At 44.9% G+C, this 71,780-nt stretch overlaps 1 protein-coding gene across 1 annotated transcript; it reads left to right on the top strand.

Moving 5' to 3' along the window:
- The first annotated feature begins 16,737 nt into the window (after positions 1–16,737).
- On the top strand, positions 16,738–61,112 carry Kdr (kinase insert domain receptor). The gene is made up of 30 exons (XM_028857867.1): positions 16,738–17,100; positions 20,851–20,944; positions 22,916–23,112; positions 26,394–26,524; positions 26,764–26,932; positions 27,503–27,642; positions 28,343–28,514; positions 29,859–29,973; positions 30,061–30,224; positions 31,943–32,099; positions 33,016–33,127; positions 34,131–34,239; positions 35,036–35,377; positions 37,470–37,616; positions 38,303–38,434; positions 41,382–41,488; positions 41,916–42,051; positions 42,408–42,512; positions 43,757–43,870; positions 44,389–44,477; positions 45,022–45,175; positions 47,036–47,133; positions 49,523–49,645; positions 49,767–49,878; positions 50,143–50,242; positions 50,648–50,753; positions 52,060–52,211; positions 56,922–57,021; positions 57,484–57,569; positions 59,297–61,112. Exons 1-30 carry the CDS (start codon positions 17,034–17,036, stop codon positions 59,490–59,492), a joined length of 4,026 nt encoding a protein of 1,341 aa, XP_028713700.1. The 5' UTR covers positions 16,738–17,033; the 3' UTR covers positions 59,493–61,112.
- Positions 61,113–71,780: the final 10,668 nt, after the last annotated feature.

The raw sequence follows: 71,780 nt of genomic DNA, 5'->3' as shown, positions 1-71,780 counted from the left end.
AGTTTATGGGGTAAATCCCACTTGATTTGGATTGAACTCGGGGTTTTAATTTTGAGGAAGCTTGACATTCTGAAATTGGGAGCATTATATGACAAGAGAAGTTCTCTTAAGGTTGCAGGAGCGACGTCATAACCACTCCCCACGTACCACCAACTGTTCTCCACAGTGAAATACAGGTTCCCAGGCTCCGCCAGGAACCTATTGAAGATGAAGTCTGCCTTCATTTGTACTCGTTTACAGATGAACTTCAGATTCACAGCAGACGTGAGTGTGAAAGAAAAGACGTTCCTATAGTTGTGAGCACCCCGCATGGCCTCCTCACTGTCGTCACCTCCCACCACACTGGTACGTTCATCATGGTCAAACGATGCTACATAAAAACATCATCGCTTCTGAGGGTCCACTCGGATTCTTTCTTGGTAGTGCACATTGCAAGGGTTTTGACACATGTGCAAAAAACATGGCTCCCCCAGGGTGGAGTCATACATACTAGTTTCACTCAACTAAGCAAGTCATGTTTTTCAAAACCCTCCAGTGATTCTCATGTACATTCAAGTCTCACAACCGTTGTATCACATTGCAGGTACTATCAAACCTACCCTGAAGACAAAGTCAAGAAATTAAGATCATCTTAAAACCTACCTCTGAATTGAAGCTATAATCAACTTACCGTTAGCTCTCCTTTTCCTGCTTCTCTGATGTTGGGAATCGGATCCATGGCCTTGACCATCCATCCTAGGTAAATATGCTACTAGTGAGGTCCATCTCTGGCCCTTGGTTTTTGAGACAGGGTATCTCAAGCTGACTTGAGCTTGTAAGATAGGCTTGCTTCACCTTGAACTTTCAATTCTCTGGTCTCTGCCTGTGAATGCTGGGGTTAGGAGTCCTAACTCCCCATTAACACACATTTGCATGCTAATGAGCAGTATGGTTTTCAAAAGGGCTTTTGAACTCTTTTTCTTTTAGATCAATGGAGATATTATTGCACATGGGGACTCATAGAATTTGTAAAGTCTTGGTTTATCGAAGTCCAGCACAATATATGCTTCTTTAACGTATCTAGAAGGCAATTTATATTTACCTGGAAAGAAAATCTGCCACCAAAGCCCATTTATGGAAGAGCCCACCTTCAGACACGGTCAACATTTCCAGTTAAACTTTTATAAAATCACCTTATAATCATTTCCTATACTAATTTATGATTTTTTTTTTAAAAAAAGCTAAGCTCACAATAAAAAAAAAAACAGACTTTTAAACTCTGAGTGTCTGAGCATCTGCTTCTGTCCTTGATGAAAATTTGGGACTTCTTCCTCATCCAGCATGCTAATTGTAAAGCATGAGAGATGCTATGGAAAGGAGACTGGCTTGTTTTTAAGTGAAATATTTTAAAGTTGAAAATTTCAAATATTAAGAACAGAGAAAACAAAGATAATCCTCACATAGTATTACTTATCCTAAGTAATTATAGGTCTATCTTATGTCACATACATTTCCATAATTTTTTTTCTCCTTCAAAAATGTTTTTGAAGCAAATGTAAGGGAATAGTATAATTTCACTGTAAACATATGATTCAGAAGACAGAGAAGTCGGGTACTCTCCAACTGATTGTATGAAGCTACCATTACCATGATAACAGAAACAGAAAATTATAGAAAGAAACATACTCCTTGTGAAAATGGATTTTAAATTCTCAATAAGGGCTGGGATGCAGCTCCGTGGGTAAAGCCCTTACTGTGAAAGCAGGAAGACTTGAGCGCTGACCCCCAGAAGCTGGTGAAGCTGGGTATTACAGCATGCATCTGTAATCCCAGTGCTCCCAGAGTGGTGATGTGGGATACTGAGACAATCAAACCCCAGAGGACTATGGACCACAGCCTGGCATACACAGTGATGAGCAGCAAGAAATCCTGTCCCATATGAAGTGAAAGATGAGGACTGATACCTGAGGAAGTTTTTTTTTTCTGATCTCCATGTGTTCTATGACATATATGTTTCATGCACACGTGCAAATATTCAGACATTTGTCCTGGTTGTTTTTTGTCAGTTTGACACAAGCAAGGTTATCTGGGAATAAGAACCTCAATTGATGACATGCCTCCATCCGATTGCCTCGGGGCACTTTTGTGATTAATGACTGATGTGGGAGTGCCCAGCCCACCACGTGCAGTGCCACCCCGGGGCACGTGGTCCTGGGCAGTATGGGAAAAACAGGCTGAATAAGCTGTGGAGAGCAAGCCAGAAAGAAGGATTCCTCCATGGTCTTCTGCTTCAGTTCCTGCCTGCTGCTTCCCAACCAGAGTTCCTGGCCTGGCTTCCTCTGATGATGGACTGTAACCTATAAGCCAAATAAACCCTTTCCTCCCCAAGCTACTTAGGGTCCTGGTGTTTATCACAGTCACAGAAAGAAAGCAAACTACGACATCCTATATACACAGAAACACATTTTTTTTTTAAAAAAAATACGCTTAGTAAAATGTTGGCAAATCAAATATATCCCTATGTAGAAAACAGAGCATATCACATCTAAGTGTGACTTAGAACGGGAACGTGAGGTTAGGTCGTTAAAATATTAACAAATGTAATATGATATAACAGTAAAAAGACAAGTGTTTATGGTTATTTTAATATGTGCTGAATTCTAAATTTGGTAAAATTTAGAATTTACAGCTTCTGATAAATTAGGACTAGGAGTGAACTTCCTCAGTCTAACAAAAAGCATCTATGAAAAACCTCTAACTGCATACTTTATGAAGAGAGGCTGTGTGCCTCTTTTCAAGGGTATACATTCCTATCACTGGTATTCAACATTATGTTAGAGAAGTAGCTTATGCAACTATTGGAACACAGTCCAAAAATGGAGTCATGGGAAGGGAGTTTGGAGTGCTTGTGAGAAAACTCTAAGAAAACAAGTGTTTTTTGTCCTCAGTTTCTTCAGAACACAGAATTATTCTTGGATTATGCTTCTGTGCCCTCCCAGGTGTAGTGGACAGGAGTAGATTACTCATCACAACTGGCTGTTCTTGTTTGTTTATATGCCTCTATGGAAAAGCATGTTCTCATCACCTATGGCTTGTCCTTGTGAATGCACACTTTACTCATGTGACTCTTCTTAACTCTCAGATATAAATTGTTGGATGCTCTGAATAAAGTTGGCTATTGCATGAGACTTTAGCCCGCCTTATTTTTTGGCTCCATTCTCCCAGATCCCACTACCTCTTGAGTGGTAAACATGCAACAAATCAAGAGCTAAAAGACACGTAGATTGGAACAGTATAAAACTTTTCCTTATTTCTGACAACATGATTATCTATATAGAAAGATCTCAAGAAATCCACAAAATTACCCAAGTAGAATCGGTGTATGAGTTTATCAAAAGTATAGATGACAAGGACATAAAGCTTCATTATGTGTCTTGAAGCATGAATCTTAAAGAGTCTTATTAATAAAAACAAACCTGGAGCCGGGTATTGGGGTGAATGCTGGAAGATCAGAGAAGCAGAACAAGCCACATCTATCTCACCTTGCCAATTCCTCAGCTGATTTTGTTTCCTCAGACTGGATGCCTTAGTCTTCATCCAGAATGAATCTCAGCTGAACTGTTGCTCAAAAGCCTAAAAACTTAACCAGGCCCAAAGCTTCTAGTTCCTGGTTTTCATACCTTATATACCTTTCTGCTTTCTGACATTACTTCCTGGGATTAAAGGCTCACTTCCTGGAATTAAAGACATGAGTCACCATGCCTGGCTGTTTCCAGTGTGGCTTTAAACTCACAGAGATCCGCATGGATCTCTGCCCCCCAAGTGATAGGATTAAAGCCGTGTGCACCACTATTTTCTGGCTTCTATATCTAGTGGCTGTTCTGTCCTCTGACCCCAGATAAGTTTATTAGGGTGCACAATATTTTGGGGGAACAAAAACCACCACAATGTCTGAATCATAATAAAGAACAATTGGAAAATGAAGCTTATCAAATTAGAACTTTTTCTTGTTTTGGTTTTTCAAAACAGGGTTTCTCTGTAGCCTTGGAGCCTGTCCTAGAACTCACTCTGCAGACCAGACTAGCTTCGAACTCACTGAGATCCACCTGTCTCTGCCTCTCGAGTGCTGGAGTTAAAGGTGTGCGCTACCACTACCCTGCCAAAATAGAACTCTTTATAATGGCATCAAACACCTCAGAATAAATCTCTCAGAGCAGGGTCAACATTTGGATGTGGAAAACAATGAGATGCTAATGAGAAAATGTGCCGTCAGCTGCAAGATGGCCCCTCCCCTGCTGTTAGTACTCTCCCACTCTGAAGGAGGCTGGCCTGAGAAGAAACAGGGATATCGTGGACAAGACATAGTATAACTTGACATTCTTGGCCACAAGTGACATTGTAGTTTCTCCCTTGGTATGTTGGGTCACTTGCTCTAGGGAAGCCAACTCTCATGTCATGAGGCCATGAGTAACTCAGCGGACACTCCCAGCATCCAGTGAGGTTCCAGGAGTCCTGCTGTTCTCCATGTGAGTGAGTCACACTAGAAATGCATTCAGCTGGACTTGTGCAGTCACATGACTGCATCACTTGCTGACAACAGCCTAATCCATAAGTGACCCCCCCAAACCAGAGCCACCCAAGGAAGCTGCTCTACACTACTGTTTCACAGAAATGCCAAATACTTGCTGTTGAAGCCACTGGACTTGGGAGCAATTTGTTAATCCGTAATAGAGAGCTAACATGGGCCTTGGAGTCTACAAGTGAGACATTTTCATAGCAAGTATTTTTGCTTGTTGGTGTGGCCTTCCAATGGGGTGTTCAGAAGAAGCTAAGACTTTGAGAAGTGAGTTAAGGAAGTCATAAAGAATAGTGAAGAGATTGTTAGTGAAAGAGTTACAGCATCGGCTAGGCTGCCAATGAGGGTTTAAGTTCTGGAAAACATTGGACAATGGAGGCAGAGGGTGCAGCAGGAACACCTGAGTTTTCCTCAGAGGATCATTCAATTAAATGGCAGAACTCCTAAGAAACTCCAAGCCATTGTACTGCATCAGCTTCAGTAGAAGTCCGAGACAGAGAAATATTTATCTCAAGGAGATTGGCAGACATGGATGTTGACTAACCTTGTGAAATCTCAAGAGGAATTATAGAATGACAGGGTTTTAAATAGAAATATGTAGGCAGGAATATCACCAACTCTGACAGATACCCAGTTAGTGTTCAGATTTCCCAATCGTTCCATGCATTTTATTTCCACTTAAGGCTTGGCCTTGTGAATGCAGGAAAATGTGGACTGAAATTCTGGTTCTTCTGCCTTTTAGCATGGCTCCCTGTCAAAGATGTCTGAAGTTTCTGGGTCCCACAGTGCTCTTCTGAGGAGAAAGTGAGAAATATGTAAGAAATGATTTTTTTTACAGAAAGAGCATCATGTTCTAGCTTTAGAAATTCATTAGTTTGGGCCAGGTGAGCTGACGCATGCCTTTAATCCTAGCACTTGGGAACAGCAACGGAAGAATCTTTGGCAAGCCTGGTCTTTATAAAGCATCCTAAGCCAGTCAAGATAACATTGAAAGACACCATGTGAGAGAGAGAGAAAGAGAGAGAGAGAGAGAGAGAGAGAGAGAGAGAGAGAGAGAGAGAGAGACAGAGAGACAGAGAGACAGAGAGAGAGAACAAGAGAACAAAAGGGGGTGGGGAGTTGATTTAGACAATTTGGGACTTCTTTGTGGTCATGGTTGTGCCTTGTCGACACCATTTAATCTATGGTAGGGCAGGGAACGTGTAACAGAACCACGTCTGGATCCTTGGATGCTGTGTCTCGCCTAGTCTTTTAACACTGTAACATGACATCAATCATCCATAAAGTTCTTTTTGAGAACAAGGTAAATTTCTAGTTACATTGAAAATTGAAAAAGAAAACAAACAAAAGAAAACCTCATAATGTTGATCTTTTTAAAATTGGTTACATGTGGACACGTGATCTGAGAGTGGTGGGTTGGCAAAACACACCTGCAGAGGACAGGCAAGCTTGTCACCTCACACTCCCTCACCCCCTTGTACAAAGGACAGGCCCATAAAGTCACCTCCAGAGAGAACCTGACGGCCTCTCCTGCTTTTTTTCAGTTCAAAATTTATCAGCACAAGTTTAATACATTATATTCTAAGTTATCAATAAATATACTTTAAAATATAAAATAGTATAGATAATTAAACAAAATCTTTTCCACTTTCTCATCTGCTATCCTGATTTTTAGGGGGTAATTATGTTTCATGTTTGACTGTTAAGATTTTCTTCCTATTCTTATATGTATTGAACATATTAAGTGATTCTTAAGAAACTTTCAGCCGTCTATATTTTTCTCACTGAAGAATACCCACTGTTAGATTGGGGTGGGTAAATATTTATTTAGTGTGTACGCTATATGCAAACAGACATACACACTTTTAATCTTTTCAAATGCAAGCTCATGAAGAATTTTACAGATGTTTATAGTTTGGAGTCCTTATTTTAGATCCTGAAGAATCTTAACTACCTGTGGGTGCTACCTCCACACATTGCCCCCGCTTTATTTTTTGACTTTTGAGGTTAAGAGCCAGGAAGGGTGAAACATGAACATATTACACTGTGTTCAGTGGTGTCTGTGGATCAGAGAAACTAATTTCCATGATTTATCTTTCTTGAGACTCAGTTTTAGTGTCTTCCTCCCACGCAGTCTCTCAAGCAGTTCTTTCTGTCATAACAGAATTTAATAAGAAACATAGCAGGAAAAAAAACAACCAAAAAACTGAAGAGCCACTTTCCTAACTACGGAGTCTTATCTTCCGTGAGAAGGGAAGCTGTAATTTTCTATCAAGAATGTATTCGTGTTTCCAGACTGTTGATTTCCAACTCGTACTTCCTTAGCATTTTTTTTTAGTGGTAACTGGGAACGTTCTGTACTGTCAAATGCTGAGTAGGAATGTGAAGAATTTGAAGATGCTTTCAGACCCGATTGGAAGAGATTTTCTCAGGAGATCTACCCCGAATCACGGCAGACATATTCAAATTCACTCAGGACTCACATCACATAGATTTTGCGGGGGGTGAACACTATTGAAAAGAATCAATCTTTTTGTCTGATTCGAAGAACAAATGACTTTGTTCTTAAGAGTTACACTTGAAAAATGTCTCACGTATTTTTGACGCTTGCTAGAATGTTCTCCGAGCTTTGAGCACCAATGAATAAAACAATCCTGCAAAGCTTGGGTTCCCACACCCACGTTTTAGAAGGATTACTTTTGTTCTTGGGAACAAGAATTTTATGTGATTTCATAGAATCATATTAGAAAACAAAGAAATAAACTAACCTCTTCAGTCAGCTCTCTTCCTGGAGATTTTAATTTGAATGTAGAAAGGTATCCAGAAGAGGTGTTTGTAAAAATCTCTCAGGCCTAAGAAATCATGACACGTAGCCAGGATAAGGAAGTCTTGGATTAACATTCATAAATAAATCATCTAATAAATCATAAATAACTGGATACACTTAAAATGAAACAAAACAACAGATATCTAATGCATTAATCAGTAACAGTGTATCTAGTGCCTGAGTACTACTTTTAAAGCCTAAATTTCTGGTATTTGCGTAGCTAAATCATCATTATCTTGCTGTTAAAAAGTAAGTGAGGGCTGGGTGTGGTGACTCAAGTCTTTAATCCCAGCACTCAGGAGGCAGAGCCAGGCAGATCTCAGCCTGGCCTACAGAGTGAGTTCCAGGACATCCAGAACTACATCGTGAGACCCTGTCTCAGAACAAGAACAGAAAGTAAGTCAGGGGATAGTAGGCAGAGCTCTGTAGGTAAAGTTGCTTCCTCGGCAAGCCTGGTGAGCTGAGTCCAATCCCCAAAGGCGGTATAGAAGAAAACTGAGCTGGAGAAGGCTGAAGGAGAAACCGAAGGTGGGAAGATCCAAAGAGCTCTGCTTTGGACATCCTGAGTTTCAGCAACTGGAGAGATATACCCGAGGATGTCCAGAAAGGGTCGGAGACTACAACCTGGAGCTGTGGGAAGACTCATAGAGTTGGCCAGCTCCATTTGCCAAGTTGTCTCCATAATGAAGATAAACACATAGGAATGCGATCCCTGAGAAGGTCGTGGAAGAGCCGAAGGTGGGTGGGCAAGATGGATCTGGTGACTCCTGTTCTTACAGTGGAGGTATAGCGTCAAAGCCAGCAAGGGCCACTGGCTGGGTGGGCACATATTATAGGGCCTCAACTAAGATGCAATTCCAAGGCAGATAGACCACGAGATGAATGCTGAGGACACGTTGGGCATTGTGGAGACCGTGACTGTATTTGAGGAGAGAGGCTGAAGGAAGACTTCTTCTCCATCAAGAACCTCTCTAAGGCAGTAGGATGCTTCAGGAAGCAAGTCAGTTTACTAAGGAGGAGGAAATGTAGCGGTGAAGGTAGCTTACATGCCAGAGTCCATTTTTCCCGTCCACCACTTCTGATGCAGCCCTTTCCTGCGAGGCTTGTGCACGCTTCATCTGGAGCTTCTGTTTATGTTATGTAGTCAGACGGGTGAAATGACTCCCTGGGGCCTCTCATCTGCCTAGGCCCAGCCTGACCTACTTTTGGCTGATTATCAAATACATCCCAAGTTGTGTTTTCCCCTTGGAGACTTTCTCTCTGTGAGGCATTCCTCGATGAGTCGTTGGGCTTATCGTGGGCATGAAGCCAGTGATACGTTAGAAATGAGTGTATAAGTGAATGAATAGAAAGAGAACTTTCATGTGTGCCTCAAGGGACTGTCCGCCAACATTCTGGAAACTCTGGAGACTAAATTTATATACAAGGGACATAAAACTTTCTGCTGCCATTGAGGAGCGGTCGCTGCTGGAGCAGCAGCCTTACTGAAAAACATTGTCTTTATTTTGCAAAAACATGAACACCATTGCAAACTAATAGAATGTCTTAGTTGCTTTACACATCTCTGCATGAACTTATGGGAGGAAAGGTTTTATTATGGCTTACAGTGCCCAGGAGATTCCGTCCTTCATAGCAAGGAAGGTACAGCGGCAGGAGCATGTATGCATTGCGTCAGGAAGCAAAGAATAGGAAGTCAGGCAGAGCCATGGAGCTCTAAGGTTCACAGCTAGTGATCCACTTTCTTTAGTGAGGATCCACCTCCTAAAGGCTCTGCAGTGTTACTGAAGAGTGTCACCAGCCGAGGACCAAGTGTTCAAACACATGAGTCTAAGGAGGGACATTTCACAATAAAATCACAACATGCACTTGACTTATGAGTGTGTATAACCTCCTTATAAGAGATGTGGGCAAGATGCAGCTGGCAAGTCCTGTCCTTGCAGTGGACAGGAGATGGAGGATGCTGAGTACAGTCTGGGCAGAGATTTATAACTGGTTACTGCTCTAGAATACAAAATGTATCTCTGTGTACGTTTAGTCCTTTGAAGACCTGAGAAGCTTTAGGAAGGAAGATGGGTAATACTGGGAAATGGTTGCAATCTGCAAATGGCAGAGACAGGAGATTCAAATTGTATTTCTTATATAGTCCATACAAATATTATAATGCTGGTTTTCCTCGCTTAAAATAAAAAGGCCTTTCAATCTCTGCTCATTACTAATTACAAAGACTCTGTAGATTGGTTGACATTGAATAGCTCCACATCCACCAGCGGGTTGCTGTCGTTAAAGACAATTGTGATGAGCACCAGAGACATGTGATTTTGAGTGGTAGGAGACAGAGGAGAAACAAAGGGCATCAGAAGTGGACATAAAAAAAAATACAGTCTCAATGTCACTAATACATCAAGGGGTTTGGGGCATTAGGAATACAGGATGAACCTGACCTAATCTCTGCTACCAAGAGAGAAAATTTGCCCAAACCTACAGCTGCATCATCATATATCACACAAGTGCTGGGTGGGTAGAAAAGGGAAAGTCACTCACTGGTTCTGTGACTAATGAAACAGTCTATATCAAATTGTCTAAGATAAAGTGTAAATTCAGCACACGATTGGTTATACCTGTTATATATAACTATCTTCTAAATGTGAATGTAAAGGTGAATATATGAAGTATGTTTTGTTTTACATGGCTAGAGCATATAACTTTAAACCCACAATATCTTCATTTTTTTCTTTTATACATTTGCTTATTTTTCAAAAATATTTTCAAGATTTATTTTATTTTGTGTGTATGAGTGTTTTTCCTATGTGCATGTCTGGTGCCCACAGAGATCAGAAAGAGACCTTAGGTCTCCTGGAACTGAGTCGTGAACCACCTAATGGATGCTGGGAACTGAATCTGGGTCCTCTCAAGAGCAACAAGTGCTCTTCACTGCTGAGACATCTTACCAGCCACCTCTGCCATTTTCTTATTTTATTTGTGTGTCCATACATACATGCCCCAGCACATAGGTAGAGGTCAGGGACAATTTGTAGGACTCAGTTCTCTCCTTTTACCATGTGGGTCCTTGGGATCGAACTAAGGTTGTCCGGCTTAATGGCAAGTCTCTTTATTTGTTGAGCCACCTTGCTGGCCCAAATTCCATAGTATCTCTGTCTCATTCGACATTCATAATATGTTTCATAACATACAAAAGTAAATTTCATTAATAGTCATCATGATGCCCTTTACCGTTTTTTACTGTATATTAATAGTCATCCTTTTAAATTTAATTACTTCCTTGGCCGGTTGATTTTCTGGGAGAGTTCCAGGAAGATAGCCGGAGAGATGGCTGGAGCGCCAGGAGCAATGGCTGCTCTTCCACAGAGCCTAGGAAGTTCCTGGCACTCACATGGTGACTCACAGTCATCTGTAACTCCGGTTCCAGGGAATCTGATGACCTTTTCTGACCTCTGTGAGCACCAAGAGCACACTTGGCCCACAGACATACATGCAAGCAAGTGATTGATCCTTACATGGAAGTAAAATCAATGAAGTGTAAAAGAAGGAGGAGGAAGAGGGAGGGAAGGGAGGAAAGAAAGAGATAAAGAAAGAGAGAAAGAAAGAAAGAAAGAAAGAAAGAAAGAAAGAAAGAAAGAAAGAAAGAAAGAAAGAAAGGAAGGAAGGAAGGAAGGAAGGAAGAAAGGAAGGAAGGAAGGAAGGAAGGAAGGAAGGAAGGAAGGAAGGAAGGAAGAAAGAAGGAAGGAAAGAAAAAAAGTAAGAAAAAACATTACTTGGGCCTCACATTTCAACTGGGTATTAAAAGATGTCCAGGAGGACAAAAGATTTTTTCATTTTTTTTTAAAAACAGAAAAGAAATGCAGAAAACAAAATTTGTTAGTGATCACTCTTCCATTAGTGGAGAAGACTGGTGATCTGAAATTTAAGTAAAAGAGGCAGAGCTAACATGAGTCTGTTTCCTTGGGTGGAGGCAGCCTGATGACTCCTTTCTTCCTTGGTCCAGCATATCAGAGTCCCTCCCCTAAATCATTCTCAGCTCACCATCTTTCTAGGAAAATAGATCATTTAAGGGGAATGTAACTGGGCGTTGGTAGTGCACACCTTTAATGCCAGCACTCGGGAGGCAGAGGCAGGCAGATCTCTGTGAGTTTGAGGCCAGCCTGGTCTACAGAGTGAGTTCCAGGAAAGGCACAAAGCTACACAGAGAAACCCTGTCTCGAAAAACCATTTAGAAAAAAGGGGGGTGGGAAGGTAGTGGTTTGGACATGGATGTCCCCCATAGGCTCAGATATTCAAATGGCTTAGTCTGCAGTGGGTGGAGGGAGGTTAGGAGGTGCAGCCTTGCTGGAGGAAGTGTGTTACCAGAGGTGGGGCTCTGAGATTATAAACCCTCACCTACTATGTGGTCGTAAGTTTTTTTGTGGTCCTGTCCAGCTCTGTGGTCCACACAAATCTCTCTCACATATGGTCCTGCAGCCAGAAGTTTTCTCCGGTCCTGCCCAGCCCTGTGGTCAGGACGAATCTCTCCCGGCTGCGCTCGGACCCAAATAAACACACAGAGGCTTATATTATTTTCAAACTATATGACCTATGGCAGGCTTCTTGCTAGCTAGCTCTTATAACTTAACCCATTTCTAGTGATCTATGTTTTGCACATGTTCCATGGCTTTTTCGGTCTGCTGGCATCTTGTTCCTTGGGCAGCAGGCTGCCATCTATCCCAACTCTCCTTTCTTCTTTCTGTCTCTCTCCTTGGATTTCCCACCTGCCTCTAAGCTGCCTTGCCATAGGCCAAAATGGCTTATTTATTAACCAATGGGAACAACAGATATTCACAACGTACAGAAAGACAGCCCCCAGCATTTCTTCCCCATTCTCTCTCGGCTTCCTGCTTGTGTTTGACAGGATGAGCTCTCAGATTCCTGATCCTGCTGCCATGCCTGCCCACCATGATAGACTCTTAATCCTCTGGAACAGTAAGCTCAAAGAAAGTCTTTTCTATAGGTTTCCTTGGTCATGGTGCATTATCACAGCCACAGAAAAGCTTACAGGGAAGCCAGAGATGCTGATTCAATTCACGGAGCTTTATCCTTGCGTGAGGTCAGTCATCTGTAAGAAACTGTACACTTAAAGGTCTTGAATGCTTAACATCTATTTTAAAAATCATATTCAGCAACTTAGAATGATGAAGTATTGGAAAGCTACTTAAACCTTCTAAATTCCTTTCCTCATTCTACGAGATTATTTAGTACATCTTCTATCTGGTTTTTTGAGCAGTAAACATGATAAATGAAGGAAAATGCCTGCCATACAAAGAGTGTTCCTACATGTATTTGTTTGGTTCTTACTTTTAAACGCATAGTGTCTTGACTTTCATTGTTGCTAACAGTGAGAAAATATGCTTGATGGAGCTGGAGAGATGGCTCAGTTGTTAAGAACACGTCTTCTTACAGAAGCCCTGGGTTCAGTTTCCAGCACCCACATGGTGGCTAACAACTGTAACTCTAGTTTTAGGGGATCTGACACCCTCTTCTGACCTCTGAAAACACCAGGCACACATGTGGTGTACAGACATACACGAAGGCAAAATACTCACACACATAAAAATAAATAAATCTAAAACAATTATTTGAAAAAAGAAAAAAGACACCAGATGTTAGAAAACTGGTGTGGCACTTTTTTTTTTCTTTTGCGCAGCTTTAAGAAGGGAGGGGGACATACTCTTACATCAAGAATAATTTCTTCTCTTTCCCCACCAAGACTGTCAATAGTGTTTGCTATCCTCATGGGTTGTCTTAAGAATGAGCCAAGAATGAAGTTCAGTTTTCAGAACTATGTCTGCCCAAATGCTGGCTGCTTTTATATTTTCTGGCATCCTTCTCTGGTGCTATGTAGATATTCAGTTGTTTAAGTTCCTGTATCTTTTATATGCTTTATTAAAGAAACATTTATTTTATTATTTGTATATATGTGTGTGGGTCTGTGAGCATGTATGTGTTTTCCCATGGAAACCATGGAAACAGAATCCCTGGAGTTGTAATTACACATGGGCTGTGAGATGCCTGGGATAGGTGCTGGGAACCAAACTCAGGTCTTGAGAAGAGCAGCAAGCATCCTTAATGCTGAGCCATCTCTCCACCTTCTACTTTGAAATTTTTAATTTATCTTTTTTTCTTTTTGAGAAAGTTCAAAGTTACTGTAGGAAAGTGTCTGGTGGTAAACACATAGGTGCATATGTCCCTAGGACCAAGTTTTTCCCTTTACAGGTAGCAAGTGATGAAGAGCCATTTTATCTGTTTCACAAAAAGGATGGAATGTCCTTAAAAATTTATTACACTGTAAGATATTATGAGTAGGATTGAACTCTGATGAAACTTGCAAGGCAAATTTGAATTCCAGGTAACTGAGCCTTCTTTTCCTTGAACATAAAATATATGCTTTAACTTAAAAATGTAAGCCCCACTTGGAGTAAAATAAACTTGGGAACTGAAAGAAACCTGATAATGAGAAGAAAACAATGCTCAAGAGCTTGACAAGAACACCAGTTGCAGGTATGGTTGGGTTATAAACTGAGCCGACATCTGGCAAGGTAGTCATATGCTCTATTAAGTCCCAGCACACAAAAACATGGGAAAGCAATTACATGAAGTAAACATAAGGAAGTGTCATGCAAATGTGTAATTGACTAATGGCAATGTTTGAAACCACAGCAGCCACAAGAACAGAATAGCTGGTCACATTTTAGTTGTGAAAGTGATTTTTTTTTTTTTTTGGAAAAATATGTAAGAAGCAAATTTCTTCTCTCCCACCTGTCTTTGTAGAAAGCACTTCCTAAATGTTGGAATTTATATAGTGTGATCATTCTGAGTACTGCTTATGACATTTCCTACTGTGTATCTATGTCTGTATCCAAATAGGGAGTGTTATTGAACAATTGTGTGTGTGTGTGTGTGTGTGTGTGTGTGTGTGTGTGTGTGTGAGAGTGCGTGCATGCCCACACATAATGTGTTGAGATCCAGTATTGATGGGGGTGGTTCATCCTGCTGGAGGTGAACTTTGAGTATCATTTCTCAAGAGTTCCTGCTTTGAGACACTGTCCCTCACTGGTCTGAGGGTCTCTAGCTGATTCATTTAGATTAGGGGGAGGGGGCTCATGGCTCCTTGTATCTCTGCCTCCTCCTCAGCACTGGGATAACAAGGCTACCACCACACCTGACTTTTTAAACTTGAGTCTGGAAGCTCAGACTCAGGGTTTTTATCCTTGCATAGTAACTTCACAAACTGAACCATTTTCCGATCCTCCCCTCTGGTTTTTTTTTTTTTTTTTTTTTTTTTTTTTTGCCCTTTTCTTTCTTTCTTTCCTTTTAAAACAGAACTTGTCCTTTTTTGCTTCCTTCTAACAAATGCAAAACATTTCTCAGTGTGTGGGGGAGGGAATACGGTAGACTGATTTCACTCAGATTCTGTCAAATCTGGGCCCCTAGCCATCAAAGCTGCATGATCCCCTCTAAGATTCTAAAGGGGCTATTACCATGGACCTGCAGGGTCTGGTTTGTATTAGAGGAGACACTCTTCTTACACAAAACATGCAAGAGGAAGTGTCCAGAATTGTAGATAAGGCTTCTAGAGAAGTCTTGCTTGGGGGACCAGGATGGAGAAAATCCACCTTGTCTGAGCCAGGATCCATCTTTGCTGCCTTTACTGAAATCGGACACAGCCAGAAGTTTTCTCAAGTTTGGGTTAGTTTCTTTGCTTTACTCTCCAGGAAGAGAAGTGTCCTTAAGTGTTCTACCTTGTTCTCAAATAAATACCTCTTGGATAAGAGTTCACCTACGCAGTAGGACACCACTAAGAAGAATGAACCAGGACCTTCAGAATGTTCTCCATGGGTACACTGTAAAGTAAAAAAAGTGAAGGATCCCAACAGACTTCATATGGAGCTTCCATTTGTGAGAAGAGAATGGAATACACACCGACCTAAATGTGCATAGGATTGCATGCCTCCACCCAAAGAAGATGCTCTGCATGGAGCATCTCCGTGTTTTTCTAGCATAATTTCACCGTATAGATTCACTATGTGTACAAACATTTTTTACTGTGAACTTGGGGGGAAAAACCCTCCTGGGCTTGACACCTGCTTCTAGCATGATCCTTCTGGTAATGCACATTTGTGAGGAGAAAGCAGTACGGTTTCTCCCCTCTTTAAATAAGAAAAGCATCATGTTACATTAATTGTGCATTAACGTGCATTAATGTAGTTTGTATTAGATACAGGAATAATAATCTTATCTCTTTATCCTGCTGAAGGACTGCCTTTAACCTGTCATTATAAAAGCTTTTGGTTATAGTCGGGAGAAAAAGATGAGGGAATGGAAAGAAAATTAGGGGCGAAAGTGGTCATGAAGGAACCGCAGTTTCTCTATGATCGCTGCTTGAAGTCTACACAGATGGAGAAAGTGGGAGTTCTGTTCACCCAGGGACCGCTTCCTCTTTGCTCCGGCAGTGACACTCCGGTAGAGAAATGCCCCTTTCTCTTCGCTGAAGGGCATCTTGGTTGAAAGGCCAGCTCTAAAAAAGACCTGGCCAAAGTCATTCTAGGGGACCGTGGTCACAGAACCGGGTGGATCAAAGTACTCTAGGAGTCGCAGAAGGACCGGTCAGTGTTCATCACCCTGCGGCTGCCAGGGAGCCCTGGTCACCGCCAGCTCCCTGGTTCTCTAGCTGTAGGGTTTTTGGACAGAGCCAGGCAGGAGTCCCCAACCGAAACGTCTTCTAGAGCTAGGCAGGTAACTTCAGATTTGAAGTTGCTGGGTGGAGGAGAAAATAGTAGGGACATCGGCAACCTGAATAAGCGCCTGTCTAATTAAGCCGTTCAGACCCGAGTTTTAAAACTATGGCTCAGCTGGCCAAAGCACCATAAAACAAAACTCCCAAGTTCTGGCCAACTCACTGCAAGTTGGTGCCCCAAATACATCTAGGTCCAATGTCTGATCTGCCGCAGATTCTTGGTCCCTAGGGATGCTCACTGAGGCTGCAGCAGCTAATTGAGTTCCGCACTTGGAGGCGCCTAATGAGGGCGCAGTGGGCCTTGTCCTTCTGGGGACAGCAAGTGTCTCAGAGCCCGTTACTGGCTACATTTTACTTCCACCAGAAACCGAACAGCGTCCAGATTTTCTCTCGGGTGCGACTTGCCGCCAGGCACAGTTCCGGGCTAGTGGGGGCGTGGGCGTGGGAAACCGGGAAATCCAAACCTGGTATCCAGTGAGGGGCGTGGCCGGACGCGGGGAGTCCCCGCCCCTCCCAGCAATGACCCCGCCCCCGTGCTCTAGTGTTTAGCCAGCGCTCGCGCTCGGCACTGAGTCCTCTGGACCCCAAGAGAGTAGTAGTAGGCTGTGTTTCCTTAGATCGCGCCGGACGGACGCTACCTGGCACCACAGAAAGCTCAGATTGCGTCCCGCAGCCGGGATAACCTGGCTTGCCGGTGTCCGCAGATCCCGCTGCAGTTGCGGCCGGAGCTAGGGCGCCCTTGCCGGGCGCTCTCCCCGGTCCTGCGCTGCGGGGCGCGCATCGCCTCTGCGACTTCTTTGCGGGCCAGGGACCGAGAAAGAGTCTGAGCCTGAGAACTGAGCGCTGTGCCCAGCGCGAGGTGCAGGATGGAGAGCAAGGCGCTGCTAGCTGTCGCTCTGTGGCTCTGCGTGGAGACCCGGGCGGCCTCTGTGGGTAAGGAAGGAGTCCACTCGCTGAAAGTAAGGCGACGAAGTAGGGTGCGGGCGGAGAGAGGGGATGCGAGAGAAGAGGACCTAACTCGGAGAGAACCAGGGACCTGCCCTTTGGTGTTCTTTCATTATCAACGGGGAAACGGGCTCCAAGACCAGCCCTAAGGGACTCAGCCAGTCGGTGGTCTCCAGCGCTCTAGCCCCGAACTCTAACCTCCCCCAGGCTTAAGTTGGAGCTTGTTGTGCTTCGGGCGCTGGGGAGGCGGGAGTGGGAAGGCGCTCGGAGCCGAGGCAGGAGATGCCCCCACAGGCAAGAACAGGCAGTGAAAACCCCTGGAAGCGAGCGCCAGCCGGGCGCCCTGCGTGGCATCCTGCACTCCGTGGAGCAGGGAACCCGCCCCCTGCTCCGCTCCGCTTTAGCTCCAGCACTTGAGCACACCGACTTTGTGAAGTGAGGTCTCTTCATAGGGCGACACTTTCCTCCTCCAACTTTCTTTGATGCAGAATGCTACTTTCCTCGCAGGGAGAATATAGGCTGTTCCCTCTTCTTTGACAGCTTCTCCGGGTGTCTTAAAGTAACTATCCACTTAATACTCCAAAGCGTTTGGTCCTGAGGTAAACTCATAGTCAAAAGCTGAGTTTCGGAAATCTCTTGGGTTTGGCATTTAGTTATAGGGCCCCTTTTCGTGTCACTTAAAAAATGCTCTCTGCTTCAAGGTTAGTAGCACTCACGCTCTTGGACTCTTGGTGCAACAAATTCCCTTCCCCTCCCTCCCCTCTCTTTCCCTTGGCTCCCCTCCCTTCCCCTCCCTCCCCTCTCTTTCCCTTCGCTTCCCTCCTATGTCCACTCTTCTTCCTCTATTTCTCATTTCCTTTTTGTAGCCGCAGTTTGCAGATTTCCCAGTCTCCACCCATTGGACAATGAAGGGTCAGAAAAAAAAAAGGCAATTCTGTAAAAACATTCCTTGCATCAGGGGAGAATTGCATGCCTTAAAAACACTGGCACTCACATACAGTATACCAAGATCATCTGTCCACAGTTATTGAATTTTCTTCATAATGACTTGGTTCATCAGGCCAGCTCTGTCATGGGTGCTCATTTGTCCCTGACAACCCGGGACTCTTCCCCCTTTCTGGGAAGAGAAAGACGGCCTGGAACATGTGCTTGCCCTGTGTCCCACAAAGAAGGGAGTTGCTTTGAAGCCCGGGGTGTTCCTCGTACAGCAGTTTAACAGTAGCCTGCTTCCCCGAATAAAATGGAGGTTGCCCTTTTTAGAGTGTGTGACTTGCTTAATTGGATTGGACTGTAATTGGTGCCGTCGAAGTCTAGAGACAGAGCTGCTGTTGTTTTTCCTTCTCGTCGTCGAGCGGGAAGGATAACAGTGCACAAATTAATTAATGTTGGTTCTGGGATTTGAACATAAAAGGGCTTTTATTGTGTAGTAGCATATGTACCTCTTACAGTCAGAATGAGCTGTCTAAGGGAGAGGACCCAAACTTGCCAATGAAAATGAATGAGGTTTAATGGGGGGGGGGAGTGCTAGTCATTGATGTAACTCTCTAGTTATTATTGATAACCTTGCTGACTAGATTTGATTGTGGATAGATCCCTAGGATAGCGCGGTGTTGTATTTGGCTTCTTATGAATGGGACGGCTTGTCTTTTAAAGATGAACACAGCTAATGTGGCTGCAGTGTACGATAACCTCTGGCTGTATTTCATTATAGAGACAGTCAAGAGGCTCTCTGTGACTGTGGCGTGTAGATCAGTGGTAGAGCACCGAGGTTTCACTTCCCAGCACTGAAGACTAAAAGTCATTTACTGCCGAGATGGAGTGGACACAGCTTATTGAATGGCTAGTTATTTACTACCACATTTTCCCTCACACATCTGCCCGACCAATGGCTTCTTTTTCATTTGGCTCATTAAATGAGTCGTTTCCAGTATAGTTCTCAGGCTAGTGTTCCTCATTATTATAAATCTATTTATCAAACAAATTATTTATATTTTCCGCTTCTCAAATAAAGTAGCGTTCCATCATTGGAAGACTTATTTAAGGGCATTTTAACTGCTTGACTATGTTAAGGGCAATGACTTCTTTCATATGGAAAAGTGTTATACGGATTGATTGAACATGACTACCCAGTTCTGCAAGCTGTCTCAGGGTGCCCCACAGAGCACCCGTGATATAGTCACTTTAAATGCATATTTGCAGATCTAGGACTCGCCAAACACTGTATAAAGTTCAGAACCACTGCCCAAACACAAGTCATTCACAGTGTCAACTAGCTGCTGAGATTTATTAATGTCATTTAACTTTCAATGTTTTCAAATATCTCATCAGTCAATCAATCTATAGTTATATCAGCAACATATGTGCATCTGATTCGCTTGGGTGTACTTGGGGTGGTGTGGCTGTAGACTGTTCTGCACATCTGCATGGGTGTGTGAGAACCTGTGCTGTTGGTTAATCGCCTGCCTCCAGTTGTTCACACAGGGGCCTCAGAGTCATGGCACTGGATATTTGCCCTAGTTATTTGCTTATACTCTCTTTATCAACACGGCCTCGTATTTGCTCATGTTCACTTATTTGCCCAACAATGTCATTGCCAGCTGAGGCCTTAAGAGTCATCTGTTGTTAGTCAGTGTGAATTAGAAAGCCTGGATGGCTGCCTGGTATTAACTAGTTATTTTTTTTTTCTTTAGACAGTCTCACTATGTGGTCCAGGCTAGCCTCAAACTTCTGGTCCTCTTGTTCCATCCACCTGAATGCTGGGTTTCCAGGTGAGCACCACCACGCTAGGCGAGCCAGTTACTTTTCAAGCTGAGAGCTGGAAGATTTTGATGTCCCTTAGCCTGGTGGGCAACTTTTGTTTTTCTCATGCTTTTAACGCACCTGGTGACACTTTACATTTAGGTGACCAAAAACTAGTTACCTTGCTGTGAAATGACCTGTAGAGACATGACTCTCTCATGATGTTTTTTTTCTACATTTTAATCCTTTAGGTAACATGAATCTTGTGTCTGGAGCTTTGTGTTGAGATGAACTCAGAGTTTTGATGAATGAGTTGAGATCCCCCCCCTCCATTGCAGTTCATTAGAGTTACACTATTTTTAGTTTGGTTCAGAGAAAAAAGTATTTTAATACGTATATATGCATGAACTTGAGAAATGTTCCTCTTTCTCGATTCCTTTTTGTCCATTTAAATGTGCTGTCTTTAGGAGCCACGACCTCAGCGTTTGCAGCTCAGTTACCAAAGGAAATCTGCTCCACAGCATGATAAGACAATGGGACAAGGTCAGGGTGGCTCCTGTCCCTTCCAGGGGTATGGCGATGAGCTGTATAGAGATCTCTCTGGGGAGCTTTGACTAATCAGCAATGTAGCTAGATGTGTGCATCCTATGCTTTACAAGAAATGTCAGCGGGTCCTTTCCCAAGGGCCTGAGATCATCAGATGGCCGTTCACCGGGTTTCAATGTCCCATATCCTCTTGTAAGACCTTGAAGTTGGCAATGCAGGAAAACAGGAACTCCACCCTAGTGCCGTGAATTGCAGGACTGTTGTGTGGGTTTGTGACCATCTGCCCATTCTTCCTGTTATGACAGAGCTTGTGAACTTTTTACTGGGAATGGGGCAAAGTGAATTCCACTTTTATACAATGAATTGCTGAAGAGGCCTTTTAAAACTTGGAGTGTGCATTGTTTATGGAAGGTGTTTCCTATTGGGTCCAACTCTTATCTAATTTGTTTCTAGGTTTGCCGGGTGATTCCCCCCACCCACCCAAGCTCAGCACACAAAAAGACATACTTACAATTCTGGCAAATACAACCCTCCAGATTACTTGCAGGTAAGGATTCATTTTAGATTCAGATTTCCTGTGTGGGAGGACTCATTGTTTACTGAGGTCACAACAATTTCCATTACTACAGAATTATAATAGTATTGTTGTAATTGTTTAATATGGCATGAGGCTTCTAAGAACTCACGTAATAATGAAACAATGAGAAAGGTCGTTTCAAACTTTTGTACTGTTTTGCTGGGCCTTTTCAACACGTACAAGCATTTTACACTAATGCAACACACACACACACACACACACACACACACACACACACACGCATACACACAAGCATGCACACACGTGCCTGTGTGCCGAAAACTGGCATGTGATAGACATTCCTGACTATTGATAAATCAGTAAAGTTAAGGACATATCCTTATGAAATGGAGTTGAAGTCTGAGCCCTGTACATGTCAGTCAGAATGGCTTTTGGACATCTTTTTAGCCCTTTATAAGAACTGTATTCCACAAATGGAATTCTGTCTGTAGTAGCAATTTAGTCGCTAGTCAATAATATTCCTGGCCATATGTCCTGTTCAAAACATGAGCTTTAGACTCTGGCTTGATGTTCAGGGCCACTTTTCCATTTGCCATATTGTTGATGCTGGATGAGCAGGCCAACAAAGTTCTTTGACAAGAAGTGGCCTTTGAATTTTGCTTTTCAACCAAGAGGCAAGAAAGGAAGCCTAGAGGAGGTGTAGGTGGATGTGGTGATCATTCATGAAAGACCCGGAGGTCTCTGCAGACCAGTGTGGTTTGGGAGATGATGGTGATAGATCCAGGCAATGGTACCATTTAAGAAGTGTGCTTGGCACCACAAAAAGTCCTGGCAGCTTGTGGCCATTGCCTCATTTTTGAAGACTACCAAGTGGTCCACAGATAACTCAAGTCTGTTTTAGATTGGTGCATGTGGCCTAGGCCTCCCTCTTATCTGAGGTCTGTGAAAGTCACCAATACCCAGTCTTTTGGGGGAAAACAGTAACAGAAAGCCATAGCAGGAGCTGTTTATCTTCGACAAGTCATGGCGTTCCCAGAGACTTTCCTCTACCTTTTCTGAGACACAAAGCTCACTTAAGACCTGCAAAGGTTCCTCCCTCCCTTTGGAAATGGCAGAAACATTTCCTGTGTTCTAAGCAAGCCCTGGAGTAAACAGGTAGTCAACTCTGCAATGTCCTGAGATTTTTCAAGCTCTTTGAATGAAGGCTCGGTGGGTCACATTGTTTTATTCATATTAACTATCTTCCATTTCCCTTGTGGAGAAATGAAGCAATAAATGTGTTTCCCTATTTAACGTGACCCTTATGAGGTACCATGAGTCTCTTCTCTCTGAGACCTCTCTTCTTACTGCCCCCCCCATACCTACATGATGACTCTGGCTTTCTTGCTGTTCCCCCGACACTCCAGATGTGCACTGGTCCCTACCCTTCACATTTACTGTTCTTGCTTGAAATGCTGTTTCTCCTGATGTGCATAAGGCCATCTTGGCCAGGTTCCTCCCTTCTCTTGGCTTCTTTCATATTTTTTTTCCACACAACACTAAATCACCACTTTTTATACAATGACTTGGACTTTCTCGTTGTCTATCTCCCCGGATTATAGTGAGGTTCCATAAAGGTGCTGATTTATATCTTCTTGGTGCACACTGGACAAGTGCTCTAGAACTGAGAATTATATTCTTGGTCCCTTAAAGTGTTGGTTTTTGTCCTTAATAATGTTCAGCAATCACATATGCTTAAAAAATATTGACTGAAAGAGTGAGTGTGTGAACTAACAGAAGACACACGACCCTGTGGGTGATTTTTGAAATAGAGCATGCGATCTTCGGTGGCATGTCCATGCAGACTGTCTTGAGTCTATCTACTTTAAAGTGTCTGTCGAGCCTTTTATATGCATGTGAGAACCAAACCTTCCATTCTCTTAGTCATGGCCTCATGCCATGGAGTGTCACATGAATACCTTCCTGGAATACTTTTTTCAGGGGACAGAGGGACCTGGATTGGCTTTGGCCCAACAACCAGCGTGGTTCCGAGGACAGGGTGTTGGTGACTGAGTGCAGCGACATCATCTTCTGCAAGACACTCACAATTCCAAAAGTGGTCGCAAATGATACCGGAGCCTACAAGTGCGTCTACCGGGACATCGACATGGCCTCCTCCGTTTATGTCTATGTCCAAGGTAAGCAGTGAGCTGCAATGTACTTCCCACGTCCACTTACTGAGTCTAAAACACAACAGACACCAGAAAAGTTGAATCCCACAGAAGGCTTGTTGGAAAAGCTGTTTGCCGAAAGGAATATAAAAACTTCGCTCCCAGGCTTCCTTTGAGAAAGGACTCACTGATGGTCTGGGCTTTGGTCTGAGCTGCATTTCTCTTCTCCAGTTAGGTCAGTCCTGGTCCCTTTTCTATGATGCTCTGAGATTTTCTGTGACCAGCCATGAGCTATAACGGACTCATAAAATGTCTTTGCTGTTTGAGACTCTGGGATCTTAGAAATGGAGGGAGATTGGAGGTGAATTATAGAGAGGTTTCTGTGGTGAGATAGGTTATCTAAGGAGGGAGGAGGTTTTTGCAGGAATGCCTAGCCAAGGACTCTGGAGGTTGTCTCTTTTCCCCTCCCCCATAAGATCTTGCCTTTCCAGACTCACACTTTATTACAAAAAAAATTCACATACCCACGGGCAAAGCCCAGCCCCACCTCTAGAGAATGCCTCGAGGGATGACTGCGTTTCTAGTCTTTGCTTGCGTGCTCTGACAGGGCTGGAAGTTTGGAATCAACTCCAGGGAGATGCAGCCTAGAGACAGATGAAAAGTCATTTCGTAGTTAGAGTGTGTATTTTATTTTGAAAGGATGGGTAGCTGTGTGGGCTTCCTTTGCATACTTCACCTTGAAGGGCTAATGATTTAGGACTGATCTACAAAGATCTTTCATTTTATGTCACAGGATTAACTTAGCGTTTGTCTCACTTCAAAGGGTTAGTTTAACTCCATAAGCAAATGTGTAACCTAGCATCTTTATAAGAAAAGCTACAGCACAATGTGTATTCAATGTTTAGAGCATGAATTATGATCTTTTATATTTTAAAAATTGCACACCACCTTTTCTTGTGAAAAACCTGTCTTCACTTATGAGATGCACTTCTCAGAAATATAAAGGTGGCATTATGTATAAAGATTTATTTGTTTTTTTTATTTTTTGTGAATGAGAGTTTTGCATGTACGTATGTGTACTGTGTGCATGCCTGCTGTCTATGGAGGTCAGAAGAGGGCATAGGACGCCCCCCCCTCCCCCCGAACTGGAGTTACAGATGGCTGTGAGCCACCATGGGTGCTAGGAACTGAATGCAAATCCTCTGCAGGAGCAGCCAAGGCTCCTAACTGCTGGGCCATCTCTCCAAGTCTGGGTTGCATTATATCTGACATGGGCATACTGTGCTGTGTTTCTTTCAGAGAAGGATGGATCTTTAAAGGTGTTTTATTTATTCATCTATATGCAACCTTACATGTCAGAGGACTTGAGACCGATAAAAATGACTTCTTTTCTAGAAGCCACTATTACCAGACAGGAAGGCTATCCACCAGGGCAGCACACTTGCAGATCTGCCCTTCCATTTTAGTAGGAACAGTCTACCGAAGACCACATCCAAATGACCCGTGGTGCTCTGGGGCTACTCAGTGGTTGGGTCATCTTTCTGCCCAGGGTAGAAGGCAAAGTCTAAGATGGAGTTCTGTGCCCTCCTCCTCACTCTGCAGAGCTGAGGGAGACAAGGCTCGGACCTTGGGGAATGTCTGGCTCCTTTTGATCTGGCAGTCTTAGGAGATGTGGCTGTCTCAGAAGATTGCAAGGATTTCCTGCTCTCAGCCTGTCTGGAAAAACTACAAGATGAGCCTCTCCCACAATATCTTGTTACTTCCTTCTCCCCGAGTCAGGAAACCTGGAGACATGTGAAATGTCATGTCATGAGTTACCGTAAATATTTTATTTTGAGAGGATGCGTGGTTGTTTAGTGTTCCTTTGTTTGTTTCCCCTTTAGGGCTACTGAAATAGAACTGATTTGCCAAATAACTTTAGTCTTAAGTCAAGAGGTTAATTTAGCTTCTCCAGGCTTGCTCTGAATGAAGCAAGTCGTGTAGTATTCCCTTAACACGTGCACAGAGGGTAGACAGCAGCAACAAGCGGTGGTCTTTGGCGTGGTTTGCCCGTCTTCTCTGTGCCTTTGGATACATCACAAAATTCTGCTCCTGCTTCATTTCAACTTAGCACTCTACGTTGAGCTCTCCAGGAGTTATGAAGTTTAACAACAGGAAAGAAAGCATTGATTATATTATTCCCTATGGACAGGTCCTTAATGTCCCCCTCTGGTCCCCACCTCACTTCCTCTGTCCTCTGACCCATCTAGCGGTGGATGGAGCCAGGAAGCTGGCCTTGGCCTCCTAAGAGAATGGCTGTGGCATGTGGGGCCGAAGCTAGCAAGCTGCATTTCTCTGCTCTCCAGCTGGGGAGGAAATCAGATTTTTTGCTGTTGAAAGGAATTAGCTACTCTTCTTCCCTTTGGTTTCATTAACTCTTTCTTCACCTCTGTGAAAAGGCTTGATCAGATTGTGGGGAGGGGGGTAGGAGCTGAGATGTTAGTTATCTCTGAGATTTCCAGTGGTGACTTCAGACCATGTCCCCTGTCTCTGGGAACTGAAGTAAATTCTCAGCCATGTATTAATACTGTCTGAAGGATATCAAAATCACTCTGGCTCAAGCTTTCTCCATTCTGGTTTTCCAAAAATTCATTGGCAGAGATATTAATAACTTCTAAATCTTGAACTAAATGTAGCGATTATTAAACATTGTTGCATAAGGACATTTATCTTCAGTGCTCATAGTCTTAAGGTGTTATAGAAATCATTCTTTGAATCACTTAATCATATGTTATTTTCTTTTAGTTTAAAGACTCTAATTTCATTTCAGGTCAGTTATATTATTTGCCTACTGAAAGAAATGAATTTTTAGCATCATAAAACTCATAGTTTGAGTGTATGGATTTAAATTGAAATGTTTATTTTATAAAAAAAACTATAATAATCCTTTAAAGCATAGAATTTCTAAAATAGATTTTACTTGTTAATGTTCCATGTGGAAGAAGTTAAGCTCATTTTTTGGGTTTTCATTCGGATCTCCTCACCCCTACTCCCTGCTCTCTCCTCTCTCTCTCTCTCTCTCTCTCTCTCTCTCTCTCTCTCTCTCTCTCTCTCTCTCTCCCTGTGTGTGTGTGTGTGTGTGTGTATTTCTCTCCCCTTCTTGAACCATATTTTTGGAGCCAGATCTCTGCCTGCAGACTAACCTGTGGGCATCTTTGTTCATGCAAGTTGTCAATGACAATCATTCACTCCTTCAGTTAGGGTTCGTGGACCCAAGAATACCAACTCCCCTGCTGATGACTCACAGGGAGAATTCCCTTTTCTTCCAGATTACAGGTCACCATTCATCGCCTCTGTCAGTGATCAGCATGGTGTAGTGCACATCACCGAGAACAAAAACAAAACTGTGGTGATCCCATGCCGAGGGTTGATTTCCAATCTCAACGTGTCGCTCTGTGCAGTGAGTTGCCTCTTCTTCAGCCGCCTCCTAAGGCGTTTCCATGGTTGCCAGGCTCTTTGCAGATGCACTTCCTGATTCCAATAGCATGTCAATACTGCACTGCAAAGACCCAATGGGGAGGGTCAACAGCACAATAAATGAAACCAACTTATGTTCTTGAAAGTAAGATGCATCCTTCAGGGGTCATCAAGTTAGGACGGCACTGGGTAAATATCTGTTGTTTCTTTGTTGCTGTGCAGAGATATCCAGAAAAGAGATTTGTTCCGGATGGGAACAGAATCACTTGGGACAGTGAGAAAGGCTTTACTATCCCCAGTTACATGATCAGCTATGCCGGCATGGTTTTCTGTGAGGCAAAGATCAACGATGAAACCTATCAGTCTATCATGTACATAGTCGTGGTTGTAGGTAAGTGGGTATTTCCTTTCTATGCTATGCATCTAATAAGGCGTGGCTTTCTATGTGAAGATCCTGGAGAGGAAGGTGGAGGGTGGAGGGCAAGGGATGTGGGAAAAGATATTAGTTCAGGATACGGTGCTGGTCAACTCTTTACAAATGCTCTTCTCTACCAGACAGACATTGAAACTGGGGCAGGGGGATGGTGTTTCTCCTTTCTTGCCATGACCAAGAATAAAAAAGTGTCACCATAGGACCTTGTTTTATGAAAAGTGCAACATTCAGAGCATTGCTGGGCACCAGTTCTTTTAATTGTATCTGTCTTATGGAAAGTTCAGCAATTTACTCAAGTGGGCCCCATTGGCCCAGACTTTATTATTCACCAGGTTACAACATTTTGGAAAATGCTGAAGATAGTAATTTGTGAATCACTATAAACCTTTTTCCTAAAAGCCATCAAGAAGCAGTGAGTCCCCCAAAGAGAAGTGATGTCACACACTTTGCATCGCTTTAAAAGATGTATGCCAAGTCCTAGATGTCTTTTCCATCTTACTTTCTGCTTTTATCATTTCCTCGCTCCAGGATTTAGGATTTATGATGTGATTCTGAGCCCCCCTCACAGAATCGAGCTATCTGCGGGAGAGAAGCTTGTCTTAAACTGTACAGCAAGAACTGAGCTCAACGTGGGGCTTGATTTCACCTGGCAGTTCCCTTCTTTGAAGGTAACACAAATAGCTCAAAGCCAGACCTCTGAATACTTTGATTACGAACTCCAGTGAAGTTTCTTTAAGAGATATAGGTTCCCATCTGGTCAGATAAATTATAAAGGCTTTAAAACACATGCTCATGCACAAACATACACATGCATGCCCTCTCTCTCTCTCTCTCTCTCTCTCTCTCTCTCTCTCTCTCTCTCTCTCTCTCTCTCACACACACACACACACACACACACACACCAGTGCACTCACACTTTAATATAGGAGTATGGCAGAATACATAGCATGCTAGGAATCCCAACCTACCCTGCTGCAGTTGGGCTGTGCCTATTGGTCTCCACTGGGTTATTAATCTTTTGACATTACATTATTTCTCTGTTCTCTAAGTCCCTTGATCTGTTTTTTCCTTTAAGAGGTGACCTGAGTTACATTTCTCTTTAAACAGTTGTATTTGTTTCTACACTCCACCCACATCTCATTCTCATTAGATAAAGAAGGCTTCAAAATCCTACCTCAGTTCCACAGATTTCAACTTCCACTCTTCTCCTGAATCCCAATGCACATGTTGTTGATGTGGTGTCCAAAGCCTCAATTATTAATAGTAGTGCTCACCAAGGGACAGGACTTGATTCGGCCGGTCTCTAGGAGCTATTAGATAGTGTTCTGCTGGGCTTTGAACATTTACTAAACTCTTTTTGTTTTTCAGCATCATCATAAGAAGATCGTAAACTCGAAACCCCTTCCTGGGGCTGGGACCAAGAAATTTTTGAGCACCTTGACAATAGAAAGTGTGACCCGGAGTGACCACGGGCTATATATCTGCTCAGCATCCAGTGGGCTGATGATCAAGAGAAACAGCACATTTGTCCAAGTTTATAGTAAGCGACCATTTTCTTGCTAATACACTGTACCTGGGAGAGTGAGATGACTTATATCAATTTAGGTTACCTTGTTCATTCACAAGATGCTTTTGAGTTCTTATTAATGACGACACAAGACCTGGAGGTCAACAGCATAGCTTTGGAGTCAGGGTTCAAAACCTCAACTTTGAAATGACACACAGTAAGTGCTCAGTAGGCATTATTTGTTATAGCTGTTTCTGAGATTATAATTATTACTGTAAGTAGAGTGTTAGTATAAATGACACTATATTGTTCAAGATTTCAGATTACTGTAAGGAAGGCTAAGGGGATTACTTGGATAAGCATGCACTTCTCAAATTGGGGGAACCCAGGTTCAGTTGCTTTCTCTGTGGCTTCAGGTCACAAATCACCCACATTTTTGGTTCTGCCTTCTCATTTCCATAGCTGTCTCAGTTTAGATAATTTATAGATACTAGAGCTCTAGACTGTGCTCTTACAAGACTGCTTTGAAGCTTACATGCAATAGTTTATTTTGTGACGTCAGGGTCTTGCACATGCTAGGCAAATGATATACCGATAGGATACTTTAAGGAAGTAAAGGAAGAAAAGGGGAGAACAGTTAGGAGGTTGATTGTTCGAATCCAGGTGAGAGACGGTGGAGGCTTGGACTAGGGTATCTGTGGAGGAAGTAGAAGTGATGAGATCCTGGATCCTTTCTGAGAGCATAGCCAGCAAGATCTGCTGATGGATTCACTCCCTGTAATAATGACTTAAGTGGCTTAAGCTTTAACACAAACCATACAACAGTGGTATTACTAAGTGAAGGGGCTGGGTGGGATGGGATTTGGAGAACAGTGTTGAGTGCATTGCTTTGGAGATGCCCATTAAACGTTCAGGTGGAGATGTTTGATATATAAACTTGGAGCCCAGAGAAGTCAGGGCAGGGGTTGAAAGTTGGAATATGTAGCAGATGCTTTAAATGTGAAACTAGATAGAAAAGGGAGCCGGCAAAGACAGGAGGTCTGAGGAGTGAATGTTGGGAGAATCAACACATAGAGCGTGGGTAGAGGGTGCCATGGGAGCAGAGGATAAGGTGTGCCCACTGGGATTGAGAGAAGGCTGTGTGGAAGAATGGATGCTCAAGGCTCAAGAGAGAAAGAACACTAGCGAGGGGAAAATCCTGACAAAGGCTGGAGAGGAGCTGGAATGTGGCTGCTATAGACAGTGTGGGAACTCTCAGAATGGCAGTATATATGTGTACCCTAACATCTAACCTTTCACTTGATTAAAAACCCAAACCAAAACGACATTTACAATAAGTTGGCATTTATGAGAACCTTTGCTTTTCTTTTCTTGTAGCAAAGCCCTTCATTGCTTTTGATAGCGGTATGGAATCTTTGGTGGAAGCCACAGTGGGCAGCCAAGTCCGAATCCCCGTCAAGCACCTCAGTTACCCGGCTCCCGATATCAAATGGTAACTACTGGAAATAAAAAGCAAAGTGTTGATCTGCACGAAATAAAATCCGTCTGCTGCACTGATGCCTGGGATTCTCTTCCACAGGTACAGAAACGGAAGACCCATTGAGTCCAATTACACAATGATAGTGGGTGATGAACTCACAATCATGGAAGTGAGTGAACGAGACGCCGGGAACTACACGATCGTCCTCACCAATCCCATTTCGATGGAGAAACAGAGCCACGTGGTTTCCCTGGTCGTGAATGGTGAGTCCATTCAGTGCCTCCTCTGCCCAAAATTGACTAGGAAGGGAGAGAATGAATCTTCCTTCATCTCCCAGCCATCATTCCTTTCTCTCCTGTTACATCATCCACATGATTAACCGGGCCCATGCATACAATATGGGAAGTGACTCAGGGAAATGGGTTTGAAATGAGATGTGGTATGGCCTGCTCTGGCCATGCCTCCTTGATAAGTCATGGAAATGTGCTGTTGGGGGGTCACATGCAAGGTGAAAGTTGATGGCACCCCCTAGACAAATGCCTCTGGAGTCACCCTAAGCTTTGTCAGCTCCCATTGCTCCTGTCCACAAAACTGCGCATGGAGCAAAAATTTGGGCGACTCTCCTTGTGTTTTGTGTGATGTTTTAGTCTGACGCTTTAGCGTCTTTACTCCAGATACATGGCAGAACTCCACACAGGAGACTCATGGAGGCTAGCATCCTTGGCTGACTCGCGGCCCAGTCAGAGGACATATTTTGAATCTGCCCAGGAAAGACTATAAGCTTTAGATTTAAGGATGATGTAGACTTTACTTTCCTAAGGTGAACATTATAGTTAAGTATTTGGGGTTGAGGGGAGAAAGATGCCATGGTCAGGTGAGTGTAGAAGGCTCCATGCTGGCTACCGACTTGTTTTCTTCTTTCAAGACTTCTTAGAATCTTCACTACGCTAATGAATATTGCCTTCTCCAATGGGAGAGACAGAGTCCAGAGGATTTAACTAGCTCGTTTGATGAGAGCACTTTTCCTCCCCCAGTAAATGCATTCATATTTTGCTCCAAACACAGTTGGAGAAATGCTCCTAGTGTAATTCTTAGTGCCCCCCTGCTGGCACCACACATTCAAACGTCAAGAGGTTGTCTCACAACAGTAATGTTCTTCCTGTGCCTCTCGATCCTCCTCTGTGTGTCTGCCGAGCATGGCTTCATTTCTTTTTCCTTTAGGGAATGCTTTAAAGATAACAGGTTCTGGGATGGTTGCTTGGGAGCAGCATGGGCAAAGGGGATTCAAGAGAGGGGAGGCAGACAAAAGGTGCTAAGTACAACAGGAAGGAAATAATCAGACCGCAAAGACAGAGAGACAGACAGTGAGAAACTCTTCATCGCTCTGCTTCACGGAGTCACCACATGCGGTCACCTTAGCATTTCCCTCGCTGTGTGCAATAAGCACAGATGTAAAGTTTGGGCTTCTGTTCAGATGCCAGAATGTCTACCTTTGTCCTGGATTTCGCCACCTGTTAAGGGATGCCCTTGGGCAAGCCTTTTCATATTTGCCTCATTTCTTCTCCTGCGTAGAGTGAGAGCCATAGCCATGGTTGTGAGGACTGAAAGGCAGTCAGTGGGAAGCACCTCAACCAGACCTGGTGCACCGGAAATGTGTTTGCTGGGTTATTCCAACTCTTTTCTCTGTGTTACCTCACCCCATTCTTGCCGGGCTGGAGGACATGAAGGATAACATCTTTAATGTAGAGTAAGCGAGTGAGGCATGGGCATGGGGAGCTTGCCTAGAGTCACTTAGCTTATCGGGTTTTAGCTTTATGATAGCGTAAGAATTCAGGCTGTCTGTCTCAAGTCTAGGTGTTCCTTTGGAAAAGCAAGCCGAGGTGAAATCATCTGAGGACAGAGGGCAGATCTGGCTGCTGAACTCTTCTCCTTGTTCCTCATCGCAATCAGGCGATTCACAGGTTGTCTTTTCTGTGTCCAGTCCCACCCCAGATCGGTGAGAAAGCCTTGATCTCTCCCATGGACTCCTACCAGTATGGTACCATGCAGACGCTGACGTGCACAGTCTATGCCAACCCTCCCCTGCACCACATTCGCTGGTACTGGCAGCTAGAAGAAGCATGCTCCTACAAGCCCAGGTGAGCAGGGCCATGTGCTCTGTGTTGCATGCCATCTTGCATTCCTGCTGGCCAATCTGTGCCATGATTCCATCTAAACCAGCAAGGCTATCTTACTTATCTCCAAGGATGTTACCCTTTCAACAGTACTTGGGCTCTCCTTCCACTGTCCTCTGTGTCTTGAGTTTGAACAGATACCTTGGCTTGGGGCATCTTTCTTGAGCCAACTTTCTTCTCAGTTAGCCCCGATGTCTGCCTCTCCAAATGAACACTGTTTGCTTAGTCTGCTAATTGCCAGGCTTTGGATCATCTTCTGTCTGTAAGCTAGAGAGTACCACATGGCTCCTCCTTATCTGTGGGAAGGTCCATCTCTCACAGGAAGTGCTGATGGGATGGGAGGCAGCGATAAACCTAGCCCAGGCCTCAAGAGCCTTAGGCCCAGCTTATCAAGGTCTACCACAAGTACAGACATCCTTAGGGAAAACAACAGCCACCACCTTCAACCTACCATCCCAAGCATTCCACTTCCTGTTGTTGTTTTTGAAATAGCAAACACAAGTTTCTTCCTCAGCTGCGGGCTCTTTCCTAAACAAAAGCCACAGTCCCAGAGAGATGACTTTAAGAAGCCCAATGGCTTCCAAGTTTCCTTACCTTCCTTTGAACTGAATCAACTTGAATTGTCTTGTTGATTCAATTTATGAATGGAGACTTGTTCCCTGAATAGCTGCTTCCCTCCTGTATCCTCAGTCAAGCACCTTGGACCTTTCCACTGTTGTTAGCATCTATTTTTAATTGGCGCCAAGTCCTATGAAGCGTTAGCCTGTATCAAAGGTTATCACTGAGAACATGATAACCAAGGTCTGACCCTTTCCGGTACTATTGATTCGAACGAAAGAAAAGTCAAATCATGACAGGCTTTGCTTTCTCCCTCCTACAGCCAAGCAAACCCATACACTTGTAAAGAATGGAGAAACGTGGAGGATTTCCAGGGGGGAAATAAGATTGAAGTCACCAAAAACCAGTATGCCTTAATTGAAGGAAAAAACAAAGTGAGTTTGAACTTCTTGATTTTGAATATATCTCTTTCGATTCTCACTCTGAATAGAAGAAGGTGGTACAATAACATGCAAAGGTATATTGGAGGTTATTAATGAAATAGCCTGTGTGACACCATTCATAATAGCCAAGTTATAGAATTGAATCAATCAGCCTAGGTAGATAAAGAAAGAGTTTTGCACACACACACACACACACACACACACACACACACACACACAAACACACACACACACACACACAGAGAGAGAGAGAGAGAGAGAGAGAGAGAGAGAGAGAGAGAGAGAGAGAGAGCTTCGTCTTTAAAGAAGAAATTTATGCCATTTGCAGAAATGTGGGGATCATCATGTTAAGCAAAATAAGCCAGACTTAGAAATAACAAATATGTTTCCTCTCATATAAATCAAGATAAAAAAAAAAGACACAAAGGAAGAGAGGACTATCTGGGAAGAGGAGAGGGATCATTTAGACTGAGGAAGGTGAACGGAAAGGGTAATTGGGAGAGAACATAATCTAAGTATATTATGCACATGTACAAAAATGTCATAATGAGGCCTGTGTTTTGTACAATTAATACCTACTAACTAAAAAAAAGAAGAGGAAGAAACAAACACAGTACCCGTAGCTTACTAGCAGTGTATTGAAGAGAAACAAAACACACAATGCCATCCAGTGTCCACATCCGCTGAAAGGTAATTCTGATTCTGCACACATGAAAAATGAAAAGTGTGCATAATACCCATTAAAGTGAATCCTTGAGGATTTCCAAAGCTCATTTGCATTCTGTGGACAACTGCCTAGTTAGAGCTGCTTACCTTGGAAGTTGGGCAGTGTGGAGTGTGAATGGCAAAGGCAGGTCATAGCAGCTGTGGGGGCTGATGGATTCAGTCTGGTGTGTGTGTGTGTGTGTGTGTGTGTGTGTGTGTGTGTGTGTGTGTGTGTGTGTGTGCATACTCAGCCTATAATGCTCACAGCTTGGGACTTGTGTGTTCACAGACTGTCAGTACTCTGGTCATCCAAGCAGCCAATGTGTCCGCATTGTACAAATGTGAAGCCGTCAACAAAGCGGGACAAGGGGAGAGGGTGATCTCCTTCCATGTGATCAGTAAGTAAACACTTGAGGGGTGAGCATCCCCCAGAAAGTGGGTGCTAAGCTGTGAGCTTCTCTGTCGTCCTTGGGGTTTGCGTGAGTAGCATGGTGTAGAGTTAGGACTTGAAGGTAACAGAAGTTAAAACTGCTCAGGTAGCCTCTGGGCTTGCATGAGAGTTCATGCGCCGGCTGCTGTCATCGGCCTGAGAATGCTTTCACATGCTCTAAGGCTCCGGCTCCGTGCTGTGTGTGACTTGTCTTGCTCACCAGTTAGTGTGATTCATGACTCACTGGGGTTCGTGATGGTATCTGTGACTTTGTTATAGAACAGCAGTGAGGCTGAGGCTTCTGGAAGGGAGGGGAATGGCATGAGAGCACAGGACTCTGCCTTCCAACGCTCCTGATTTTGTCTATGCAGCCTAGTTTTGTGGGTAAACGTGAGCTGATTGTACTTACTGGCTCGAATATTTCAGTCTGAGACAATTGTAATAAATGCAGTTTTACTGCCATGTATTAATAAGAAGGCATTGTTAAATGATGATTAAATGCCTTGCTTTGGGATTTTATTTTATTTTTCAACTTAGAAACCATATCCAGAACTCAAAATGGAGTGCAGTAAATACTTGGGGAAAATTAATTTGCATTTCCAAATAATAAATTTTGGGAAATGAGTTGTCTTGTCTGGCTCTGTCCTTGTAACAATGGCTGGGAACGGCAAGACCGGTTTTTTATTTCCTCATAGCAGTGAGAAGACAGTGGTGTCGTGTACTGACTTAAGTCACCATCCTCTAACTGTGGCTTTACATTTCAGAGGGTCCCGAAATCACCGTGCAGCCTGCTACCCAGCCAACCGAGCAGGAGAGTGTGTCTCTACTGTGCACTGCAGATAGAACTACATTTGAGAACCTCACGTGGTACAAGCTTGGCTCCCAGGCAACATCGGTCCCCGTGGGCGAACCACTCATGCCAGTTTGCAAGAACTTGGATGCTCTTTGGAAAATGAATGCCACCATGTTTTCCAATAGCACAAGTGACATCTTGGTTGTAGCATTCCAGAATGCATCCCTGCAGGACCAAGGAGACTATGTCTGCTCTGCTCAAGACAGGAAGACCAAGAAAAGACATTGCCTAGTCAAGCAGCTCATCATCCTAGGTATGGAGGCATTCCAAGACAATGGGCTGCAATGCCTTAAATGCAGTGTATTTGGGTGTTGTGTTCATAGTACCGACCTCTGGGAGCTTTTGTAGTAGGCTGGAACACTGGTGAGGGGATGCATTGAAATTAGAAGACAGTTTGGCTGGTTCTAGCCTTTTATGATGAAGTTATTACCAATATCTGTGAGACATTAGCTTGAACCAGGGAACTTCCTGTGGCATTCTTTGATTAAATCTTTGAGCATTCAATGATTAAAATCAGAATGTTTGTGTAATACGGTGAGCAAAGAGAGTGCCAGAAGCTCATAGTGCAGAACTAGAAGGATGGGATGAGACCATAGGCAAACGCTGTGGTCGTACCATTGTGAGGTCTCTAATTCATAAGGACAAAAATTGGCCTCTGCTTGCTTACTGTTGTGCATTAGCCACAGAACACAGTGGCATATACTAGGTGCTCAGTGTGATACCTCTTTCACAAACAGTGATGAGGGAGTGAGTTTAACATCTAGAAGATTCCATGGGGAGGGCGCTACACTCATTGCCTGTACTTCTGTGGTTTCCCATGTGATCTAGGGTAGCTGACGTTCAGCGAGATAAATTTGTGATTAGCAAGCCTTTCGCATTCCCGTTGGGGATGATCTCTGTGCCTTGTCTAACCTTGGGCTTTGCACAAAACCTGGGCCGTCTCTGCTCTGTCTCTGAGGGAGCTGGTGAATTTAGGGGGTTTCTCTTTCTTCCTTTTCCTTTTGTCCTCTCCTTTCTTTGCTGTACCCTTCAAGGTTCTTGTGATGTGTATCTTCTCCGTTTTATAGGGCAAAAAGGAGACACTTCCCAGGTTAGCTTATCTACACCAAAATTTTATATGAATATCATGGTTCTGAGTGATTTGGCATATTTCAGGAAGTCCCTCCAAATAGACACCAGTGTAAGATTTCTGTTATGAAGACTTGGGGACAGAAGGAAAGATGTTTTTGAGTTAAGTCATTCCCAAGACCCTCGAAGTCACAGCACACATAGGACCAGTCATGTCTCGTGAACATTAGTAGCTGGTCCAGTTGTGGAAGGGTGTAGAAAGAGATGTGAAGGAGGCTCCTGGCTTAGCCATGATCAGGGAGCGCAAGATCAGAGTCAGAGGGTGTGCTTCTGAAAGGATGCCCATGTTGTTCCCGGAAATCTGTTCTTAGAAATAGACGAGAGCCCAGTACACGTGTTCAAACTCCGATGTAATGCGCAGCAGAGATGATCACATTTTGTTAAGTGTTGAAGTGGATTCTTTCAACGTAATTCTTTTTGGTGCTCATTTGGGTTGGACAAGATCTTTCCATGGCAGTCGGATGACTTGCAGGAGGCGGGTAAAGCTTGTGTTTTGCTGTACATGTAAACAAATTCCCATGGGTCCGTGCTTTTTCATGGGATAGTATTGTTTGGTTTGTTTGTGTTTTAGTGGAAACTACATTGGACTTTCAGGCTCACCACATTCTGTTATTAACACAACCGTTTACTTAGTTATAGGGACTGGGGTGAGATACTTAAACCCCTGAAATGCAATCACCTCACCTAAAACTAAGGCTAATGGCCTGGCCCTCATCATATATGGCTGCTGGTAAATATTAGAAATAATATAAAGTCATCCCATGAACATAAGTTACACCCTGTGTACTTGTGCTGAAGTTTTGCCCTTCCCCAGCGAAAATACGATGGAATTGTACACTTAGTGCCTACCACTTTGATGAGAAGGAGTTGCCCTTGGGGAAAGCCTTGTGTGATTGGAGGAGAAAAAAATTCTATAACCTGAAAAGAACAATTCTCAAACACTCCCGAATCCTTATTTCGTGGTTTGCATGTAGGGTGGCTGAGGTGAATTTAAAGGCTGCCAGGGTCTGCCAGAACTGCCCTTCCTTATTCATTTCACCACACTCACACCCCACCCCACCCCACCCCCCCGGCAATGTTCTCGTCAATGTGCAGTCTCCGCTTGCTTTATCAGCGGGCCACGGATTCCTGAGTTTAGACGGTTTAATAGTCACAGGACACTAACGCTGTTCTCAATTGGAACCACGGCCTCTATGGTTTTCTTTTTGTGTGCACAGAGCGCATGGCACCCATGATCACGGGAAATCTGGAGAACCAGACGACAACGATTGGCGAAACCATCGAGGTCACTTGCCCAGCGTCTGGAAACCCCACTCCACACATTACATGGTTCAAAGACAATGAGACACTTGTGGAAGACTCGGGTGAGTGAAACCTGTCTGTTTCTCTAGTGGTGGAATTTTTTCAAGGATGCTATATAAGACTGCTATCGTTTCTTGGTGTGTTTCAAAGTAGACAGAAAGCAGTATTTACGGGATGGGGAGACAGCTCAGTCAGTGAAATGTTTGCCACACAAGCGTGAGGACCTCCATTCACATCCCTAGAACTCATGTAGAAAACTAGACTCAGCATCCTTCTGAAATACCAGTGCTAAGGGGCAGGGTGTGGGGTGGGGTGGGGTGGGGGGTGGGAGACAAGTGCATCCTGGAGTTCACTTGCCAGCCAGTTTAGCTGAATCACTGAGCTCCAGATTCAGGGTGAGACCTTGTCTCAACAGAATAAGGTAGAAAATAATAAAGACGACACCCAACACTGACCTCTATGCACATGCACGCCCCTGCCCCCTGCCTCCCCGCCCCCCCAACACACAAAGTGGTATTTGGGCACAGAATCTTTCTGGCTCATTTCAGAGCCAGAAGCAGCATATTTGGAGCCCTGTTGATTTCACATGGAGATCACCTGGGAGATAGTCAGTAGTCCATCCTAGGTGCCTCTTTAGAGTTGGATAATAGCCTGAGATGGAGAGCAGCAACTATTCGAAATATTTGCTTGGCTAAAGCACAGATCGCATCATCAGAAATAAAGCAAGCATTTTTTTTTCCTCTTTTAGGCATTGTACTGAAAGACGGGAACCGGAACTTAACCATCCGAAGGGTGAGGAAGGAGGATGAAGGCCTCTACACCTGTCAGGCCTGCAACGTCCTTGGCTGTGCCAGAGCGGAGACACTTTTCATAATAGAAGGTAGTGTGACGTCACAGACTTGTCAGACGACTTGGGGGATTAGTTTGTGTTCCTCATAGCCTCAAATGCTTTGAGCAGGATGGCATGTGGGTGACTGTGCTCTTCCTCGAGGTTAAATATCTCATATCTAAAATATTTGGGAACAGATATAGTCCAGGTTTTAGAATATTTTCACCAGTTTAATAGATATTTTGGGGAGGGGACTTACATCTAAGCATAAAGCTCATTTAGGCATATATGGGTAGAGCCTTATACACATAGCCTGAAGGTAACTTTAGATAATATTTTCAGTGCACCTGCTCCTTTGACTGTGGCTTGTCACGTGACGTAAGGGGTAGGTGCTCAAAAAGTTTCCAATCTTGGTCCTCTGGGAGTTTGGAGTTAGGGATTCTCCACCTGTTCTTCAGAATCTGTCTTCAAACCAGCAAAGCAAAATTAGGGGTGTGCTTCAGCCTGTGCCCTATTTTCCTAGCCACGCGGTTCTCACTGTGAGGAAACTGTTAGCCAGGAACCATGACTGGCCGCCGGTCCCTGGTTCTCACTCGGTTTGAGTGGCCAAGTTAACTTGCAGGAATGACGCTCCCATGTCTACTTGGAAAAAAACTTAGAGTTGGTGTTGACATCGCTACTCAATCAGTGACAAGAGTTCAGAATGTTCACCAGAGCCGAGACAGGATTCACTCGTGAACAATAGATGATTGCTTTTGTGACATGGAAAATTGAGGGTTATTATTGAAAAATGAAAGGAAACCTCTTTCCCTCTACTCGTGTGTGTGTGTGTGTGTGTGTGTGTGTGTGTGTGTGTGTGTGTGATTGATGTGAAATCTGCCCTTTTTTTCAGTCAGCAATCTGTGACAGACAGAATATTCCAACTTATGAAGAGTGTGCCTGAGTCCTTTTTTTTTTTTTTTTGTAACACACTGAGAGAACAATGCAACTCTATTGTGTGATTGAAGGAGTGATATGCCAGAGGATGGTAGAGGTGTAGTAGAGAGGTAGGTTTGGCAGATTTCTAACATGTTAAAGTCTAGGTGTTGGTCCTTTAATCTGTCAAACTCACATTGGCGAATATTGCTACTGCATGCTCTCAAATCTGTAAGATTGCTGGGATTCCACACACTGTGAAGATGCCGAGGGGCATGGTAGTTCTGTCTCTTCCAGAGGCACTCATGTTAGTGCTGATCTCAGGGAGGATGTGCCGGTCAGTTCTCTCTGGGACTCTTATCTCCGTCCATTAGCCTTCTGTGTTAGGTTACCCCGCCTACCTGGGCACAGTGGTGTGGGTATTGTGGAGACTCACCTGAAGACAAGAGCAGGACGTTCAGCTCTCAGGTGTTAATATGAGCATAGTTAGATAGAGAGACCTTTGACCTTTCTTCTGTCTCATGGGAATAGGCTTTTAAATCTGTACACACAGAGAATTACTTTCCCGGGAACAGCAAGGAAACCAAATCCACTTACAGATGCACTCAGAGCTTGTCTCCCAACGGGTAACTCTAATTAATTGCTTGTCTTCTGGCTTCTGGGCCATCCCCCCTCCCCAGCTCGGGGCTTGTTTCATGTCACACTGCACAATGTGAGTGGAGAGACAGAGACCCCAAGTGACAACAATTACATCCTAATCACCTCCCTCCTGATCAGTCAGTGCTGAGATCTCTGACGGTAACTTCGCACTTGGAACACCTCCGGGGAGGAGTCTACAGCTTTCCTTGCCCTGCTTAGCTTTGCCTTTCCCTTTTACATGCCCGTACACCAGTTCTCTCTCTCTCTCTCTCTCTCTCTCTCTCTCTCTCTCTCTCTCTCTCTCTCTCTCTCTCTCTCCCCTCCCTCCCTCTCTCTCCCTCCCTCTCTCTCTCTCTCTCCTCGCTCTCTCCTCCCTCTCTCTCTCTCCTTTCTCTCCCTCTCCCTCCCTCTCTCTCTCTCCTTCCTCTCCCTCTCTCTCTCCTTTCTCTCCCTCTCCCTCACTCTCTCTCTCCTTCCTCTCTCTCTCCTCCCTCTCTCTCTCTCTCCTCCCTCTCTCTCCTTTCTCTCCCTCTCCCTCTCTCTCTCTCTGTCCCCTCCCTCCCTCTCTCTCCCTCCCTCTCTCCCTCTCTCTCCTCCCTCTCTCTCTCTACTTTCTCTCCCTCTCCCTCACTCTCTCTCTCCTTCCTCTCTCTCTCCTCCCCCTCTCTCTCTCCTCCCTCTCTCTCTCTCCTTTCTCTCCCTCTCCCTCACTCTCTCTCTCTCTCCTTCCTCTCTCTCTCTCCCCTCCCTCTCTCTGTCGCCTTCACTCCCTTTCTCCTCCCTTCTTGTCCTTTAAGCCTCTGCCATGTAGGCATGGATGAACGATTGGTCAGCTCAGTTTGGACAGACCCAGCTTAACCCTCAAACAACCCCCTAACTTCCTGTGTCTCTAGTAGCTTAAATCTTTCAAATCTTATTTCTTCAATCTGAAAACTGAAAACTTACTGAGAAAGTGAAGGAGGGTGATGTATTTAAAGCAACAAGTTCGTAGCAGGTGTGTGGTCACATTGGCTGCCTGGGCAAAGGGCTTGCCTTTTCTCCTTGTGTCGTTTCCTAAGCAATCGCTTTTCCCACACCACGCAAGTGAAGACGTTGACTATCAGCACAAAACTAGACTGTGTTACTCACAAATAGAAATACCTTTTTTTCCCCCTTGAAAGAGGTCTCTTGCCAAACACATCCTATGTGCATCTCTTCTGACACTTACACACCTTGGTTCATCATTTGACAGTTTTATTGCTGGATGATTTTGTGAGCAGTATTCCTCTCTTGTTCCTTAAGAGTGCCGTGAACTCCATCAGACTTAAGGAGTCTGTGGCTGTTGGTCTCTCGGAGTCTTGAAAGTGAATGAGCCTGAGCGTTTGCCCTCCATGTCACACATTTATCACCCCCTACCAAAGGCTACAGGTTTCCAGCGGTTAAATCACTCCAATGTGTCTTCCAGGTGCCCAGGAAAAGACCAACTTGGAAGTCATCATTCTTGTAGGCACGGCCGTGATTGCCATGTTCTTCTGGCTACTTCTTGTCATCGTTCTACGGACCGTTAAGCGGGTAACAACATAATGTCTCCCTGTCCCTTGCATGTGGATTTTTGTGATTAATGGAACCTGACTGGGCTTCTTTCAGCCGCTTCTCCCCATTGTTATTGGCTCAATGGGCACATTTTTACTTCACTACAATAACATTCTTGTCCATTTTCTTTGGCTGAACTGTGGGCATTAATTGATGGAAGCCACTAGGAGGGTAAAGGGTTTGGACTGTCCACTGTAATTAAGATTTAGAAACCTTATTCTGAACTCATTTTGGAAACTAAAGAGGCACCAAAAGCAGGATTATAATAGGACTTCTCTCAAACATCATGAGTTTTATTGGAAAATGAGATACCGTGAATGGGTCCCCTATTAAAGAGCAACAAGTATACAAAACAGCAACCCAACAACAGGATCTGTGTGTGACTGGAAGGACTTATGCTTTCCAGGCCAATGAAGGGGAACTGAAGACGGGATACTTGTCCATTGTCATGGATCCAGACGAACTGCCCTTGGATGAGCGCTGTGAGCGCTTGCCTTATGATGCTAGCAAATGGGAATTCCCCAGGGACCGGCTGAAACTAGGTGAGTTGTCAACTGCTATTAACTTGGTATTGGTTTTGCCAGCCCACCTAACTCGCCTTGAAGACAGTGACATGTCTGGTCTCTTCAGATGATGCATTCTGATTCATAAATATTAACTCTATCTCTTGACTTTGGGTAGTCATCCATATAGCCTTCTAGTAGTAAGGAGCCTGTATAACCATCCAAAGCAGGGCATTTTGGGGAGTGAAGGGCAAAGCCGAAACAAGGAAGTAAAGCAGGCTGTGGGTCTAATGGACTACAACATCACCTGAACCAATTAGAATCTTCACTTAGCCCTCTAGTAGTGGGATGTGACAACTCAAGTCTTTTGTAATTGCCATTATCATTGGTTCCAGGGAAGCCTCTTGGCCGTGGCGCCTTTGGCCAAGTGATTGAGGCAGATGCCTTTGGAATTGACAAGACAGCGACTTGCAAAACGGTGGCCGTCAAAATGCTGAAAGGTAAAAAGCAAAATGACGTTGTGATGTGGCTCTCTCTGTTTTGCCCATCACTGAGTGTGGTATAAGGCTTGCATCGGTGGCTTTGTGCATAAGGTGGGCCAGAAAGTCCCTGGCTTACAGTGCCTCTGCACAAACTGGAGACAGTTTCCTCCTATGGAGGGAGCCTCATGCAAGGGCACATGACCAGTGAGCAAAGATTGACTTGCACAATTCTGTTTAGTGGTCCCGGTTATGTGGGGGAAACTATCTGATTCTATTAAAATTGTTCCTCAATGTATTATGAGGTCAGCTGATTATAAACCCTTTAGAAATGGAGAAAGAAGATTGCTGTAGCAGAATGCAAAACCGCCACATTCTCTAGAATTAGAACATGCCAAAGAACTTGGTGTATGAAGGTGTTTTGCAAAGTAAGAGTGGCTATGCAAACGGAAGAAGATGTGGGTATTCTTTTAGACATCAGCATCTTTCATAGTAATGGAGCGACAGCCTGGACATTCTGATGAAGGGAGGTGACGTAGGTGAAGCTTCTGCTCCATCTGTGGCAGCTTCTGTGGAGGGAGATGCTGCTGCTCCCCCTTGGCCAGTAGGTCTTGTGCCTTTCAAAGCCCCTTCCTCCATTTGCATTTTCTGTCTAGAAGCTTTGTGTGTGTGTGTGTGTGTGTGTGTGTGTGTGTGTGTGTGTGTGTAAAGAGATAGTCAGAGACAGAGAGACAGAGAGAATATATGCATCGTCAGAGGACAACTTGCAAGAGTCAGTTCCCTCCTCCCACCAGGTGGGTTCCAGGGTTTCAACTCTAGTCGTTAGAATCGGTGGCATGCGCCTTTACGCACCCAGGCAATTCTCTGGTCCCTAGATCTGAGAATATTTAATGTATGGGATGGCTTCCCTATGGGGAGACATTGAAATGATCAGGCCCTAAGCAGCCCACTGAACCTGAAACTGAACATTCCAGTTTTGTGCAGAAAGAGAATCTGGATGTGGTTCTGTCCCAAATACATTCCCAACGTTACAAGAAACGTCACCTTAGATTCCTTTCAACGCCAGTCATTCAGGGTTTGCTTAAAGCAAAGCTTTGCTCTCTAATTAGAAAGCGGAGTTTGCATTTGACTTTTCGAAAGACACAGTTGCTCTGTTAGCGGTAGCCGTGCTCCACTGGGCGAGCAAGCCGCACAGTTAAGCGCATCCCTCATCCCGCGGCAACGGCCACACTTAACTGGTTTCTGTCTTTCTTCTGAATTTGCAGAAGGAGCAACGCACAGTGAGCACCGAGCCCTCATGTCTGAACTCAAGATCCTCATCCACATTGGCCACCATCTCAACGTGGTCAACCTTCTGGGCGCCTGCACCAAGCCAGGAGGTGAGGAACGGCTGTGGCTCTGCCAGCCTGAGTCTGACTCAAAGTTCTCTGCTGGCGTTTGAAGGAAGCAATACTTTGGAAAATCCGAAATGTACTATACTGCATAGAAAGTTAGTGGGCACTATAATCAAAGGATTCTGCAGCATCCTTTGAATTAAAGAATGGTCTCATCATGGGGATGCGATTTGCTTCTTGTATAGTAAGTGTTAGATGGGAAAAAGGAACATCCCCCAGACCTTGAAAGCAAAGAACTCAGAGTCATCTCCCTTTCCTCCCACCCCGAAGTCATCTCAGCTGATTGCTGAGGTTTTGATTATTCATGTAGAATTATCTTCTTGAAAAAGAAAAGTTACAATAGGAGGGACTGGTGTCAGCTGATTTCTGCCACCCTGCTTCAATGAAAGGTTATATGTAGTCTTCCTCTAGGACAGTTTTGGGCTTATCAGTATGCTAAGCACATAGGGAGAAGTGTTTGTGAAATGCATTTTCCTTTTCTCAACATGCTGTGTTATTTTCAGGGCCTCTCATGGTGATTGTGGAATTCTGCAAGTTTGGAAACCTATCAACTTACTTACGGGGCAAGAGAAGTGAATTTGTTCCCTATAAGGTATGTCATATTCTACAGGAGCCTTGGTCAGGAAAGCAGAGGAAATCTCAAAGTGCTACATGGGTGTCTTTAGTTGAAATTCTTTGCATGCTGCCTGGGTTGTCTCAGCACCCACTTCTATCTTCTGGGGGTTGCATGCTTCTCATATTTTATTTTTAGGACTTTAATCTCCTGACCCATTATGATGGTGCTAGATTTGATTAAGGAGAGGGTAGGGCAGAGGGAGCATTGGCTCTGGATTATAGTCTGTCACCTCACCCATATTTGGCTCTATGGAGGGTACATCCCTCGGTAAAGAGGACACTAATGACAGTGTGTCTGAGTATTCCTGGAAACGAAGCACTTACCCCTTGACTCTGGAGAGAAGGTACTTGGTGTTATAGAAGAAAGGCTGTTAAAACTTGACCCATGTTTCAACTCAGAGACTATAATCCTAGAACTGTCTTCCTTCTTTGCTTTTAATAATTTCATCTGTCTGTGGCCTTGCAACACATTAGAGACCTATTTTATATTCGTGGAATATGCACATCCCCTTCTTTTCCAGAGCAAAGGGGCGAGGTTCCGCCATGGGAAAGACTATGTCGGGGAGCTCTCCGTGGATCTGAAACGGCGCTTGGACAGCATCACCAGCAGCCAGAGCTCTGCCAGCTCGGGATTTGTTGAGGAGAAATCCCTCAGTGACGTAGAGGAAGAAGAAGGTACCTGCCCTTGCTGCCCCGACTCCCACCCATGCCTAGTGCACACTCTTGTAGAAAGAGATGATGGCGGGATATTCGGCCATGGGGCAAAGTTTCATGTTTGAAAGAAATCTAAATTCCTAGGTAGCATTCAGTCAAGCTTAACTGAAGCATGAAATCGGTAAGTAGACAGTAAACTCCCCTGGGAGGCAAAGCGGGGTTATCCTGAGAAGTCTAGGTGATCCAGTGGGCTAAACTGTGGCTAACAATCAAATCTACACTCTGACCTGATACTGGATCAGACTTTATTGGGGCAGAACTTCAGTGCTATGTTCGGAAAGGGAGAAGGAGCTTTTTGGTGCTTGGCTAGTCTTCACTGCGATCAGGGGCTCAGACCCAGTAGGTAACATGCTTCAGCAGCACACAGAGGTCCCTTCGGTGATCTCCACCCAACCTTCTCCAAGATGGGTTAGGAGACTATCCATCATTTTCACCCCGTTCCAGCTGGCTTCTCACATCTCCTTTCTGGCCACTCTTTAGACGTGTCTCATTTGGTGGTGATCCCAAGGGTATTTTAGTCCTGTGTATGGGTGGCGCTGGACCTCAGCCTCACCTCCAACGCTTCAGTCAGCTCCAGAGCACACTGCATGTCTGCTTTAATCAGAAGGAGCAGGCACAGCTGTGTGCTCAAAGAGATGGGGATGCCTGAGGCCGGGTGCCCTTGGGAGTGTGAGTTTAGACAAGCCCAAGCCCGCTTCTGTTTCTCTTGCTGTAAGCTGACTGACAGAACTTAGTCTACCTTCTTTCTCTTGGAAGCTATATAGGCAGCTGACGGCTAGGGGTGGGCTAGAGGGGCGTGGGGAAGTTGGTCTAGACCTGTAGTCATGAGGTCTGCAATGAAGTGGGTCGTGCACCCTCTTTCTCCCAAATGGTAGCCAGTGAGCTGAAAATGCAAGGGATATGTGTATGTTGGGGGGGGGGCTTGGAATTGCAGGCCCGGGCTTTGCCTCTCTCTCTGTCTTTGGAAAGTGAAGAGGGCGTCACTGTTCCGCAACAGCTCTCTAGCCCTCGGCATAAGAAGTCATTGAGGAAGAAGTCCTAGCCTTCTTAATCCTAACAAGGCTATTATGGCAATTAAGTTTGTGTTTACTCTGGTCTTGTGTCCAGGAAAGAGACTGTAGCCATATCTTATCTGATCTAAGTTAGGGGAGCATTTCCAAATGCCCAGGCGTGCCTCCGTGTTTATGTGGCTCAGTGGTGCTATAATAAATACTATCAACTTATGTAAATTCACCTTTCTTCCCTGGCTGGTGTCACTCACTCCTATTCTTGAAGGAATGTCTCCTTGACAGGCCAGACTTCATGCGCATATTGCATGTCCTAAGTTTGAACGTGAGAGAAATAAATCTCTTTCTGGTATTTTTAGTTATCTGTTGTGGACTGTAGTGTGAACTTTGGTCTTTGTCCCAGGAGACAAAAAGCCAGAGAGAAAAGATGTGATGACCCTCAATATTGTTGTTTTATTTTTAGAGTTCTTAATAGGAGCTATTGTTTTTCCCTCTGAGTGCATGGAAAAAAAACAACAGCTTGAGATAGCAAACTTAAAAAGATCCCTTTTCTCTCCTCGCTGCCTGCACCGACTTCATATCTATTCTCCATTCTGGGTTTGATGGCTCAATTTGACTAAAATGAAGAAAACTTTCTTTTCCCCAAGGAGTATGGTGAAGGCTAATAATTTGAGGTTTAGCCAATGGGCAGGTTCTCTGCTTCTGTCTCCTAAAATTGACTCTCACGTCTTAACGAGATCACTCTGGCTGACTTAGAAGCAAGGCTCCTGACTGGTGGGAATACTCAGCCACGCCCTCTTGCCTCTTCTCACAGCTTCTGAAGACCTGTACAAGGACTTTCTGACCTTGGAGCATCTCATCTGCTACAGCTTCCAAGTGGCTAAGGGCATGGAGTTCTTGGCATCAAGGAAGGTATGGCGGGTCAAGAGGAAGTAAGCTTTCTATTCAGATCACACAGGCTTAGAAATGAGACATCGCTTGTTTGGTTTGGAAAGTCACGCACCACTTTTAGGATTCTTAAAAGTGTTCCCCCGGGGAGGCTCTTTTTCTGTTAATAAAAGGTAGCAAGAGGTTTCATGAAAATAATTCACAGAACTAATACTCATTGGCCAACTCCTAAGTGCTAGGTTTTGTTTCTGTTTTTAATCTTTTTCTTGTCGGGGTGGTGGTTCAAGACAGGGTTTCTCTGTGTAGCCCTGGCTGTCCCTCGACCTCACTTTGTAGACTAGGCTAGCTTTGAACTCACAGAGATCTGCCTCCCAAGTGCTGGATGAAAGGCATGCACCACCACCACCCAGCTGACTAGGTAGACTTCTAAGGGCCGCTGTAGTGCATCAACCTAGACAGCCCGGCAGCTTCCTGGTGTTCACAGCACTGGTGGTCGATGGGACAGCCAATCAACACGCAACATAGAAGGAAGGTTAATTAGGAACAGAGGTTGTGGGATGAAGTAAAGCAGGAAGGACTTGCAGAATATACGGAAAATATACTGTGTTTGTGTGTACACATGCTAACATGTGTGCACTTCAATGTTATAGTGCTAAATGAGGAAGCCCTTACTAAGGATGTGACATTTGGGCCTTGAAGAAGTAGGGAGTAGGGTCTTGTAGGTATCTTGGTGTAGAGGGGTCTATTTTTAATTTATTTTACATTCATCACCATCCATCAAAAAGTTATTTGTTATTTGTATAATGAGAAGCCAGGAAGGCCAGGCTTCAGATGAGGACGATTAAAATGGCTAAAATTAGAAAGTAGGCCAAACAAAGGCCGAGGTGGGACGTGACAAGTGACAAACAGTGCAAAGGTTGTAAACACAGCTGAGGTGGGAGGGGGGCCGGTGGAAGTCACTGGTGACCTTGGGCAGGGGAAGATGTGTGGTCTCACGATCGGTAAGAAAGGTTCACGTTCTCTTCAGGAAAAGCTCTCCGTTGATGAAGTGCGGTTGCTGCAGGGTCCTGAGGGAACAAAAGGCTTTCATATTTCTTTGTTTGCTTTATCATTGTAAGGTCCCTTGCGCCCCTCCCCACTGAAGTTTAAAGTTTCTCAACAGCTTCCAGAACCTTGGGATCTTAGATAGTCCTGCTGAATACTTCTTGTACTCTATTTCCCAACCAGAAGGGAGAGAGCCAGGGTCCTATGGGATCGTCCCAAAAAGGGCCTTGAGTCTTTTTCAAAGGTTGTTATTTTTGTATAGGCCAGAACTCACTCTTGAGCCAAGTAATTCCTTTTGGCAACGAGAAGGGGGAATTGATATAGTGGTTGGGGAGTGGGGAGCCAGAATTCTTTCTTTTCTCTTGTAACCACCAGGTGATCTTTGTGCATACCACCTGGTCATCCAGCTGGAAAAGGAAGCTCTTTGGTTGAGAGCAAGTAGGGGTACAGTCTGTTTTGTGGCCTTTCCAGTTTTGCTGGATCATGCCAGGCAATGCAATCCTGAATATTCTGGTGCAAGGGAGACCACTCTACTGACCTGGGGTGCCAAGTAGGGTAGAGACGGTGATTCCCAGCTCCCATGGTCACTCTTGTGCTGATCCAGGTGTTCTTATGCTGATCCAGGTCTCCCAGTAAGCCTTTCATTCGTGTCTAAAGCTCTCTGAGGCTGTTACGCCCTCTCAGATGGTGCTTAGGCACTTGGTTGAGGGCTATGATCATAGAGTGATATAGCTGTTTAATAGTTGAAAGCCAGAGCAAGTTAGAGGACAGAAAGGAGAAACCACTGGAAGAGCTGAAGATCCTAAGGCTTAAAGCCGAGCTCCAGTGCACTACAGAATGTAGTCCACTCGTGCCGGCCAGCCTTGCCTGGGTTGACCTTTACTACAATATCAAATACTTTGAAGCAGGATGAGTACCGCTGCTTACTGCCTCCAGATCCAGGCCAGCTTCAGTACCAAATAAAGTAGGAAGCCAACCAAACCAATGAGAACCCTTGCTTCTGCTGTCGACACGCCCATTCAAAACAAATCTATTCTGGGAATAACCCAGTTTAAGCCACAGAGGATGCCAAGCAAAAGGATGTGTGGATGTGATCAGAGGCACATTTTTAAAACTATGTCCATCATCAGACTGTATTTTAATCATCTAACTCCAAAAGACAGGACTGTTTATGGAATAAGCAGATGTGTCTCAATGAAACACACAAGCCCTTTTCCTGACCTGTTGGGATAAAACACTACCCCGGTCCTTGCTAGTCAGTTGGTTCTCTGATGTTGGATTTTTTTTTTTTTTTTAAGCATGAGGTCACAACAGATGTAAAAGAGATTAGCTGTGTAGAGACTTATCACACATACTGTTCTTTTCACAGTGTATCCACAGGGACCTGGCAGCAAGAAATATTCTTCTATCAGAGAAGAACGTGGTTAAGATCTGTGACTTCGGCTTGGCCCGGGATATTTATAAAGACCCGGATTATGTCAGAAAAGGAGATGTAAGTATCTAAAGATGAACTGTGCAGATTCAAACTTTGTGGACTTGTGTTTAGAAGTGAAGAAAGTATTTTCTTCAGAATCTACCAATTTGGGTTCTGATGCTCTGCTATCCCCACTTAGGCCCGACTCCCTTTGAAATGGATGGCCCCCGAAACCATTTTTGACAGAGTATACACAATTCAGAGCGATGTGTGGTCTTTTGGCATTTTGCTCTGGGAAATATTTTCCTTAGGTAAGTCACTTCTCTCTGACCCTCTTCTGGGTGGGGGTTCAGGGGCAAAGAAGACAAGAATAGTTGGTGAGTCCTGGAAGTCATTTCCTCTTCTGTATTTCACCTCCTGTCAAACAGAATTTCTTAGAGGATTTAGATGGTAAAATTAAGAAGAAAAAAAAAAGAAAAAGGCTCTGTAGATGATAAGGATGTGTAAGAACCAGGCTTAAGGGCTTTTTATGATGAATTCAAATCACACAATGCTCCTTCCCTGTCTTATTCTAGGTGCATCCCCGTATCCTGGGGTGAAGATTGATGAAGACTTTTGTAGGAGACTGAAAGAAGGAACTAGAATGAGAGCTCCTGACTATACCACCCCAGAAATGTAAGACTCTGAAAAACATCCTTCTTTTCTCACAAACTCTCCCCACTAAGAAAGCGAGAAGGCCTTCTATTGTGAGCGTCTGCGTCATGGCCTCGTTTGTGCTTGGCTTTCTTTGACACCTCCCTTGGTTACCTCAAGCACTGTCATCCCATTACCGGATTATCTCCACCAGAGAGTTTTTACTAACCGCTGATAGAGATGTGTGGTAAACAAGATGCTTTTACAGATAGTTGGATGCCCGCCTGCCTGAGTGCAGACTTCTGTGTCTCCTCGAGTTCTACATCTTCAGTTAGCATCTCAGCTCTTGATAGGCTCCTTACAAATGCTTCCCATTCGAGGATTATCTTGACCATCAGCTCTCAGAAGAATGGCACAGTTAATGAGACCAGTCTCTTGCTTGTCTAGGTACCAGACCATGCTGGATTGCTGGCATGAGGACCCCAATCAGAGACCCTCCTTTTCAGAGTTGGTGGAACATTTGGGAAATCTCCTACAAGCGAATGCTCAACAGGTTTGTAGCCCTCTACTCAAGAAGCTTCTACAAGGAGCCCTCAGGGCGTGGGTCTGTGATCTAACAGTCTTCTCCTTGCACATTCGTGTGGCACCACGTCATCCTCTCAGCCACTGGAAGAGGAGCCTCTATCTTGCAGTTCTGAGCAGTAATGCTTCCTAAAAGCTGTAATTGCTCTTTAGACCAATAGCTTGAGAATAGACAACTCCACTCTGTTCATTAGTTGCAGGAACCTGTTCTCTCCCTCTAAACTCAAGTCGTAAGGCTTGGCTGAAGATGCCTTTACCCAATGAGTCATCTTGCTGGTCCCTACCTACTTATTTTAGTGTTATGTCTTCAAATGTTCTTCTAAATTAAAAAAAAAATCTACCGACTGTGATGGTGCATGCCTGTAACCCCAGAATTCTTAAGGCTGAGACAAGGGAATCATAAGTTTGAGGCCAGTTTGGGCAGCATAGCAAGACTACCTCTAAAAACAAAACAAACAAACAAAACGAAACAATAAAACAAATCTGATTAACTGACTGATGAAATGGAAAGAATTTCGAGTAATTTTTAGTAAATTCTGCAAGCAAGGCCCAAACAAAACAAACGTGCAAATTATGCAAAACTCTGACTTGGGCCCCCAACCTGGTGAAATGTCAAGCTGTCATGACATTTCCACAACAGAGTTCTGCCCCCCACTTTTATTTTTGGTAGAGTGTTTGCTGCTGCTCGGTGGCCCTTATTCCAGTGGGAGCCAGTTGCTTTCTGTTTCCTTCTGAGCACTTGGGGGTCGCATCCATTTCCACCAATAAACCTTCCAGACGCTCAAATGTATCAGCTCGTCTTGTTTGCTCTTCCTCTTGAGAAACAGCATCAGAATGCCTACGCTCCGGTCTTGACTCCTTTGCTCTTCACTTGCTTCTCATTCCCCATTGCCGTGGAATGCAGAGGCTGGACTGGAGGCAGGATGCTCTGAAGGTCCAGCTCCTGGGGAGGGCTTTGTGGAGAACTCATGTCTGGGCTCTGGGCTCTCACATCTCATCCACAGCCATCGCCTGCTTTGTCTTCATGGCAACCATGGCCTCTTGTCCCTTTACTAATCCGGTTTTCCCTTCAGTCCCTTTATTAACCTTCTTCCACACATCCCTTTCAAGTGCCCTTTTTGTTTCTGGCGACCCTTTTCCAATATAGTCTGGAAGTCTTGTGTTCAGATATGAAAGCGGCCCCCACAGCCAGGCGCCCCCCTTGCCCTTTGTTTCTCCTGAAAAGGCCCTTGAAGGCTTGCAGCCATAACAATAGCACGCTGTGTTTATTGTTTCAGGATGGCAAAGACTACATTGTTCTCCCAATGTCAGAGACCCTGAGCATGGAAGAGGATTCTGGACTCTCCCTGCCCACCTCACCTGTTTCCTGTATGGAGGAAGAGGAAGTGTGCGACCCCAAATTCCATTATGACAACACAGCGGGAATCAGGTATATGGCCAGCATCCCCTGGGGGGGGGGCGGGGCGTCAAGGCCAGCTCAGGAGGCAGGAGTGGGGGAGTGGGGGGGGGGAAGACATTCGGTTAGGCTGTCACTTACCACTTCCAGCTAACTGGAGTTCTGACATTCACAAGGGCAGTGCCCCCCAAACAAGGCCTGCAGAGCTGAGCCACCTCCCATCTGTGGCCCATATTGCTGGCACAGGTCTGCCTTGAAGAATTCTAAGCCTTGTGGGAGCAAATAACTAAAATGCCACAGTTGGTTAATCTCCAGGAGAAAAAAAGAGAGAGCGAGCGCCATGGTACGGAGACATCTGTATTAAAATCGTCCCCGTGTACACTTTTATTAAGGTGCATTAAATGGCTTAGGGAAGACTCAGGAAGGAAGAGTTCTGTGCAAATAGGAAACATACTGAGGGCTGTCTGGTGAGGCTCCAGCACGCACAGGCTGTGTCCTGAATGGGGCCGTATCCTACAGAAATGTGTCCCCCAATGAGTTTCAGCATTGTGTATCCCTAACAGGGCTCCTGAGTTTATTTAAAACAAACGCCATGCAGCCCAGCCTTGGCCTGTGTAGGTTCCGCAGGAAGCTTTCTATGTTCTCAGTGGATACCTGTGCGTGGGGAAAATGCTGACGGGGCGTCCCACGCTACGATATTAACATTGCCTTTCCTAAGTTGCCCAAGACAACTGTACTTTGCTTTGGGTATTGTCCTTCGGCAAGCAGACCCCCAGAGAGCGTGGGTGCCGCCTGCCTTCCTGCGTGTGCTCAAGCTGCAGGAGGAACGGGCAGCTGTCTCCTGTGAGAGACATCGGCCCAGTTGCCATGCTGCAAGAAGGTTAAGGAGGCCTAGGAAGGAGGGAGGGAGAGAGAGGAGTGGGGGGGGGGGAGAGAGTTAGATATCAACCAGCAAGCTACCATTCCTTTTATAACAGGAGCAGTCAGTGTTTCCTGAAGAATTTCTCTGTATGTGATCACATTTCTGTCTACGAGAGAACTCTAGATTTAGGCAAGATGGAAACCATCATCTAGGTTGGATGCTGAGCACAGGTCTTAGCTCTACTACCTGAGCTAGTGCAAAATATTGTGATTAAAGATGTAGACACAAGAGCTTGGTAAAACCAGATGCAGTGCCTGGCTCTGCCTTTTAATTGCTGTGCAACAAGTCCTGTGCCATCCCTCCCCGCCCCCCAACCCAGTTCCTCTTTGAAGGAAGGCAAGGCCACGGGTGCTCTTTGTGAATGGCCGCTTGGAGGATTGCACGCTATAATGTACTTCTAAGTGCCTGGCACTTGAAGGCACTTCATAAAGGACAGCTGTTAAGAGAGCTGTTTCCTGTCCTACCCCTGAGATGAGTCCACCTCCTCTGATTCCAGACTGAGGGCCGTTGTCCCTCCTTCCAAGGAGAGGTTCTCAGAGGGGAAGAGTCAGGAAGTCTAAGTCCCATGTGTGCCAAGTCCTAGTCCTTTCTGGCTTGACCACTGTTCCCGCCATGCCGTGTAGACTTCTCCTCAGGGAGCCATGTGATGGCCCATTGTCCCCCTCAGGTCCTGTGACAAAGCAGAGGAGAGTTCAGAGCTGGACCATTTGGCTTGCTGGGTTCTTGGAATGTGGTGCTAAGCTGGAGGTGAAGTCCTGTTTTGGGAGACGGAGGTGCCAGTGTGAGGCTGGGTCTTCAAAAGGACTGGCTAGCATTGATTCCCCAGGAGTGTAGACGAATGTGACACCATGCTTTTAGCCCAGCCAGGCTTGGCTCAGATTTTCAGCCTCTAAGTTCTGAAGGAGCCTTCCCAGACTAGGTTCTCTTTTAGCTATCCGTACACTGAAAAATAAAAATTGGAAGCTTTCATTTGCAACGCCTCTTGACTCCCTTATCCTTCTTTTTATAAACAACAACACCCTCTCTCACCTTCCAGTGCTCTAAATAAAGGCGATGCAGATTAGAGGTGTGAGCACACTGCTCGGTAGTGCGGGACTCCCCTGCGCGTCAGTGTCTCTGGGGAAAATACACGGAAACTAAGGCACCTCCCAGGCCATGTTCTATCTATTTTCTTGCTTCCAAGCAAGTAGAAACGCTGAGTCTTTCTCGCTTTGCTTCCTCCTTGTACTTTTCAACTCCATTGCATTATAAATAGAGCTGGACAGGGACATCACTGTGGGAGACAGCCTCTTGATTTGCTGCCCCTTGAAACTATTTTTAAAATACTTGTCCAACAGTTATGTTGAGAAGAGGCAGAGGAGTAGGGGGCAGGGAGGGCCGCTTATGTCTAGACTTCGCTTTGTTTTCAATTTTTCCCCGTGGATCCTCTCTGGCCTCGAGTGTGCATGCTTCCCGAGAGAAAACCCGTGTTCACTGGGCTCGTCTCTCTTGGAGGGCAGTGTGTGGACCGTCTGTGGTTTGCTTTGTCGTTTTCTCTGGGAGTTTCACCTTCCACATCAAGCAGTTTATCAGAGATTTCTTTGCAGTTCTCTCCCAGAGCCAGGCTTCAGTACACACTGTTTTCCTCACTTTGATTAATTGCCAGTGGTAATTAAATACCCGTGGTGGATTGATGCCTGGGAGAGCCAGTTGGCTAGCTTTTCCTTGATTTGGCCATCATATTAGACTACCCGAAATGGGACTATTCTTTCTCTACCTTTCATCTACTCCACACTCCATATTGACTTCACCCACCCACTTACCAGGGGGTTGGTGTACATGTGGGAACCAGAACAATGCTATGAACACAGTAGGTGCCTAATAAAGAGGTGAGCAACCTGTCTTTGAGTCTCTTCTTTCTTTTCCATCCTGATACTCCAAGGGAGTCACGTGGGGTGGAGTGAGGAACAAGAACCCCACGTGAGTTTTCGAGCCTTCAAACTTGAGTGTGAGTCCTGGTTCTACTCCTCCTCTGCCATTTTCTCACTGAGGCTTTGCTTCTTCATCTCCAAGTGTGAGATAATGAGAGATCTGTTTGGGCAACTGTGGGGAGCAGATGTAAGGAGATCTTGGAAAATCCTTTCTCGTTTGTGAAGAACCATATTGTTTTTTAAATCATCTGGCTCGGAGTTCAAGGATCTGAATCTTCTAAGATAGCTATGTGCTATCCACACCTCCTCCCTCAGCTGGACTCTCCCCTCAGATATCTATGGAATCCAGGCACTGCTTCAAACCTCACACACATGCCCTTTCTTTAATCAGATTCCCTACTTTCCTGCTAGATAAGTGTGAAGTCTCCTAACTGGCTTTACCGTGTCTGGTCTTATCCTCCTTAATCACAGCCAACTTTCTCAAAAGCGTATCTGGTCATGCCAATCCCGTGCTTAAAAATTTTTCAGTGGCCCTCACAACTGTACTCTAAGATTCTAGTTGTGTGATTTTGGACAAGTAGATTTGGAGGAGGTTACCGTGAAGACGCCATGAGGCGATGTCTGAAGAGCATTCAGCTCAATGCCTGACCTGTGGTAGATCCCCAAAGGTCTTCCTGAGTGAATAGTCCTGATCCCAGCCGTCTTTGATAGCCACTACTTTCAAGGACCGGAGTCAGCAGGAAATGGGCTTTGCTTGTTCCCTGAATTGCATGTCCTCTTTCCTGTGGAGTCTCCTGAGGGAGGGTGTCACTGGGAACCTCATTCTCTCCTCTGTGTGGGGAGGAAACGACCTCTTGGGGAAGAGAAGAGGCACTCGGCTTCCATTTCTCAACTCTGACCCAGCAACGCACTGTGCCAACCGGCTGCTTGTCATGGGACAAGAGTGAAGAATATGTTTATTGTCTCTACGGACCTTTCCTGTAAAAAGGACTTCTCTTACCTGCTTTTGGGCTGTAAGAGGTTTGGATAGGATTTTTTGGACTCCCCCAGTGGCAAGTGGCAAGGGAGAGCAACCCCCAGGGAGAAGCGATGTGCTGTCAGTCAGGGCTCGTTCTTTGAAGGACTTTGGAATCCAAAAGGGGAAAAAAGGCTGGTTGATAAAAGAGTTTTGTGCTTCCTCAGGACAGCAAATCTGACATTTGCCCTGCTGTTCGCCTTCCCAATATCCTTGTAAGCTAGAAAGAATAGCTGTTACCCACACATGTTTAAAATGGAGCAACAGAGTCGTGACTCTCTCTTCTATAGTCAGAGTTAGACTCAAAACTGAGCAGCGTCTTGAGACTCTGAAGCATGGGCTGGGTAAGACTCAGCCTACTTCCCTCTGTCCCTAGATCTGTGTCTCCTGGAGAAGGAGGAAGTTGACTTGAGATCACTGCCCAGCACAGTATCCTTTAGAGAGATCAAAGGTGTTTCCTTTGCCCAGACTGCCATGTCAACACTGTATAGAGCACCTTTCTTTGGAGATGGCTAGAAAAAATGGAGAGCATGCAGCAATACATCCAGAGTTCCCTGGAGGAATCCCATTCAGTCAGGGCCCATCAGAAAGCAGCTGCTGTTGAGTCAACCAGCACTGGCCTGAGGTCAGCACTGGGCCTCAGAAGCATGGTCCAAAGGCACAGGGTCTCCTTTAATCTTCTCAGTTATATTATACTTTTAAATGGACTTTCACAGGAAATTAAACCTTCCGTGTGTGCTAGCAAAGGAAGATTTTGTTTTTCTTTTTTCCAAAGGCTGTTTTGAAGGTTGCTATTAAACTTGTGGTTGAAAGATAATGAACTTAGGTATCGCTTGAGGTATCCACAGCCAAATATACCACCACTCAAACACAAATAAATATTTGCTCTCTTGCAGCCAGTATCTACAGACCAGTAAGCGAAAGAGCCGGCCAGTGAGTGTGAAAACATTCGAAGATATCCCACTGGAAGAACCAGAAGTAAAAGTAATCCCAGATGTAAGTACATCTTTTATAAATAGTCATAGAAATAATACTCAGGGTGAAATACTAGCTAGATAAATATTAGCCTAAGTGTTTGAGTCTTGGAACCTCCTTAAAGCTTTCCTTGAGGGTATGTGCCATGGGGTCATTTTGGAGATGGATCTTTGGTTTCGCCATAAAAAGGCACCTGGACCAAAGTATGCCCAACGTCACTCAAGAGCAAATGGTGTCACTGTGCAGAGAGAAGGAGACTCCAGCATCCTCAGCAGCTGCAGATCTTCGTCTCTCACTGGCCTAAATCTACTTCCTGGAAGCATTCGCTTCCTTTGTGGCTTGCACAGTCTCTGGATGCCATATGCTTACCCTCCTTGGTGGGACAGTGAATCATGTTGTCTGCTAGATGGATTGAGAAAGGAGCTTCATGGAGCTGGTCCTACACTGTGTCACTGTGTCATCATCTCATTGTCTCCTATAAAGGACAGCCAGACAGACAGTGGGATGGTCCTTGCATCGGAAGAGCTGAAAACCCTGGAAGACAGGAACAAATTATCTCCATCTTTTGGGTAAGACTCAGCCAGCTAAGGAAGACCTTTTTCAATAGGAATTTTTGAAAGGACCTAATAAAGACATTGAATGTAGATGAGGTTTCCCCTTTTGGTGCTTTTGAAGGTTGATTGACATTAATATTCCAAAATTAGCAATTTGATAAATAACTAAAGTAAACCAAACAACAAAACTGATAGGCCTGGGGAAAAAATCTGAAGTGAGGTAGAGGGTTTGGCCCATTTCTAATGACCAGATATATGAAGGCTCTGGAGCTTCTGAGCATGTGGCTATGGATTGTCGTATTGACTGTGATCCATGGTTTATGTGGCCCTGGCCACAGAGCGATGACGCCAGCAGGTACCATGACCCTGAAGAGTTAAGAGTTTGCAGGCTGAAGGATGGTCAAGCCTGTCCTCAACTGGCTTTATCTGTCATTAAAAAAGATGATATGTAAGTAGGCACATAGTCACTTATTTAGTATATTTGAATATTATTGTTTGAATCGTTTCCCTTTCAACGGTCGGAAAAGTATTAAATTTGATCTTGAGTCATTCGTCTCTCATGGCTCAACAGGAATGTATTGTTGCTTTGAATACATGTACCTGATTTGAACATAAGAATTTATGAAAATCTATAGTTAAAAGAATAATGGGATAATGGTAGTTATTTACTTGCCAATAGGTTCATTCTAGGTAGGAATACGAAAGGTTTGATCTACATGTAAGGGACAGCTGTGTGAGAGGGAATCCCCATGGGTTTTTGAGCAACGCTTTTACAGCAGTCACAATGGCGATAGTATATTTTGCTATTTCCTTTAGTGCCTGGTGAGAAATCATGAGCGCCAATCATACACCTCTGTCGTTGACTCACACCATACTTATCTAGAACGACTAAGTGGCCACATCATGCCATTGTTTGAAACATGAATTGGTTTTGGTGTGGGGAGGCAGGAGTGGATTGGAAGGGGAAAAAATGTATTTCTAGTTCTTTGAACCTACTTTAAACCATATCTTAACACAGAATAAATAAACTCTTTTTTTGTGTGTGGTTTTTATTATGAATAATGAGGGTAAAGGCCCTTGAAAGGGCAAACCCTGAGCTTTTCGGTCCACACAGCCTACATTTGTTAGTTTTGACATGATTACTATGTCACTGAAAACATTCTCCAGTTGCTGCTCAGGGACTGAATCCCCAATTTGTCCAAAGAATGTGGTTTTGATGAGTAAAAAGCAGTTTTTGACATGTCTGGCTTGACTGCACACACTCGGCCAGTTTTTTTGCTCTACGAATTTATTAACATCTTTCATAAGCCATGTAGTCCCCTAAATGACCGAACAGGAAAAACACAAATGAACTCTTAGACCATCCCAATTTCCTTTAATATCATGAAAGAGACCCTTTGGCTCCAATCATTGTATACAAACTTGTCAATCATCAAGGCCGTAAAACCGGTCCATTGGTTGGGGGGCTCTGCATACCTCAGCAGAACTGCCTTTTATCTCTTCTCAGGCTTGAAAGACTTGGACCTGAATAAGAGGACTTATCTGCAACTACTAACTCATGCTAGTACCTGAAAGTAGACCTTGCCTGAGTAAACCTGATAGGCTGATTAGGGCAGGGGGAGATAGGGGCTGGTGTCTCTGGAGGAGATTCCACCTCCTTGGAACTGGAGACTGGGTGAGTGTGAAAAGCCAACAGGCTGTCTCCTCCTTTTCAACTCATCTGGCTGCCATTTCTTCCACAGTGGGATGATGCCCAGCAAAAGCAGGGAGTCCGTGGCCTCGGAGGGCTCCAACCAGACCAGCGGCTACCAGTCTGGGTACCACTCCGACGACACAGACACCACTGTGTACAGCGGCGAGGAGGCAGAACTCTTAAAGCTGGTGGAGGCTGCAGTGCGCGCTGACTCGGGGACCACGTTGTGCTCACCTCATGTTTAAAAGGAGGTGCTCCCACCCCACTCCCCAACTCCTGGGGATCACGTGAGAGGTGCTGCTTAGATTTTCAAGTGTTGTTCTTTCCACCGCCCGGAAGTAGCCACATTTGATTTTCATTTCAGAAGAAGGACCTCAGACTGCAAGGAGCTAGTCCTCAGGGTATCTCCCGAGAAGATGACCCATGACCCAAGAATGTGTTGACTGTACTCTTCTTTTTCCATTCATTTTAAAATCGTGTATAATGTGCCCTGCTGAGGCTCTCACTACCGGTTAAAACAAAAGACATTCAAACAGTGGCTCTATCCTCCAAGAAGTAGCCACACCAGAGCAATGGACACCTCTGCGAAACTGGGTGAAATGGGCAATGTCAGTCCTGTGTGTGTAGAAGATGGGAGAGATAACTAAGGGCTGAGTCTACCTAAAAGGCTTTGTTGAGGATGTGGGCCGTGAGCCAAGTGTGAAGTGTGGGATGTGGACCGGTAGGAAGGAAGGCGCAGGCTTGCTTGGAGAGCGGCCGGAGCCTGCAGATGCATTGTGCTGGCTCCGGTCGAGGTGGGCATGTGGCCTGTCAGGAAATGCAAAGGCGGCCGGCAGGGTTTCTGGTTTTAGAAGGTTGCGTGCTCTTTGCAGCGGGGGCTTGTAGGCGAGTTCCCTGTGCTGTTTCCTACTCCTAATGAGAGTTCCTTCCGGACTCTGATCCTGACTCTGACGTGTCTCCTGGCCCAGCCCCAGGAAGGAAACGGTGCAGCTTGCCCCTCATCTCCCAGGCTGTGCCTTAATTCGGAACACCCAAAGAGAGGACACTCGGTAGAGGCTTCCCTTCCATGTTGAAGTGCACAGCGCACCTCAGGGTTTCTGCTGGATGGATCCCCACAGGTCTGCCCAGGTGGCAGTGTCTGAGGCAGCGGGTTCTGTGGCAAGTTGTGGCGGTAAGGGCTCAGACAGGATGTATCCATTTGTTCTCCCTCCAACCCCATTCCACGCTCACCCCCAGTCCTCAGTATTTTAGCTTCGTGGCCTCTTTATGGCAGACATTCTGAATTGGTTTGTTCACGCTCCAGATAAATAATCATTAGTCAGATTTCAAAACTACCTTATAGCCAAGGTTATAATAACATCTACTGTGTCACTTAGAATTTTAACATACAAAGCTGTGTCTACTGGTTTGTGCCCTTGTGCTTACATTTTTTTCAAGAAAGAAAACTGTACTTTTCATTTGGTACCATAGTATGAGAAGCTGGGAACAATGACTGTAAAACATGCTATGGCACATATATTTATAGTCTGTTATGTAGAACAAATGTAATATATTGAAACTTTATATTATATATAATGAACTTTGTACTATTCACATTTTGTATCAGTATTATGTAGCATGACAAGGGTTATAATGCTTTTAGCAGCTAATGTTGTTTTATTAAAAACATTGAAAAACTCGAAGGAATCCTTTCACAGGAGATATGCAGCTAAACCGATCATTTTCTCATCTCAGAGGAGGAGGAGGAGTCAGATATAATGTGAGTGTGTTCCACTTTTCCTTGTTCTCTCTTCTTACAAAGAATATTTTCATCAAATGTTTATAATGCTTTATAAACCAATAAATGTATTCTGAGTAAAAAGACACAGCAGTATCATATTATTACAACTCTTCCGTGGTCTCTTTCCACTCTGCCTTCTTTACGATCATAATTAACACGGAAACACATCCTCGCCACATCCCGAGCACTGGTGACATTGTTAACACATGGACTGAGACGCGTCATTCTACGGCCTCCTGGTGAACCTCAGAACTCAGGGGTGAGAGATCCCGAGACAAGTGGCCAGAGCGGCAGGCAGGAGTAGAGGCCCGGGCTGGACTTCACTGTCTAGCTAAGGTAAGAGTGTGAAATCCATTGTTGACGTGTTTGAAGAACTGCTTTTGCCGGAATTCAGAGAGCGAAGCAAATCCCTGGCCTGTATCTGTCTCTACCTTCACTAATGCTGAATGCTCTTGCTTGCTTGTGTTTTGAGGAGACAGGGTCTTTAGCCCAGGCTAGCCTCCAACTCCCTGTACAGCCAAGGATGGCCTAGTGCTTCTGATTCTACTCCCTCCACCTCCGCAGTGCTGGGATTCCAGGCGTGCACCACCGTATCTGGGTTTTCTTAATGTGTTTTTGTAAATATAAGATTTTGAAATATTTATCTAATGAAATATGGCTTTTTTAAATGACTTTTAGGTTGTTTGTTTTTTTAATCTAAAACTCCCTTCCTCAAATCTAAAGTAACACCAACATTTAAGCGTCTTTTTTTTTTTTTTTTCTTTTTTTTCTCTCTTTGATTACATTTTCATTTACCGGACATTCCTTTTCATACATGGAATGAAGCAAGGTCTAACTTTTGGGGTTTTTTGCAAGCAAATGATCAAACATGGCAGTTCCATTTATGAAATATAACTCGTCCCCCCTGAAGCTGGAGAAATATCTCGACTACATTCCTTTTCAGTCCCCACCATCTTATTGAGACCTTCTCCCCAAATTATGATGAAGAGACTGGCTGTGCATGTGTGTGTTCCTAACAGCCAGGACGTGGGCTGGGATCAGAGAACCAGGGCCCTGCAGGGAGTCGACCCCCACCCCTTCCCTAAATCCAGCCTCTTCCAGTAAATGAATGAAAAGAGAGCCTAGGCCCATGGGGACTGAAAGACCACAGAGAAAAACAGAGCTTTCTTCACTTTAGGGGTAAAAAGGTTTCGTTTCTCACTGGTGGCTCCTGGCATCGTTTCTGATGTCAGGAGTTTGGATTCAAGTGAAACTCGGCATTCTGTGAAGAATGCTCTCTTGCCCTGTGCAGGATGATTAGAGGCGAGGTGTGGCCTGTGCCTCCTCTCTGTCTTCCACAGTGTTGTTTCTCAGATGCTCTCTCTCTTTCTCTCTCTCTCTCTCTCTCTCTCTCTCTCTCTCTCTCTCTCTCTCTCTCTCTCTCTGTCTCTCCTCTCTTGCCCCTGCATTAAAGAAACAGTAGTAGCTTTGTAGAGTGCTTCTTGCTTGGTCTTAGGTCCAAACATTTAATTGGAGGCATTTGGGATGTTGAAGCGAGGCTTTGCCCGTACCTCCTGTGGCTTTTGCCCTGCCTTCTTCGCGTCCTTCAACGTCCTCTGTGTGCTCACCTTCTGTTCCTCTGCCCACCGGCCCCCTTCTCACCCACAGACCACCTGCAGCTACGTTTCTACTCCACAGCATCACGGGAGAAGGGAGAGCTGTGGGGAGGTTTGAGTTTTGATCCCTGCCTGGGCTTCCCCATCCAGCGCGCATTCTTTGGTCCTTTGTAGCGAAAGGAGAGAAGAAACGTAAAAGCCATAGCCTACCACCTCAAAGTAGCTAACTTAACCCGACTTTCCCATCTCTCACAGCATCTTCCTTTCTACCTCCGAGTTGGACATGTATCCTCTGGTGGTAAAATGTTGGTAAACATAGAAAATCTTTGGAAAGACAAGGCACTTTTTCCTACATAGCTGTCCACACTTAGGGAGTAATGGGCATGTCTGCGTTCTTGGATAGGCAGTGAACCCAGCTCAAACGGGCTTAGATTCCACTTTTATAAAATCATACTTTGAGATCAGGGGGGTGGGGGGGTGGGATAGCCAACTTGGTGGCTAAGAGTGCTTGCTGATCTTTCAAAGGACTCAACACTGATAACATAGCATCCATGCTTAATAACTTCAGCTCCTAGACAGAGACATGATGGCTTCTGGCTTCTGAGGATACCTGAACCGACACACATGGTATACACCTACACACACACACACACACACACACACACACACACACACACACACACACTAAAACTGCACTTTTAAATGAATATCCTCCATGTAACGGAGGTAGACACAAGCAAAAATCTGTAGATTTTTTTTTTTTTTTTTTTTTTGAGAGCAGCTTGAAGTCCAATTCTGGGAAAAGTTGATGAATCTTCCTACATGATAAAGAAATTAACAAGGTGAAATAAGATGGTTTACTCTGTTTTTGAAAGTGGTGGAATCTGGGAGGAGCATCGGGAGCCCTTTCCCAAGCAGGTTGGCCCGAAGTTCTGGAGCTGACATGGTAGACACACCGTTACCAACCCAGGAGAAGCCTGACTCGGAGATAAGGTTATGGAGTTGGGAGAAAGTGTTCACGCCAGAACTACTGATAACACAAAGGCTGCAGCAAACTGTCCCCAACATCAAGTAAATGTCCTTAGAAGACACTGAGTTAGTTCTGAGATTATCCTCTACAGTATGGAAGGTTTAACTTCTCGGTACCTCAAAAACATCGAACTTAGCAGTTTCACTGTTTTTTTTTTTTTTTTTTTTTTTTTTTTTTTTTTTTTTTTTTTTTGTCTTTGAAGTTTAAATATAAAGCAATACAGAGACAATATGCATCTTAATGTTTCATTCCAACTTATTTTTTTATAAAAAGTACTTTATAACACTGGCTGGGTGAACTTGATGGTGACTGTGTCCTCTTACATATATTATTTGTGTGATTTCTCAGATTCTAGACACTCTGCCAAGGAAAACGGGTAGAGAAGAAGAAAACTGGCCTCTTCTCTAGTTTTCCTCCAATGTTACTGTCTTTTCCCTTTTTCTAGTAGCTGATATGTGAGAGGACCTCCCACCTCTCTTGTGTTACTACAGCTGAGTTCCACAGACATCATGGTTTACAAGAGGCATTTACTTTGTTCATGGTGTAGAGGCTGGAAAGCCGAATACCAAACTGCTCCCTTCTGGGGATGGCCTTGTTGCGGCGTGATAAGGTCATGGAGGTGTATCACAGGCAAGGGAAAGCAAATGGGCTAGCCAACTCATTTCGTCCACCTCCTGCTAATCCACTAATGCCATCTGGGAGCCCAAGTCTCATGATTTCACCTAATCCCAATTGCTTCTGAAGGTCTCACCTCCAATTATCATCACTATGTAAATTTGGGGGACTGGGTGTTATCTATTCATTGTTTTTAACACATGAACTTTAAGAGTTGTTAACCATAGTAGGGGAATAGATTCAGGAAGGTGGGCAGGATTTTTCAGTTGAAGATTCCCTTACAATGTTGAATCTTGGGCTGTGTGCAGTTCACAGACCATGAGACACAGACTCATAGCTCAGGAGTCCTCTGAACTGGTACAGCCAGCAGAGGTATGGTGGGATCCTGGTGCCTTGAGTGGGAGCTCTTTATAAGCTAAAATATCTTATCCTGATAAAGAGGATTGGAGACATTCCATATACCGTGGAGAAACTCTAACTGGAAATGAAAACCCAAGTATAAGGCTAGATCAAAGGGAAGCCAAGACAAGGGTAGACCAAAGAAATGCAGTAATAACCCATAGTATTCCCAGGTTAACAAGGACACTGGTCGATAGTATCCTGTAGCACATATTGATGAAAAACAAGGCCCCTCATCAAAACAAAAGGGGCTCCAAATTCAACCCTTAACATTGAACTCTAAATGAGTAGTCTTTCGTTGGCTTGCTCATTTCTGACTCTATCCACTCAAGGCTTACAGTGTACCGGATAGTCTTTGCGAGCGTTTACTAACTCATTAAAGTAACAGCCTCCTGTATCAGTTATCTACACGCTGCTGTGACAAAACTCCCGGGAAGAAGTAAGTTAAGGGAGGAAGCATGTTTGGGTCAGGGTTCGATGACGCAGCCATCATGAAGGGGAAGTCATGGAAGTGGGAACATGAGGCAGCTGGTCACATGGCTCTGCAGTCAGGAAGCAGAGAGGGATGAACGCTGATGCTCAGCTCATTTTCTCCTTCTTATTCAGTCTGTGACCTCATGGGTGGGGCTGCTCACACTCAAGATGGGTCCCTCTCTAGTTAGACCTTTCCCAGAGGTTGGTCTCCTAGGTGATTCTAAATTCCATCAAGTTGGGAAGACTAGCCACCACAGTACCCTAACATCACAGTACAGATCAGGAGGATAGGCCAGGGCAGGATACAGAGAGGGACCAGAATAAATGGTTTCCACAGTGTTTACCAAGGACCAACTGTGCAGACAGACATTCAACAGGTAGAGGACCAATTGTACAGACAGACACTCTGCAGGTAGAGGACCCACTGTACAGACAGACACTCTACAGGTAGAGGACCCACTGTACAGACAGACACTCTGCAGGTAGAGGACAGACTGACTGTACAGACAGACACTCTGCAGGTAGAGGACCGACTGTACAGACAGACACTCTACAGGTAGAGGACAGACTGACTGTACAGACAGACACTCTGCAGGTAGAGGACTGACTGTACAGACAGACACTCTGCAGGTAGAGGGACCGACTGTACAGACGGACACTCTGCAGGTAGAGGACCGACTGTACAGACAGACACTCTGCAGGTAGAGGACCGACTGTGCAGACAGACACTCTGCAGGTAGAGGACCGACTGTACAGACAGACACTCTGCAGGTAGAGGACAGACTGTACAGACAGACACTCTGCAGGTAGAGGACAGACTGTACAGACAGACACTCTGCAGGTAGAGGACCGACTGTGCAGACAGACACTCTGCAGGTAGAGGACCGACTGACTGTACAGACAGACACTCTGCAGGTAGAGGACCGACTGTGCAGACAGACACTCTGCAGGTAGAGGACCCACTGTACAGACAGACACTCTGCAGGTAGAGGACCGACTGACTGTACAGACAGACACTCTGCAGGTAGAGGACAGACTGTACAGACAGACACTCTGCAGGTAGAGGACAGACTGTACAGACAGACACTCTGCAGGTAGAGGACCGACTGACTGTACAGACAGACACTCTGCAGGTAGAGGACCGACTGTGCAGACAGACACTCTGCAGGTAGAGGACCCACTGTACAGACAGACACTCTGCAGGTAGAGGACCGACTGACTGTACAGACAGACACTCTGCAGGTAGAGGACAGACTGTACAGACAGACACTCTGCAGGTAGAGGACAGACTGTACAGATAGACACTCTGCAGGTAGAGGACCGACTGACTGTACAGACAGACACTCTGCAGGTAGAGGACCGACTGTGCAGACAGACACTCTGCAGGTAGAGGACCGACTGTGCAGATGGACACTCTGCAGGTAGAGGACAGACTGTACAGACAGACACTCTGCAGGTAGAGGACAGACTGTACAGATAGACACTCTGCAGGTAGAGGACCGACTGACTGTACAGACAGACACTCTGCAGGTAGAGGACCGACTGTGCAGACAGACACTCTGCAGGTAGAGGACCGACTGTGCAGATGGACACTCTGCAGGTAGAGGACAGACTGTACAGACAGACACTCTGCAGGTAGAGGACAGACTGTACAGATAGACACTCTGCAGGTAGAGGACCGACTGACTGTACAGACAGACACTCTGCAGGTAGAGGACCGACTGTGCAGACAGACACTCTGCAGGTAGAGGACAGACTGTGCAGACAGACACTCTACAGGTAGAGGACCGACTGTACAGACAGACACTCTGCAGGTAGAGGACCGACTGACTGTACAGACAGACACTCTACAGGTAGAGGACCGACTGTACAGACAGACACTCTGCAGGTAGAGGACAGACTGTACAGACAGACACTCTGCAGGTAGAGGACAGACTGTACAGACAGACACTCTGCAGGTAGAGGACCGACTGTGCAGACAGACACTCTGCAGGTAGAGGACAGACTGTGCAGACAGACACTCTGCAGGTAGAGGACCGACTGACTGTACAGACAGACACTCTGCAGGTAGAGGACAGACTGTACAGACAGACACTCTGCAGGTAGAGGACCGACTGTACAGACAGACACTCTGCAGGTAGAGGACCCACTGTACAGACAGACACTCTGCAGGTAGGGGTCCACGTTGTTCCTTGGGTTGCATGAGTTAAGGGCTGTGCACAGCACCACACAGAGAACTTCAGTTTTATTCTAGCACTCTCTGTGTGTCTGTGTGTCTCACCTTCGGCTCCCTCGTTCTTTGTTCTCATTTTAGATTGAGTTCAGGGTTTTCTTAGGGGTTGTAACTCAGTCACTGCAGCTGCCCTTAACTGATTTTAGAGTCAGGAGACACAAGGCAAGAAATTTCTCACTGAAGACTGAGAACACTGGGTTTCCTTTCGCCTGGCTCACCTTCTGTTGCAAATTTGCATTACACTTGTAAGGCGGGATGACACTGTAGGAATTTCCACGCTGGCAGAATAGCAGCACGGTAGGAATTGTTGATGTTAGGATAAGGACTTTCATATGCTGTTCTGCATTCCCAACCTTCCCAGACGATGAAAACCCAGAACACAGAGAAAACAGATTCCACTGCTGTCAGTCATTTTGCTGGCAATTCAATAGAAAAGGTCTCATACAATAGTTTCTCCTTCGTTGCGTCCAAGTATTATCAGGGAGCATGCAACATTCCCTGCGTGCATCTCTCTCACCAAATGGACTACATTTCTGTATACATTGCTTTGGAAGCCCTTTAGGCAGTAGGCACCTGGGATCCATGGTGGACTTGAATTTTCCTTCAGTCCAAGTGTTATAGATCATGCATATCTATCCTGTCTGATGTGGTTGGGAAAATTACCTTGAAGGTCTGTGTGTGTGTGTGTGTGTGTGTGTGTGTGTGTGTGTGTGTGTGTGTGTGTGAGAGAGAGAGAGAGAGAGAGAGACAGAGACAGAGACAGAGACAGAGACAGAAATAAAGAATGTTTTTTTGTCTCTTATCACCCAATTCATTAGCAAATGTTAGCACTCTGCCCAGTGTCTGTGCCTGTAGCCTTTTGTACCAGCAAAGAGCTCAGAAGATCAAGATAAAGGTGTTCTGCCAGAATCCAATCCTAAATAAGATCTTACAGAATTTGTTAATAATGCTCACATGAAAAGTTACAGCAAAGCGGCCAATGTGATTACCCAGAAGGTGAAGCTGATGACCTTGAATTCCATCCTTGGGGCCACATGTTGGAAGAAGAGAAAGAACTCTCACAAACTGACCTCCACACCTATGCATTGGCACGCATGTGCGAACATACATGCACACAGAAAATAAACTAATATAAATGTAATAACTACTTAGTATTAACTTTGAGTGGGCATATATGCTAGAGAAAATTTAACCATGATGTAACAGAATTGTTGGATAACTGTGGATTATGGATTTAACTTCCATTATGTTTATTTCATAGACATGTAAGCAGATATGTAGTCACTCAGACTTGAGCAGTTACAAAGACAAAGAACTAATGTAGATCCCTGACCACATGCCAGGAATTGAGCCTCATGTATGAGCTCATTGAATCCTGGCAACGAGCCCTTGCCTTGGGTATGTGTATCTTCAGGTTACAAATGAAGATTGGCAGTTAAAGATTTAAACCTCAGTAGGCAAAGCCATGTGAGGAATTCAGACTACTGAAGACCTCAGGGACACATGAATTACCAGGACGGGATCTTTGCTCTTGATGGAAAATGGCAAGCTGACTTATCCTATAATGATGAATCAACTAACCATATGAAATATATGTGTTAAGATGACCTGGTACCATGAAGAATCTTGTAAGTATGTGTTGGCTTCAACATCATTGTCTTTAAGTTAGATTTATCTGTAAGATAAATCCACGGGGGTGTGACCAAGCATGAATGCTCAGCTCAGTATTGCAACAAACATCTACCATCCAAGGAAGGCTGTGTGCTGCTCACTAGATGTGTGGTCTTGAATAAGTTACTTCACCTCTTTGAGCCTAAACTTCTGGGTGAGGTTAGATGGGGTCCCCATGAAGCCTGCAGGGCAGCACTAATGGGTGGAAGTTATCTGAAAAGAATGATGCTGGCTCTGCCTCCCGAGTGCTGGGACTAAAGGCATGTGCCGCCACCACCACCCAGCTCACACTGTTGTTGTTTACAGGCACCATAGTTGGGTATGGCTATCAGTTGTTTCCCTCTCTGGGAAGCATGCACAGCACCTTCTGGAGTAATGAAAGCTAGTCCTCAGGAAGTTTTTGTGAAGTGTTCAAGGAGGACTGAATTCCCATTCTTTTTCACGGCACAATCTTATAACAGAAGCAGTTTCTCCAAAGATGAGGGAAGGGACTTAAATCTCCTATAAATATGTTTAATCATTTTAATGAGTCACTGGAACATAATTTCAGCACACTATTGTAATAGGTATTTTTCATTAATTTAAAAACTCTGTGAACAATTCAAACTAATCACATCAGTATTTAAGGTTGATTTTTTTTTCTTTGCCGGTTGCCAGAAATGCCAAATGCAGGCTTATGTGGTCCCTGACACATCTTGAAAGAATGCCCCAGTGCCCAGATATTGAAACATTTAAACCAGCAGCCAGAAGGACAGCCAAGTCCTCAGACAGGGCTGCAGCATTTCTACCAGGATGGGATGCGTTCGCCTGTTCTGATGGGGTTTTCTCTCTGCCACCTCACTCAGTGTGTGACAACACTCGGCACTCAACCAGTACCACAGGAATCAGTGATAGGACTGGTCCTTTGGCGAATACAATTGGAGCCAATTGGCCGTCATCAAGTTGATTTTTTGTCATTTCAACCTGCTCTCCTTGGCACTAGCAAATACAAGAAATCTTTAGAGAGGCTTTTGTTCATTGTATTTAGGATAAGGCTGTCATGGCTTTTTCCAAGGGAGTGTATTATGCTACGTGTATTAGCTACTTTTCCCCATTTCGGTGACAAAAATATTTGACGACTTAAGGGAGGAATGACTTGTCTTTGCTCATGGATGATGGGTCCGTCGTGGCGTGGTGATGGGAACAACATGGCTGCTGCAGAAGAGAATGGTGCTGCTTGTTCCCATCTTGGCTGAGCAGGAGGGAGAGAGAAGGATAGAAGCTGAACCAGGCTGTAAGTCCATAGGCTGATCCCTGGGGTCCCATTTCCTCCCTCTAGGCTCTGCCTTCTAAAGGATCCACAGTCTTCCAAAACAGAGCCACCAGCTGGGGCCACATGTCCCAGCACAGGAGCCTGGGGAGAGCCACCTTCAAACCACCACACGATGTAACCAGACGGGCATGCGGAGCAAGGCGGGAGTTGTCCCGCTGCCTCCAAGCTGATTAGGCACACGTGGACGGTGACACTCAACGACTGTAACCACACTGAAGAATTAATAAGAGCAGCAGGAGGCCCAAAGGCGGAGAGGGCTATCGGGGCCTCCTGCTGTAATGAATGACTGAGAAGCTAGAGATAGACGAGAGAGGATTGGGAGGCCAGGCGGGGACCCTCTTTTAATATATGAAGAGGTTCTCGGATCCCGTCTAGCCTTTCTTTTGCCTTCTCAAATGGCCAAGTCAGAAACCAGAAACCACGATACAGGCAGCCATCTGAGTCCTCATCACATGCGTTTCCCTTTGTGCCTTTCGGATCCCCCACGCCCTGGAGTAAAAGGTGACTCTGCTCAGTAAAGCTGTTGGAGAAGAGGTAAGGATAAGAGTTGGATTCGGAGACCTCCAAGTCACCCTTTTAGCACAGCGTCTCAGAGACCAAGAATCTGCCTTGAGGGAGACAGACCCGTGTTTGCATCCCGGCCCCATGGTTCACTAGTTATGAAGTCATGTGCACATTCTCTTAGCTCCAGTTCTCTCATTCATAAAGTGGGGGTAATAGTCGTGCACACCTCCCAAGGCTGCTGTAAGGCTCCAAGGAGGGACAGATGTGTTTAAACTGTTTACTACAGGGTTTCATGCATAGTAAGCACTCAGTGAACACATCAATGAAAAGGAATGTGCCAAGTCTACCTGTCATTTCTCTGTGCCCGATAACCAAGATTTCCACCTCAAACGGTCAAAGTGCATGCTTGGAAGAGCGCGTGCAGTTCTTCGGAGGGCAGGGAAGTCAGGGTTTGTTTTCAAAATAGCTGCTTCCCCACATGACGCCCAAGTATGTACACAGCACTTGAGTCTTCACAGTGGACTCCAGACTTTGGCTTTGTTTAGGGGTCAGGGTGGAATGGAGACAGGAAGAGCCGCTGAGACACCCTGGCCAAGAGCTGGAATCCAGGCTGGAGAGCAGGGAAGTGGGCCTGTGAGTCACAGCCTGGAAGGCCCCAGTGGCCGCGTCCCTCAGACTCAGACTCCTCACACGGGGGGACATTTCCTGCCCTTTGCACCCTGCCTCCACCCTACGAGTTTCTTAAGGCAAGTTATTTGGCTGACTTGCTCTAATCCAAGGGAAGGAGTGCTTTCTGTGACTGCCAGGGCTGGGGAACTCCCAAACCTTGAGAAAATGTGTGTGAGGTGAGCTGGCTCACCAGCCAACACGGCAAAAGGAGGCTGGTAACATCGCCTCATTTCCTTCTGGGGAGAAAGGCA

The sequence above is a fragment of the Peromyscus leucopus genome, chromosome 10 (genome assembly GCF_004664715.2).
Source record: "Peromyscus leucopus breed LL Stock chromosome 10, UCI_PerLeu_2.1, whole genome shotgun sequence".
Taxonomy (NCBI): Eukaryota; Metazoa; Chordata; class Mammalia; order Rodentia; family Cricetidae; genus Peromyscus; species Peromyscus leucopus.
This window is presented reverse-complemented; position numbering and strand designations above follow the sequence as displayed.

Bases quoted from the DNA above. Each gene is read 5' to 3' on its own strand.
- Kdr (XM_028857867.1), top strand. From the start codon at position 17,034: ATGGAGAGCAAGGCGCTGCTAGCTGTCGCTCTGTGGCTCTGCGTGGAG. The intron at 27,643-28,342 runs GTAACACAAATA...TTTGTTTTTCAG, and splicing joins GGCAGTTCCCTTCTTTGAAG to CATCATCATAAGAAGATCGT. The intron at 28,515-29,858 runs GTAAGCGACCAT...CTTTTCTTGTAG, and splicing joins CACATTTGTCCAAGTTTATA to CAAAGCCCTTCATTGCTTTT.